This window comes from Apium graveolens, chromosome 3 (genome assembly GCF_009905375.1).
Source record: "Apium graveolens cultivar Ventura chromosome 3, ASM990537v1, whole genome shotgun sequence".
NCBI lineage: Eukaryota > Viridiplantae > Streptophyta > Magnoliopsida > Apiales > Apiaceae > Apium > Apium graveolens.
The window spans coordinates 150,382,869-150,454,957 of NC_133649.1; the positions used below are offsets into that span (position 1 = coordinate 150,382,869).

Sequence of the window (72,089 nt, forward strand, 5' to 3'; positions counted from 1 at the left end):
AAGGGATTCTAGAACTAGGTTTTATTGGGATTTTATGTCTTGGATGATGCTTATAGTGGATAGATCCTTCAAAACCTAAGCCAAGAAAATACAGTTAATTTTCGGATTTACTATTCATTACCAACATTGAGAAAGGATTGGACTATGCTATACTAATCCAATGGCCATGAAATTTTGAACTTACTTTTTACATGATATGAGGAAGCCTTGGTCAAAATTTGGTGATTTTTGAATTCCTATAACTAGATATATGAATTTTTCTTTCTTGGTGGTTTCTGTTGGGCAGTTTCCATACATTTCTGCAAAGATCTGGAACAATGAGGGCCTTATACTGCTTAAATAGAATAGTCGTGTGAGATAAGAAGTATATATCGTATCAATACCTTTCTAAAGAGCTATAGAATGAAATTTTTGAGTGAGAAATGAATGAGATACAGCCTTTCTAAGTTGATGTTCTCAGTCTGGCCGGGTTGAAGAAATGAAAGAGAATTTAGCTTGCTTTCTTGTTGCTTCCTTGATAAGTGTTGGCTCATTTGATGTATATAATCTATATATGCATATCTTGATCAAATCTAGTAGCTTGGTCATTTTTCAAAGCCTAAAACCTAGCCAAGTACTATGGTTACTATTCTTGTTATAATTCACCATACTAGGTTACTATTCTCGTTAGCTAGGTTACTATGCCCCTTGGTTGATCACTATTTAATTGTAAATATTTGTTTACATTCTTACTAATTATTTTGCATGGCTTGATACGTTTTATTTATTCGTTTACATATTCGCTTGGTCGTTTATTCGTTTTCGTAATAAATCTTCGTAAGCGATTCGCTGGGTAAATCCTTTCTTATAAATCCTTTATGATTTGAAACCTTGTACTTGAATTTTAATTTTTAGAATTCTAAATTCTTAATCGCAATATGATTCTCGTATTCCTCGATAGTCCGTAAGATAAGGTCGTTTTACAAAGTTCATTCTCTCCGAAAACGAATTGCTTTTACATACAGTCATTTGGTTCATATAATCACAATATCAACTCAGGATATTAAATTAAAAACTCGTATATGGTGTGATCGCAAAAGTTTTATTAAATCGGAAGGTTACTATTCATAAAGGTCTTTTACCGATGTCAAAAATTCGGGTTTTTACAATTAGTGAGCTACCATGCAATAAAGGAATGAATTTTGTTCCTGGAGTTATAAGGGAGGAAGGATTACTTATGTCCGGTAGTATAGGTGATAAGAAGTATTGGGAGATATAAGCCAATGCTCTTAAACTGTCTGAACCTTATACAAGAGCAGTAGTCGGGCATCATGAGACTGAATTGGCAAATCTATAGTTGATAAATTTCACTCTTGCTAATAATCCTGGTCAGGAAGTCACGGTTGATCATTTGGACAGACTTGCAGCAGTGAAAATTATACTTGACAGACATGATGGCTCAGAACCCAAACAAAAGATTCTACTCTTACTGCAAGGTGGTCAAGTTTAGGTTCTTTCACTTGATGAACTGTTGATGATGATAACCAAGGAACTGAAATATATTCATTACTTGCTAAGAGTTGAAAATGAAGTTTCCAGAGAATGGTCTAACATGATTCTTTCTACTATCAAAAAAAGGATACTTGATAATGGTTCTCAGTATTTTGGATCTTATGTTCCTACATATATGAATTTTAGAATGCAAGAAGTCAATATGAAGAAATGGGGAGTTGTAATTGAAAACATTCTCATGCAGAGACATATCACTATGCATCCTGATGGTTTAAGACCATGTTCTGTAGCATTGGATGAGCTGATGATGGAAAGAACTCAAATCAAACACTTAAGGGCTGCTATATATTGTTGTTAGATAAATCTGAATATGAGAAGAATTTAAAGAAAAAGCTAGAAGATTTGCTTTTGAGGAAGATTGATGAGAGAGTAAAGCCTTTATTCAAAGGTATTGCAGAGTTTATCAAAAAAATTGAGGATATGCTTCTGTAACTAAGTATGGTCTATAATTCGTGTACTCTACATTTTGTCTTTCTGGTTTTTGGCACTAGACTTTACTATTATAATTTATGCTTATTCTGCAAAGTATAAATTGGGGGAGATTGTTAGAAATTATCTATGTCAGAAATTAGAATCTGCTGTGGCGTCAGGATCTGACAGAATCGTCAGGATGTGAAGCCAATCAGGATCTGTTTGACAGTATTTTTCAAGCGTCGGATCTGATGTAGTCAGGATATGCATCAGGATATGATGATTATCAGGAGATGACTGGATAAGTCACAGCTATAAGATAAATCAGAATCTGCTGATTTATAGGATCGTAGTTTTTGATTTAGATATGTATAGAAACTAGATAATTTATATTGTAATGTATCTAGTAATTGATAGGGATTGATTGTGTAGCTATGTGATATATAAACACAACATAGGTTATCACTTTGTGGTGCGCTTAACTCGAGTATTATTTATAACCTAGCAGCTCTTAAGAATATTGTTCTTGAGAGAGTTTTGTAACAGTTTATAAATGATCAATATGAACTGTTATTTGATTCATCTGTTCATTACTATCATTACTTTACTTCTGTGATAAATTGATTTGTTAGTTAATTGTATCCAACCCCTCTTAAATAATTAACTTCATTGGGCAACAATCGCAATCTTTTTCTCTCTATATTATATTTCATTTCTATTAATGTGATGAATCTTTAGTAATAAAATATTAAATAAATAATATGTATAAGAAAACATTGTTGGATACAAATATGTTTATTAATGTCCTAAATTACTAAAAGCTAATTTTTTAATATATATTTAAGAAAGAGTTAGGACAGTGTTATACTTGCTCTTAAATATAAATCACAATTCTTCAAATTTAAGAAATTTTTTATTAATTAGTGAAGTTAGTAGAAGATTCAACGATTAAAGGAAAATTGTCTTTTTTTAATATTAGTACAGATACTCATAAGCGCATTAATTAATGGGATTGTTGGACCTGAGGATGACCTCGGGATAAATATACCTGGGATAAAAAGAAAATAATTGCAACATATGAGTAATTTTATAAATAGAGGGGGGTTGTGTTAATAATTACAAATTTACTATTAAAATTTTACACTACAAAATGTCTTAACCTCGGGTAATTTGCAGGCACCCAGTTTTCTCTTAAGTAATCTCTCTCACGGACTTTTAATCAAAAACACGTTTACAAATTATCGAGTCATATTTGTCTTAATTGCATGTTATTTAATGAAACTCTACAATTTTATTTAGTTCGCTTCATTATAAATTAAAATACACCATAATTAATCCCTTTTAAATTTAAATATCTCGTAAGTATATTAATTTACTCCCTCTGTCCCATTTATCTTACTCATTAATTAAAATTCACATTTTATTTAATCAAACAAAATAAATCAATAATTACCATAATATAGAACTATGAGAACATTATTCATCTAATATCTTTTCCTTTTATTCATATTTTATTTACCAAAATTAAGAATGTGGACAATTTTTTTGGGACGAGAAAAAAAGATAGTTGTGGACAATAAAATTGGGATGGAGGGAGTACTGTTTTGCATACATAAAATAAGGAAAAACTAATTCTAGCGTACCTAAACTATAGGCACTTTTTTTAGGCCCATGAACTATAGATATAAATTAATAAGTAATTGAACTTTTGAATTTTTCTAATTGCAGTCCTTCTGTTATATTTAAGTGGATGTCCGTTATCTTTTGATGTGGCAACTTAAAATAAAAAACAAAATATAAATATTTTCCAGGTGTACGGCCTACTTGGAATTAGAAAACATTAAAACTTAAAAGTAAAAATGTAAATGAAAACATAATTAGTCCATGGTTTATATCGGGTATTTACTTAAAAAGGGATTAGAGAACAAAATTAGGGATTAGGGTTGTAGAGTACAATTGAGACTCATATCTAACCAAAATACGAGGTACTTTATCAAGTAAAGTAATGTTAAGTTTCTTCTAATACATCAATTATAAGGTCCGATAAAATCATTATATTACTAATGTCATCATATTTGTATGTTGTCCTCACTGTGTAGACAGAGTCGGGAATGAAAATTGAGATCCATCATGTGGGCGAATTTTCGGAAAAGTACGGAATGAAATATAGATGATGTCCACACATTGATTGTAGATATACTCTACTTTACCTCCTTTGTAGTATTTTATTCCGTACTTTTCAGAAAATTCGCCCCATGATGAATCTCAATCTTCACTCCCGACTCCATCATACTGAGGAAAATATACAAATATGATGAAATTAGTAATATGATGACTTCATCGGACCCCTATAATTGATGTATTAGAAGAAATTTAAAATTACTTGATAAAGTTCCTCGTATTTTGGTTAATATGAGCCTCAATTGTACTCTAGAACCCTAATACCCAATTTTGTTATTTGAATCCTTTTTAAGTAAAGAACCTATATAAGCAATGAACTAATTAGGTTTTCATTTACATTTTTACTTTTGAGTTTTAATGATTTTTAATTCCAAGTAGGCTGTACGCCTGGAAAATATTTATATTTTGTTTTTTGTTTTAAGCTGCCACGTCAGTAAAAGATAACGAACATCCACTTAAATCTAACGGAAGGACTGCGATTACAAAAATGTAAAAGTTCAGTTACTTATCAATTTATATTTATAGTTGAGGGACCTAAAAAAAGTGTCTATAGGTCAAGCACGTTAGAATTAATTTTTTCATAAAATAAAGGTAGAAGTCTGTCAGTTTTGCTTATTTTGACTCACTAGAAACTTAGATGACAGGCACACACAATGTCTTAGTACATGGCTTATAAATATAATAAAATATAATTTCTTCATATTTAAGACAATGTTGTTATAAATCAATTTCAACAATATGTCTTGTGCCTTATTCTTAAAAGCATAATATATTTGAATTTTAATTAAAATGAAATGAAATAATAAGAGTAGAGAGATGTGCAAAAAAGGAGGAAAATATTTTTTTATTGAAAAAAATGTAATAAGACAATGTATATGAGTGCTTAAAAATCAGGTACATGATAAATGTACTAGTATTTAATGACATAATAAAATATTATTGAAATACTTATTTATCCAAAATACCTCAAATTTGAATTTAGGATAATATGTTAGAGCAACTTCGGCTAATATAAATAAATTAGCTTCTAATTATTTAGGAGACAAAATGAAATAATTTCTCTAACAATTCTCCTTAAACTCACTTCATATCTATCTTTTTACTCATTAAAGCCATTTATGATGAATAAATGGGTAAAAACAATATAAGGGAGAATTAATTATAACGTCCCTGAACTATATGCACTTGGTCCCTCAACTATAAATATAAATTTCTAAGTAATTCAACTTTTGATTTTTTCTCATCGGAGTCTTTTCGTTAAAATCAAATTGGCATCGTTAGTTCTGAAGAACATTCTTGAAGGTATCCAGTTTCCAAACTTAAAATTTGAGTAACCAAATCGCTCGTTTTTCAATACTTTATCCATTAATATCGTCAACATCACTGAAAAATTAATCGAATCAAAACCCTAATTCCATTCAAAAAATGAAAGTTTCCCAAACTGAATTTTGATGGTGTAGATGGGTAGAGAATTGAAAAATGGTCAGTTTGGTTACTAAAATTTGAATTTGGACATCGGAATCACCTTCAAAGTTGCCTTTAATTCTCTGAAACTTTAAAAATCTTAAGAAATTTGTCACGTCATTGAAAAACTAACGGTGTTACTCAGATTTTAATGGAAGGACCGCGATAGGAAAAAATTAAAAATTGAATACTTGTGAATTTATATTTATAGTTTAGGGGACTAGAAAAAAGTGCTTTTCCCAAAATATAATAACATAATATAATAGAGGGGTATTCACTTCTAGGTAGGAGAAATTTAAATTTTATTTTATTAAAATTTGATTTAAAAATTCATATAAGGACGGCGTGGGAGTTACTCAAACCACCCTTGTAAACTTGATCTTAGTTTAGGCTTTACATATATAGAATGAATGAAGGCAGAGGTCAGCAGATTGTGCTACAATAACTACTATCACCATTAACATAATACATTAATATCCATTATATATGTGGAAATCATATCTTCTAGTGGCAGACAAAATAGCATTCAACCCACAAATATTCAACAATTTTGATTTGTTTATGTGCTTATAAGTTTCAGATTGTCTAATTCTGTTTGTCTTTGTTTCTTGCAAACACATAAAATAAAGCATAGTGTTAAAACATAATTGTATTCAATGGATCCGTGCTCCGCAATGCCACCCCGACGAAAATAAAAAAGGAGACTGGAATTTGAAAATAAACAATAATAATTTTTAAGGAAGAAAGTAGCTACATGTCTTTCTTCATCTATGATCTGGCTTCTAGTAATTTTATGTTAGGCGTACAACATGATAAATATATCGCTTCCCCGCCAACTTATTATTAGGTTAGAAAATATAAAGTTCACTCAAATTTGACAAATGTTCTTGATGAATTACGGTAAAATTAATTGTTAGAGATTGTTAATTATAATAAAAATTTAAAATTTATGTTTGGATCAAACTTATTTTTTTTAATATAATTCATATTGAAATTAATTTGAATTTAACGGTTTGAAATTTATTGTGTAGTTCTATCCTACGTTAATATCAGGTCAGGTGCAAAAGTATTATAAACTATTAATTAGGCAAGGGGGAGTCCATTGTGTTAGATGCAGATTATCTGCATATAGATCCTTTTCCAGAAGGGGGAAAAAGTATGTAACAAAGTTATGATAAAACTTTCCCGACATTTTATTATTTAAAGAGGGCATTGAAAAATGTGTTATTAAATTATGGATAATAAATGAGGATGGAAAATTGAGAAAAGAGAAAAAAAAAAAAAAAAAAAAAACCTACGTCTCATGTAGTGTTACTGTTAGGAGTCGGGTTGGAGATATATACAAAATCCTGATGTTTGCATACGCTGACACACACATTTGAACGATATCTTTCAATAACTAAGCTTTTTACTTGTTTTATGTAATATTTTGAGATTTTGTAAAGAGTGGTTACACTTGCCGAATTAGCAATTTACTTAAGTTGGTTGTAATAATCGTTTTTAACTGTTTACAGCAGCATGCAGGCAGCAATTTATGCAGAGGGACTGCTGTCTGCAGGGATTTATTAGTAGTATACTTGGTTGCAGTTGCATATAGATATAGTTACAAATAAAATCTTGAAAAGAAAATTTCTTAAGCAAGAACTGTGTGTCATTAAATTAACCTTAGAGATCCTTACGTACTGATCTTTTATAGTACATGTCTATGTCTATGTCTATGTTTTATGCTGTGATTATAATTGTTACTCCTTGTGTGGTTCCCATTAACTGTTATTCTCATGAGCCTTGTGATGACAATCATCTCTCTCTCTCTCTCTCAATCATACATAGTTTTATTCAACTTTTGGTGAATGGATTCAAACTTGAAGCACAATGAAACTGATATTTCAATTGAGTGGGTCAGTTTTGACTGTATTGATAAATTTAGGAAAACAAAGAATTATGAGGGTCCCAATCCTACTGTTATCTATATTCCACTAGGATAAGCCTTGATTTGTCCATCTCTCTTGTGTATGTATGCTTAGGTTTTCTTCTGTATCATCCAACTAAGATTGCACTTTACACTTCCTCCCTCATGTGCTTCTGATTTTTTCTCTTCTTCAATGCCAACCTCCCAAACTATACTTTCCTTACCTTCTCAACTCTCTCATTCTCACATCATAAGAAACTACTTACACCAAGAACTTATCTCTTATTCATAATATTTTCATACCATATGGTTATTAGATGATATATCTGAAACATATTCACTAGCCATTTGCCAAATATTTAAGGCCATTTGTGTTGTTTTTGTGAATTTTGATTTTGTTTTGTGATGGAAGAAGAAACGGTGATTCCACATTTGTTTAGATGTCCAATAAGCCTAGACTTGTTCACAGATCCTGTGATTCTTTCAACAGGTCACACTTATGACAGGTCTAGTATAGAGAAATGGCTAGCTACTGGTAATTTAACATGTCCTGTTACAATGCAGAAACTTGATGATCCATCCATGGTTCCTAATCACACGCTACGCCATTTGATCGATCAGTGGATCAGAAAAGCTCCCCGTGTAAGCACTGATCATTACTTGAAAACACTTGGTTCCGAGTTTTCTTTAGCAGGAATCAAGCATAGTCTGGAGTCTCCTGAAATTAGCCTAGATGCCAAGCTTCAAATTCTAGCAGATATTGAAGCTTTATCCGGAGAACTGCCTAGCAAAAACTATTGTTTGATCCGGTTAGGCCTTTTCTCAATGCTTCTTGATATCGTTTTCGGAGATCATCATCCTCATTATCAAGAATACATGAACTTTGTTGAACAAGTATTAGTTTGTGTTGTAAATTTATTACCGTACAGCGATTTAGGCTCACTAAATATCCTTAACAAAGAGTCTAAAATAGCGAGATTCGTGATCCTATTCGATCAAGAAAGTGTTATCATCAGGACATGTTTATGCCTACTTGTGGAAAAAATCTCATCATCATTGTATACAAGGCAGCTCTGCATTGTGCTAGCACAACAACAATCAATTCTGCAAGGAATCGTTCAGCTTCTTCATGACAACTCAGATGCATCCGCAGCCGGAATCAAATCCCTATCAGCACTGTGTTCCTTAGAATCAAACAGGGAAAACTTGGTACGTACAGGTGCAGTCCATGGGCTAGTAAATTATATTTTAGGCACTTATAAGCACGAGATAACATTGGCACCAGTGGCAATGAAAGCGCTAGAAGTTTTATTAAGATTAGAGAGTGCAAGAACTGATATGGTCCATCATCCTAATGGCATCAGTGCTCTTGTTAAGATGGTTTTTCGAGTTTCAGATCATGAAGGTAGTAAAAGTGCTATTAATTCATTAATGATAATATGTCGTGATTCAATACGAGCTCGAGAAGAAGTGATCAGTGCAGGAGTTCTGACACAATTGTTGTTGCTTCTTCAAAGCCAGTGTAATGAGAGAACTAAAACAAAGGCTAGAATGCTGCTTAAGTTGCTGAGAACAATGTGGATTGAGGACTCGAAGCAACATTATTAGAAATGGTCTTTTTTTTAAACCGTGTACTTAGTTGCTGTAAACAAAATCCAACATTGACAGTTGTTAAACAATGTGGTTATAACTACAATATAAATGTTTATAATTATATACATTGTTTGTTGATGTCTATGTTTTGTCTGGTGAAGCTTTTGATGTATGATCTTTGAACTATAGTCTGTATTAACTAAATAAGCTCAATTTTCAATTATCTGATGATAGTGAAGTCATTGGTCGGTATGGTTATTTAGAGAATTACAACATGGTTATTCAGAAAATTACAACTTGTTCATCTCTTCTGAGGCAATTATATTGCTTCAGTAATAGTTCAGGTACATATACTAGTGGCTGGTTGGCCTTGTGAGGGACACTTAATCATAGAATCATACGCATTTATCATTTACATATTACATCTATGTATATTTAACATTTATCATTCATATTTCCACTCCATTCTATATATTATACGCATTTATAGTTTAGTATTTTTGGATTATTTTTTTTTGCGAAATTGTGATATTTCGATTCATTGATAAGTTTGTGATATTTTGAACATTATTTTGTTAGGATAATGCAGAAATAGCCATCCTCATCCATCACTCATTTGTACTTAGTTTTTTCATATTATATGTAAATATATAGTAATTAAGTAGCTGTCAGGTTTCAACAAAAGTATGGCAGTCCCCACATCACAAATCTTTGTGGTTGATTATGATTAGTTATGATGTGAGCTTAGGGAGATCCGAGACTAATAAGAGATTCATTGGACCATACTGCTTTACCTTGTTTATATACAATTCTATTCACCTGCAAAAAAGTTGCACGGGTGATAGGGTTAATTACAGTGTTTCTTTCATCTTAAAATATTGCAAGTTTTAAAAGAATTCGAATTAGGACAAAGAGGTAGTTCATCTGATTATTGATCAACGAAAAGAAGACTAATTATGATTAAAAAACAAGCAATGTGTTTACTTTTGGTTTAATACTGATGATTTAGTGCTACACACCTCTAATAAATTACTTTTTCCATCCCTAATCAATATGCATGCTAATTTTTTTAGGCTGGTAATAATCCAAGACCAACAAGTTAAGAAGGCACCATTTTTATAATTACTCCCTATTTTCGGCTGAAATGGTCGTACTTCACGTGCAATTAACGTTTACCCTTATTTTTTTAGCTTGTTGCAGGCAACATAATAACTAAATTAAGTGGACGGTTAAGTTGTAAAATTCGAAAATCGGATACACTCAGTTACAGCCGATTTTCCTAATACTCGGCCAAGTACTCGCTTAAATTCGAATTTTTCCATCTTCAATTTCCAACCCAAATACTAATTCAAGTTGACCAGTTTTTAGAAAACTTACAGGAGATGCTCTTATCATGATTCTAAAAAAAACAATGTGAAATGAAAACGTAGTGTGTATATGAATCACGCAATTGGAAAAGGCTGTCCAGGATCCGAATTTAGGCAAAGAGCCATCAATTGCTTGTTACTGGGGCAAAAACTTTTCTGGCAAAGTAAAAGAAAGAAAAACAGCAAAAATTGTCTTCTTTGAAAATACCACATAACAATAAAGTTAAAGGCATACAATGGGGTCAACAAACTAGTTAGGAGTTTTCTCATATTCTGCCTTTTATATAAAGCTTACAAAACAACAATGCCTGAAAGGCCTCAGTGGTCCATAATTTGGTCTGCTAAGTTTGGCCCTATGCAGCATCATCTTTATATTGCAATTTGAGAGGGAACCCAAACTTTAACATAAATCCTGGAAAAGTAATCTACATTTTGGACAATAATCATGTAACTAGCCACCACAATTCCCACATTTCAGGCTGTCTAAGCAGCCTAGTACAGTAAATTAATTTCAAGTAGTGGCCCTTTAATTTGTTTAATGCGAAATTAACAAACGCAAGTGTCCATAGATGTCGATGGCCGCAAGAGTAAAATAAAGCAGGCCAATATCATGTCAAACATGCATGCACATTTTATATACCATTTCATATAATAATGTACCAGAATAGGAATTTAGTATGTGTTTATTCTGGAAGGTCACAACACTTGAGTTGCGGTCAAGAAGCTGTATGTGTAAATGTTTAATAAGCATTTAGGAAAGTGTGATAAAATGTTGCAGAGAGCTAACTAGACTTGGGGGCCAGTGCTTTGTCTCTCTAACATAAGAGAGTTCTGTATAGTGAGGATCAAGAAGAGTTGCAATAGTGAATTGGTTCTCGGCAAGCAGGGGAGCATGCTTATCTGAGTATAATGCTGCTGCTAGAGCTGCGTGTACTTCTGCAAAAAACCCAATATAAGACAGTTAAGTGAGTATTAAATTAAAAGATAGCAATAGGGTACAAAACAACCCTGGAAAAAGGGAATAAAGATATGGAGCTGTTGCCGTGATTAGTTTTATTTTCCTGTTTGTTGTTTTCATAAATTCAAATGCTCAGAAATTTGTTTTGCATTTTTCGCAAGACGGCCCTTTAGGCATGCGTTGCAGATACATGCAAACGAACACATATTTAACAATTGTTTGTGAATACTTTTGCGTCCAGTCTTTGTTAGAGTATGTGTTCCAGATCGAAACTGGAACAGTTTAGTAAAATAAAAACTGCATAGGGGATCATGATAGTTGAAGGATGCCAAAATCACAATTATTATAAAATATATGTAAAAATTTTAGAATCAGAAAACTTTTTTACAAAGGGATACATGAAGCTGAAATAAGATAGTGGAAACGTCCCTAGTCCCTAGTCCCTACTACATGCAGCTGATGACTGGTCTGAGTATAGACATACCCTTTCATATTATTTTCAGTATGTGGGAGCCCTCAAAACTCATAGCCCACTATTTCATATTCTTTCAAAAAGGCAGAAGACAAATGGAAAAAGATCTTTGACATCTTAGCAATGCAACCAGGCTTGGGCACTAGGCGCTTAGGATTATCTTTTCACAAATGATTCAGAAATTATAGGTAATAAAAAAACATATTATGCAAGCATTCATATTTTACAGTACCAGGATATCCTTTCAAGGAGATAGAAACATCCTCCATCTCCGCTATTGCCTCTTCTTTATCACCCACCTCGTACAATGCTATTGCTCGACCTACTCGTGCATAATCTGAAAGGGCAAAATCTTTGTAATCTTTCACCACCTGAAATGTAATGTCATATACAGGTTTTCATTAAAAAAATTACTATAAAATAAATTAAATTGTAAAATTAGAAAGCTTTTTAATCAACTTTGACTGAGACTCCTGTGATTGGTGCATTTAATACATCAATAAAGGATGAGGAAGGAATATGTATATACTTTCAAATAAAAATTCCTTGCAGAGCGTGACACCATTGTACAAAGGAAAAGATTCAAAGCTCCAATACGGTAAGGTTTTGAGAGGGCTATCACAGTCAGGTGGGAAGCAATTAGCCCTATTTTTTAAGTTTTTTAAAGTCCCCCCTTCCTATATAGGGAGTTGAGGCAGTCCGCTAGTTTCTTTGATCCCACTTGGTGTTCCTTCAATTCCAACGAGCCTTTCAAACTAGTATTTTTTGTAATCGACTCTATAGCTTCTTCAAAAAACGCTGGTTCTTCAATCAAGTTTTGAATACCAGCTGGTTCATATCAACCATTGGACTGAGGCAAGGGTGCCCGTTGTCACCTCGCCTAGGCCAACCTGAGGTGGATTGTACACTTTGCGGCCTATTAGGCTAGGCCCAATTCATAGACTGGGTACATAGAAAGGGGGAAAGGACACTAAAAAGCGCTAAATTTGGCGTTACCATGCATTTAATCTTTGCCACATGGCACAGCCACAGGTTAATATTTGTTACATTAGTATGTGTAAGAGCCCGTCCAACAGCTTCCTTAAACATGCTCTTAAATCCAAATATAAGGAATATGATATAAAATTGCACTTTAATAGTGTCTTAGTCGTTCTTTATATCACTAAGACACCCCTCTCATACCTTATAATTAAGGAACCACAAGACATCCCTTATATCATTTTTATCAATAAAAAAATGATTTCTCTCTCTTATTTTTAGTTCTTTTCTCTCTCTTCATTTCATATTTCATTTAAATTTATTATTATTATTATAATAAGGAATGAAGATAAGGATCATTGGTTGGAGTTGAAATTCAATATCATGTCTTATATTACTAAGAGTTAATATATTAAATATTTAAAAGGAACTTACTAAGACACTGTTGGACTTGCTCTAATATACCACGATCATGTACAGAAAAAGAAGTAAGAGACGGGATAGAACACACAATTTCAATGTGGAAAATTCTCTAATTTGAAGGGAAGATCATAGGCAATTGAAGCGAAGATCATGGGCAACCCTGCAAATATATTTTTACTAACAAAATACCAAATAATGATACTTCATAATACAAGTTACAAATAAGATTCCTCGTGCATAGTGCGGCTCACAAGTTTTTTTACTCCCAGTAAGTGATTGTCCAACCCACGCAGACAAGGTGTAGTTCGCTCTTTACACTCAGAATGTCATCCAGCAGCAGATATTTGTACTCACAAGGTGTAATAAATCTCATTCACAAGATCTGATTCTTACTTCTTTATTCACACTCGCAAAAGATTTTTAACCTTAGGTGTACAAAGTGTCATTATCAAATAGATAATAACGGAATGTTTTAGTTCAGTTAGATTCACCAAGGGGTGAAGCTCACTGTAGACCTAGGAAGCACGGACACGGCAAATAGGATGTCGTACGCGTGTCGGACATGGCCGACATGGCGACTCGGCACCGAAACGGCTGAGTACGTGTCCGGCACGCCATGTGGCATGTCGACAGAAAAACGGCAGGACACGGCTTCGACACGGGGCACACGCGACCTAACATGGCCCAGGACTCTGCCCACCCCAAAAAAAGCCCAATACCAACTGATTTTACCCAAATTGTGCGATATTCTCATATTTTATGTGCCCGTCTCTGTTTTAATCACAAGTGGAAGGTATTTTATGATTTCAAATCTCTTTCTTAATGAACCAGAAATGGAAGCTCGTCTTTTTATACGAGATGCGCATTCTTCTATTAATGAAAACGTTGAATATATCTTATTTTAGTTCATCATTTACCTTGAAAGAAACTTCTATTACTACATACTTATCTACTATGTATAAAGTTGTTCAATGTTTTGACATATAGAAAATCCTATACTTCTATGTTTTGTTGTTGTCGTGTCCCGTATCGAGGACTCTTTACTAATTGCCGAATCTCCGTGTTCCCGAACCTGTATCTCGTGTCGCCGCATCCGTGTCCGTGCTTCCTAGCTGTAGACTCAGATGGTGATCATTTATACTCGATCACACTTGCAAGTTGTGATAAACTAATCCTACAAACAGGTAAGATAGAATTCTCATCTTGGGAAATCTTTCTCCATAAATGAAAAAGTATATAATTTTTTATTTTAATATTAACAAGAGGTCCCTCCATAATAGTAGTACTCTACATAGTTGATTGATTTTCTTGAGATCATTGCATCCTTCTGAACCTAATTATTCTCATTTTAAAATTTAAATCATGTGCCCAAAAGTCCATGTTAGGCAATCGGTCCAAAAACCAACCCTAAATTTACCCACAAAAGTTAGACATCAATGTTACTAGTCACAAAGCCTTGCAACCATCATGACCAAGTAGGACCATGACCCAACCTACAACGCTTTATTTTAGCTGAATAATCACAATAGGTTCGAATTTGAAAACAACATGAAGAGGAATTCACTATTACAGTCATGGTTGTCACGTCGATGAGTCGAGGCGAGTCGACGGACCTCCCGCTAGTCGACTAGTCGTGGACTAGTCGTGGACTAGTCGTGGACTAGTCGTGGACTAGTCGACAAAAAAATAATATATTATTATACATTAAAAATATAATATACATATATATACACACACAAATGTATATATATTATGTATTTTAGATTTCTAAGTTCTAGATTCTAAGTTCCAACTCCTTCCACAATGTTTTATTTCAAAGTCTAAGGAATTAAGAATCCCACACTTGGAGAGAATGATGAAAAAGCTAGAAGAATTAACAAATGACAACAAAGAAAAGTATTCGCAATCATCTAACAATTTAGTACAACAAAGAAAAGTATTTGCAATCATCTGAAATATGTAACAATTAATCAATAACAATTGTCTGATACAACTGTGATGTGATGTGGTAGTGCAGCATGCAAAAAAATTTATGCAGAAAAAAATATAAATACTGAGCAGCTCGACTAGTCGACTAGTAGACCGCTTAGTCAACTAGTCGACCGATTAGTCGCCCACGCGACCGAAATATCGACATTCAGCTAGTCGACATGTTGAGTCGACGTCCAATCACCGCTTAGTCGACCGACATGACAACCATGGTTACAGTCAAAATAACTTGGGGTAAAATTACATAACATGATGCATTTGGTGATTAAAATGTGAACTGCCAACAACCAATGGCATTATTAAGTAAATTGTGTGTCATGGATTAGTTGGATCTATAGATACACACCTTGATGTTTCATCATGTGCCCTCTTATAGTACTTCTTGTTCATTCCAATTGAGCCCATATATTTAGAAATGAAAAACTGATGCACACCAGCCCGTACAGATGGGGTTTAGTTAGTATTGGTTGAATTAATGTAAAAGGATCTGAAGGCCCCCGAATCCAGTAAGGAAGTTTCAATCAGGTTATTTATTACAACTGAATTAGTTATCTCATCTCGCTTGCTTTTTTCTTGTAGATAGGCATTAGAAATTTATGAATTGTCAACTAGGATTTTGATAGGTTGAAAGCCCTAATATTACCATTCAAGTCTATTTATCTTCATTACTTCTTTCTAGATTATTAAAATTACTGAGCTAAAAAAAACTAATATGAGATCATTGCTCCTTCGAATTTTTACGCCCGAATGCCCTGTCAAAAATGACTCCCTTGTGATTAATATTTCTAGAGAGTATCTCAAAAAGAATAATTCACAGAATTCTGTATCTTCTTAGAGAGCAACAATTTATCTTTGAACTTGTGCGGGCGTGCATATGGACGCTATTCTAACAAAAATTCCTCCTCCAGCTCATCAGGAAGGCCAGTGTTGTCGATATTGTCCAACAAAATTACTCCATGCAAATGAGTGCAGATTAATAGCACCCATTCAGTCGATGTTTCCTCGTTCGCTGCAAAGATACTGGAAAAGACTCTTACAAGTCTAAACTTTTCAATCTAGAGACTTAATTTTTTGTCAAGATACTTAAATTACATAGAAGTGTTCCTTCGAAGAGGATACATAGTCTGGAAGCTACGACTCTTATGAGTCCGCGAGTAGGATCTCGTCACCGGTCTGTGAGCAGGAAAACCCTCCTGATTTCCCTTGTCTTTCCTGTTCTTTGATGAACCTATTCTTGAACTTGTGATGGTGATTTATTAAGAGATCACCAACTCTCCTCTGACAATATTTTATTGAATTCTGAATGAATTTTTATTCCATTTGTTCCTTCCTTTAAATAGGATTACAAAGGATTATAACTAACTTACTCCCCAAGAAATAAAGATACTATCAAATAAATAAATATACTAATTCCTAAACAATAGGAATTTAAAGATACTGCTTCCTAAAGTTTAGCTAAGAGATCTGGTATTATTTTCTTTTATACGTCTTTCCAATAAAAGCATCCATAACATCTCCCCTCCTGGACTAAGAGCTTGTCCTCAAGCTCGAATTCTGGATAAGACTCCTGAAACTCAAGCAAAGGAACCCAGGTAGTTTCAGCCAATGGCAAGCCAGCCCAAGCAACTAGGAGTTCAACAACACCTCGGTTTAGGCGGGAACGAATAACAGATTCAGGTTGAGGAGTAATTTTCCCATCTTTCAGCAGTGGCAAGGTTGGGACACTAGCTGGAGGAACACCTTTAAATTCCTTAAGCAATGAAATGTGAAAAACATCATGAATTTTGTTGTGCTCCGGAAGTTCTAACTTATAAGCTACCTCACCAATGCGCTGCAAGATCTTGAATGGTCCAAAAAACTTAGGAGCTAGCTTATGATTCGACCTTTTACCCAAAGAGCGTTGACGATAAGGTTGCAGTTTCAACCAAACAAACAGTCCAGGCTCAAATGATAACTCTCGATGATGTTGGTCATACACTTGTTTCATGCGAATTTGTGCTTGTTGAAGACGAAGGTGTACATCAGCTAGTAGAGCATCTCTGTCTTGTAAAGAACGATCAACCTCTTCTAAACGGGTAGAACCAGGTTCATAAGACAACAACCGGGGAGGATCACGATCATAAACAAGTCGAAAAGGTGTCATGCCTAAAGAAGAATGGAATGCAGTGTTATAGCAATACTCAGCCCATGGAAGGTAATCAACCCATTTTCGCGGTTGATCCCCAACAAAGCAACGAAGATACATCTCAATCGTTTCATTCACAACTTCAGTTTGGCCATTAGATTGAGGATGGTAAGCAGAGGAAAAAGCCAAGGTAGTACCACTTAATCGAAACAATTCCCGCCAAAAGTTACTTGTAAAAACAGGATCTCTGTCACTAACAATAGATTCTGGCAGCCCATGTAAACGAAATATTTGAGTGAAGAAAACATGAGCAACTGAAGTTGCACTATACGGATGTGAAAGAGGGATAAAATGTGCATACTTAGAGAAACGATCCACTACAACGTAAAGAACGGATTTTCCCCTTACTTTCGGTAGTCCATCAATAAAATCCATGAAAATTGCTGCCCAGATCTGCATAGGAATGGGAAGAGGCTGTAGAAGACCGGCTGGATGCAAATTTTCCCATTTATGTTGTTGACAAATAGAACAATTTTGGATGAATTCTCTAATAGAGGCCTTTTGTCCTTGCCAATAAAAATCAGCTTGAACCCGATATAATGTTTTCTGAATACCTTCATGTGTGGCGTTATGAATACTAGAAATGATGTTTGGGATCAAAGGTGAATTAGGTGGAAGGTAAACACGACCTTTGTAGGTCACCAAACCATTTGAAAAAGCCCAATTAGAACCTGATGTTCCTGAATGAATTTGTTGAACAAGTTTTGTCAACTCCGTTGATTCTACCACCTCTTGACGAACATTATCTAATAAGCTGACGCGCGGGACCGAAATACCACACACATAGTTTCTTCTTAGCGTCTTGACAAAGCATCTGCTGCCCGGTTTAATGATCCTGCCTTGTAATCTACTCAAAAATCAAATCCAAGTAGTTTACTAACCCGGTGCTGTTGGGGAGGAGTGACAAGTCGTTGCTCGAGGAGATACTTAAGGCTATAGTGATCAGTTTTTATAACAAATGATCGCCCCCACAAGTAAGGTCTCCAATGCTGAACTACTCTAGCTAATCCAATTAATTCACGTTCGTAGGCTGGTAACTTTAGATGTCGATCAACTAGTTTCCGACTAAAGAAAGCAATCGGATGTCCTTGTTGTTGTAGGACAGCACCAATCCCCATGCCAGATGCATCACATTCAAAAACGAACTCAATATCAAAGTTTGGTAATTGCAAGACTAGAGTAGTAGACAAGGCATTTTGTAACTGGGCAAAAGCCGTTTCAGCAACCCTGTCCCACTTAAAGGCATTCTTCCGTAACAAATTTGTTAGAGGAGCAGCTAGCACACCATAATTTTGCACAAATTTATGGCAATACCCAGTCAAACCGAGGAAGCTACGTAGAGCCTTCGCTGAATGAGGTTGGGGCCATTCCTTTATTGCTTGTATTTTAGACCAATCCACTGAAACACCATTGACATTAATAACGTGGCCCAAGTATGTGACCTGATTCTCCCCGAAATAGCACTTGGATCGCTTGAGAAACAACGTATGTTCTCTTAGGTGCCCAAAAACAATTCGTAAATGATGCATGTGTTCGACCCAAGTTTTACTACACACCAATATATCATCGAAGAATACTAAAACAAATTTGCGAAGGTGAAGCTGAAATACCTCGTTATCAAAGACTGAAATGTGGATGGTGCGTTTGTGAGACCAAACGACATGACTAAAAATTCAAAGTGGCCATGATGAGTGCGGAAAGCAGTCTTTTCAATATCCGCTGGATCCATTCTGACCTGAAAGTATCCTGATCTGAGATCTAGTTTTGTGAAATACCGAGCACCATGAAGTTCATCCAATAACTCATCCACCACTGGAATAGGAAATTTATCCTTAATAGTTCTATTATTCAGCTCTCTGTAGTCGACACAAAATCTCCACGTACCATCATGTTTTGCTACTAACAAGGCGGGAGAAGAAAACGGGGAACGACTAGGCCGAATAATTCCTTGTTTTAACATTTCAGCACATTGCCTTTCGATCTCATCTTTTTGCAGGTGTGGATATCGATAAGGTCGAACTACAACCGGTTCAGATACGTTCAGCAAGGTGATCTTATGATCACAAGATCGAGGTGGGGGAATTCCTTTGGGTTCTTGAAATATATCAGAAAAATCTTCTAATAATCTTCCCATCTCTAGGGCATGTTTTGTTTCCTCCTTTAACATATGAACCTGCAGGTGATTTGCTTCCACTAATTTCCCCTGCCAAGTGACTCTCTTGTCATTCAAACAAAATGTCATATTTAGATAGTTAAAATCCCATAATATCGGGCCTAAAGTGCTAAGCCATTTTACACCAAGAACGACATCAAACCCGTCCAAATTCAAAACAAATAAAATCAGCAGTAAATGATTCAGAATCAACCTGTATTTGAACTTCCTTACATATCCCTGGACAATGTACCTTTTCACCATTTGCAACAGCTACTTGTAACCTCGGTTTAATTTCCATTTGTAAATTCAGTTGGAGGGCAGCCTTTTCATTTATAAAATTATGCGTACTTCCTGAATCAACAAGGATCAATATCGGTTTACCATCTATCCTCGCTTGCAATTGCATAGTCTGGAAATTCTTTATACCAGAGATTGCATTAAGTGAAATCTCTGGTTCGAGCAAATGAGATTCTTCTTCGTAATCCTCGTTTTCATCCACCACCAGAAGGCAAAAAAGTCTCTTGCATTTATGCCCCGCTGAATAGAGTTCATCACAGTTAAAACTCTGCCCTTTTGCCCTTCGTTCGGACATCTCAGCCTTGGACAAGCGCCGAATAGGGGGTGCAACAACACTGCTGCCCGCCATGGTTGTCACGTCGATGAGTCGAGGCGAGTCGATGGACCTCCCGCTAGTCGACTAGTCGACTAGTCGACTAGTCGTCGACAAAAAATAATATATTATTATAAATTAAAAATATAATATACATATATATCCACACACACAAATGTATATATATTATGTATTTTAGATTTCTAAGTTCTAGGTTCAAAGTTCCAACTCCTTCCACACTGTTTTATTTCAGATTCTAAGGAATTAAGAATCCAACACTTGGAGAGAATGATGAAAAAGCTAGAAGAGTTAAGAAATGACAACAAAGAAAAGTACTTGCAATCATCTAACAATTTAGTACAACAAAGAAAAGTATTTGCAGTCATGTAAAATATGTAACAATTAATCAATACCAATTGTCTGAACAAAGAAAAGTATTTGCAATCATGTCAAATATGCAAAAAAAATTATGCAGAAATTTTTTTTTACACTGAGCAGCTCGACTAGTCGACTAGTCGACCGATTAGTCGACCAGGCGACCGAAATATCGACATTCAGCTAGTCGACATCCAATCACCGCTTAGTCGACTAGTCGCCGACTAGTCACGACTAGTCGACCGACATGACAACCATGCTGCCCGCACTAGATACTGATTTTGAATTGTTGCTCGTTTGTGGTTTCAAGTTAATACTTGTTGATGATCTGTGCTCACGACTGGTTGCAGATGGTAAAGATGTTTCAAATGCCCTAGGGGTTGCCCATGTAGTTTGGGGTCTCCAGGTATTGGTACTTCCACGATTAAGTTGCATTTTTCTTTCAAATGCTCGAGCCAAATTCATGGCTGTTACCAGATTGGGAGGATTCTGCATCTCTACATCCACTCTGAGACTTTCCACTAATCCTGCAGTGAACATGTCAACTTGCTGGTCTGATCGTACGGTAGTTGCTCCGGAAAGAAGGGTTTGAAATTGGCGTTGATACTCTTCTATAGTGCCGGTCTGTTTTAGGTTGATTAATTCACCTAATGGGTTGTTTGTTAATGGAGGACCAAACCTGAGAAGGCAATACGATTTAAATTGCATCCAATTGATCCCTGGTTCTTCCTGTTCCAGCCTATAATACCATAGTTGTGCCTCCTCGGTCATGTGAAATGCGGCTAATCCCACCTTGTCACGTTCTTCGGTTCGTTGGTTGGAGAAAAATTGCTCACATCTGTATAACCATTCCAAGGGATCTCCACTTCCATTATAAGATGGGAATTCCAGCCTACTATATTTAGGTACGAAAGCAACTCCTTCTGCAGTTTTTAAATTATATGATGTATCTGGACCCGACTGGCCGCCTGTGGAGGTTGAAGACGTGTGTGACCCCTTTTCCTTGTTAGAATACTGTAACTCCATTAAACGTCTCAATTCCTGCACACCGTCTTTGATTTCCCGCATCTCCTTGTTATTTTCTGTGAGTTTACACTCCAAGTCATTAACCCTAGTCGTCAATTGCTCAAAGTCACCCATGACGACAGGCTCTGATACCAAGTTGTTATGAGTCCGCGAGTAGGATCTCGTCAAATGTCTGTGAGCAGGAAAACCCTCCTGATTTCCCTTGTCTTTCCTGTTCTTCGATGAACCTATTCTTGAACTTGTGATGGTGATTTATTAAGAGATCACCAACTCTCCTCTGACAATATTTTATTGAATTCTGAATGAATTTTTATTCCATTTGTTCCTTCCTTTAAATAGGATTACAAAGGATTATAACTAACTTACTCCCCAAGAAATAAAGATACTATCAAATAAATAAATATACTAATTCCTAAACAATAGGAATTTAAAGATACTGCTTCCTAAAGTTTAAAGTTTAGCTAAGAGATCTGGTGTTATTTTCTTTTATACGTCTTTCCAATCAAAGCATCCATAACAACGACTACAAATAATCTTAATTCTAAGAGTCAGCAAACATGAGGGATAATACTCACTTCTAAGACTTTGACCCAACTTTTATTGGTGAGAGAAAATTAAATGATAAATTAACATCAGACCCACAGCTAGCATAGCTAGCATGTGGCAACTGTGTAAGGGATAACCGCACGCACTGAGTGTGGACAAAGACCAACACCTAGTGACTGTGGAAAAGCTGTGGCTCAGGCCAAGAATGAGAAATTTTCTATTCTAAATATCTGATGTTTACATTTAGTTATTTTCAAACAGCAAAAGATTTGTTTAGGGGTTTGCACACGGTTTTTGGCTTTTAGCCTTGAGCAAAAGCTTCTTAGTTTTAAAGCTCATGTAAATCTTCAATCATATGTGTTTTTTCATATTTGCAATAAGTAATCCTCTGACACTATCTTTTTACCACTTCACTTTTTGTAACAAAGTGATCATTTTCAATAAATATTTGTCTGCTCGTAGAAAGTCAACTAAATATGTTCATCTTCTCGTAGAGAAAAGTTAACTAAAGGAAAAGGGGTTCGAGGACTGGTGCACATGTTGGCTGTGGAAAGCTTGTATTCAACAAAAAAGGTGAAATGAGACTCTTGCAGCATGGTTTAAGGTCGAAATAGTTAAAGCTGTTGAATTAATGTTCTGTAAAATCGCAGAGTGCAATTTAGGACTAAAGGAGAAAGGAATAAATCACAATGTAATCATTCTGGAAATTCATTTGAAGTGGTAAAATCATCTATTTTGATAAATCGAGCTATGCCAATTGCTTTACTATGAAAGACAAAATAAGAAAGGAAGAGAGGCCTCTTCATATTATACTCCTGCGGTGTTTTGTCATTGGAGGAATAATGCAATGTTTGGACTTTGGAGTGTGTAATCAAGCGGGTCAAGCAAATTAAAATGATATGTTCCTACTTCCTAGATGCATTGGGCAAGTAGAAAAAGCAGTTTGAGATATATGTAGGGTTAGAGGAGAATTGGCATGGCAGTCTTGGCGGACTAGAATGATGATGAGGGTTCAATGGCCTTCTACAATCTGCAGGTGGCAGATTGGAAGAAGAGATTACAAGCACACTATATTATGTTATAAAGGGTAAAGTGAGTGGCTTGTTGGAAAGACCAAAGTAAATTGTACAAGTTAGACAGTGGTTGCATCAAGTTGGTAGATGACCTTTTAAAGGGAGCTGATACATGCCGAGAAAGGAAAAGAATTCCTAATAATATCTTTCATATCCCACATTAATTACATTTATGCATCCATATATAAAAAATATTCCCTCCATAAATTAGTTGTCATGTTTGACTTTTACACGTATTTTAAGATGTCTTGACAATGCGCATTTGCTTGAAAAAATTTCGAAATAACAGTTTTACGCCGTATCCTCTTTGATTTTTTTTTTTAAAAATAAATATATAAAAAATTAAGATTTAAATTTTTATTCACAAAAAGAAATTTTAGAAAATAATTAAAGGTTATATACGGTCAAGACACCTTAAAATAGCGTAAAAGTCAAACGAGACAACTAATTTGGGATGGAGGGAGTATTCACAATCATCATATAATTCTGGGTCGACGTAGATTCAAATATGGTGACAACTGCGATCTCCTAATTCGTAACTGTATTCTCATTTTCACATGATTTAAATTCTCCTAAATGCGATGGGAAGTTTTTGCATCAAGATATGTGTATGTCTATCAAACAAGTAGACGCCTACAAAAACATACAACCACTCCAAGTCAATGTGAGTTGAAACGAAACACTCCCTAGTTGTAAAAAATGAAATCAGGGAAAAACAGAATGAAGTTGGAACTAATTTGTGCGTAAATCATTAGAATCTTCATTTCTTGCTTAGAGCTCAATCACAACAATTTTGGGACAAACACTTAATTACTACTTTTGTCAATTTCTTCACAAACCTCATAAATTTGCAATCTCTCGATCTTTATTCAATCTTACAATAAAATAGTACAAAAGAACCAATAACATACAAGCAAAATAAGCATAAATAAACAATTCAAGCTAAATAAAAATGAAAGGGGGGGGGGGGGTACCTGATTGAAGCATTGAAGAGCCTGAATAAAGTCACCTTGGGCCTGCAAGTCACGACCTTTGTCAAGCAAAGTCACAGCTTGAGAAACTCTTTGAGAAACACTTAAACTTGCATCTCTCTCAGCTGGGCTAACTGGGTCATACATAGGAGCTTCTGCTGCTGCTGCTGCAGCAGAGTTTTTGGGATTGTAATGAAAAATGGTTGTTAAAGATATGACAGGAACAGACAAGAGTAGCAACTGTCTTCTTTGAATACATAAAGATAAAGATGATGATATAGAGGGTTGTTTAGGGGCTGTTTGGCAGGGGGGTTTGGGAAGAAGATGAGAAATGGGTGCTGCAGAGGCACCCATTTTCTTTGAGTTTGGTATTGATGACCGGACTGGACTGCCCCCTTTCTTTTATGTCCCTGGCCCTGGCCTCTCATTTTTGTGTGTATTACAGCCAGGGCCCGTTGAATTTTAAATCCTGTTACTTTAATGCCGATACTTTTTCATTTTTTCAGGCAAACACAATTTATTCAAATTATTCATATTTTTTTACTTATTTATAAAAAATAGTGCTGTAAAAATCGCATTAAGCAGATGCTTAAGCGTGGGTTTATGTGGAATCAGAGATAAAAGTGTTTGGATTAGTATAAAATCGGATAGTTAAACGTTTGGTAAAGTTTAAGAGAAATTAAGCGGAATTAAGCGAATTTTGACCGTTTGAGTAGTTTTTGACCAAATTAAATGGGGATTAAAAATAATTAGAAAAAGAAAAATATTATTTTTAAAAGATGTGTAATTTGATATTTTTAAATGTTACTTGTATTTTTTTAAGTTAGTTATGACTTTGTGAATTATCATTTCATTGGTTTATAACAATATGTGGATGTTATGTTGTTATTCAAAAAATATTCATTTTTTATATTTATTTATTTATGACCCGATTAATAGTTCGCTTTTAAAACCGTTTAAGTGTCTACTTTAACCTTTTAGCGCTAGAAGGTGACCTCGGTGCTTAGATCCGATTTGCGTTTTTTACAACACTGATAAAAATACGGTCCAAGTTGTGAATACAGGGTGCAGATGAGGTTACATACAAGATTGCAAATGTCGCATATAAGGTATACTTTTAAAAATATTTTTGTAACTTGAATATTTTGTAAAAAATTAAGGGAATTTATAAAAATTATCCACGTCTTCAAAGTTGTTTTCAAAAATACAACAAATGTTGCAAAGGAGATTGCAGAGTAATTTGCTCGTAGTTGCGTACGAGGTTGCAAATGTTACATTTCATATTACATGTTACGACCTTTTTTTGAAAATAATTTCTGCAACTTAGATGTTTTAGACAAAATCCCGATAAATGCTTAAGTTTCTTCTTTATTTATAAAAATCATAAAATACTTTTTTTTCAGAAAAAAATCATAAAATACTTGAGAGTACACAAATACTTTAAAGTCAAGTAAAATTTCTTTATTGCATTTAAGGCCATAATAAAAAAATTATTTTTTTTAGTTTATAGAAGATTTGATTATAAATTACATCAATTTTTCTTAGTACCTTGAAAAAATTTTAAGTAAAGTAATTTTATCATGAGAAACATGTTGTACGTGCATGTTTTATGTGTTTTTAATATCACTATTTTGATATCTCTAAAGGACAAAAAAGGATCGTTATTTACATCATTTTTTTCTCAAGACCTAAAAACTACAAGAACACGAGTTGTCCAAAAACATTGTTCCTTTTACCGATTAATTTTCTTTACAAAAATAAAAAAAAATGATTCCACAACAAAATTAGCAGCATGTAAGTAGGGCACCAGTTCTACATCTACAAATCTATTATATATAAAATAGAGCAAATATAGGGGTTGAGTGAGACAATTTATTCAATGTAAAATGACATAACTCTTATCCTATTTATTATTTCGTATTTAATATCCATTAATAGTTAATCTTCATTAATGCATATTAATTATTTTGTGATTAATAGCTATACACACACTTACATATATATGCATACATATGTTATTTTCAATAATATATATCATTTAAAAAGTTATTAATTTAATTAAGAATTAGATATCTCATATATTTATTAAATAAACATGATTAAATTATATCAAATTTTTTAATAACATGTATCATATTAATCATGGTTTAAGTAGCTGATAAAAAAACATCACTCACTAATTTTAGAATACACTTGCAAAACATAATATTTTTTAAACTGTTTGAAATTTAATACAATTATTTGTGATATATTATAAGTATCAAATAATTTCTTACAAAATAGACAATAACGTAATCACATTTAAATCATCATGCACATATATTACATTAAATTCTTATCAATACAACACAAAAAATATTTTTTTGCAGATCAAATTATAAATTGCTACGTATGGTCATATATACACTATGCGTGTGTTACACGAAATTACTATCAATACAACACAAAATACAAAAATATATTATAGTATCAAACAAGTTGACAATAATATAATTGCTATTGGGAACTTCTTTGAATACAACACATAAAAAAATAAGGTTGGTAACCGCCAATATTTATTACTAATTTAATTTTTCAAATATCCAAAAATACACTAAAATTAATAAAAAATATTGTAATATTTTAGAACATGCTCGTGCCTTGCACAGGATACAGCCAGTTATATACTGATAACTTAATACAACAAACACGCATTTTTTAGCAAAGATTAGTACAGGAGGAGGACATAGCTCAGCAGCAACTACTTGTCGCAGAATCATTTTGTAGTCGGTTACCTTTAAGTATGTTCTTTTTGGTAGCCTTGGAGCTGTCCTCTATAAGACCGGGAGTATCTAATATCTGCATATCATCATACTTCAGTTAAAATACCAAATTCACCATAAAAACAGAAAACATTTAAGTACGCAACTTCTTACAACTACATGCTCCCTGAATTTACTAAAAGTACTGGTATTATAACCATATAAAATGTAGAGATAGATGTGGTAAATCAAAATATGTGGAGGCTGTTGTTCTTCTTGCTCAAAACCTTGGAGAGTTTGGGGCAGTACAAGTGATCAAGAGGTAGTAACTTATATCATGGGAGGAAATTTGGTAACTATAAGTTGCTTTCTCCTAGTCAACATATATGTACATTTTATATATGCTCCTGTTCTACCATGTCAAGAACCGTGTACCTTGCCCTAAATATTTAGGTTCGAGGAAAGCTTCACTAGTGTCTGTTACTTTAGCTTTTAATATCAGTTCGGCGCCTGAAATTCTATTCATCTCTATATACTTAATCTGCTTAATAAGCAGATGATTATTACATCTTTAACACTCGCATCAGTATCTTTCCTAAATCAGTTTTTGGAGATGACACTTTAAGTTTATGCAGCCAGATCATACATACAGCTCTACGCACAAGTTTAGTTCAGATATCTAGGTATACAAGGTACAAGAGTAACTTGACTTGTTACCACCCTAATATAGGAGAGAGAGTCTGTGTGTCAAAAATGGATTTCAGTTACCTTTAATACAAGCTCTTCAAAGCATTCCTCTACATTATCTCGTGTTTTTGCACTGCACTCAATGAATAAGCTTCCATGTTCCTTAGCAAAGTCTCTTCCTTCTTTTTTGGTCACAACCCTTTCACTTTCCTAAAAGACATCAGAGGTTGAGATTTTCAATAATCCTACATACCGTTCTGCGACAATAGATCAATTAATTATTACCCTCATATTAGATAAGCTTCAGCAAGTACATCATGCATGATCTCCGCTAATTTTGGTAATGAACTGATGCTTAAAATATAGCTAATATAGCTGTGATATCTACCTCAAGTTCTTTACACATAATTCCGAAACAGATTACATAAAGAAAATCATCTGCATACAATCCATCCATACATAACGTGCAGATTCCCTGCAAACTTTTATAATAAACATATAGAAAACTCTACAACTTACAGTAGAGTCATCATCCATTTAAAGTTACAATACTCCTTGACAATACTCGAGACTCTGAAATCTTTAGACGATCAATATGTTTTCATTGCACTAACTATAGAAGCATAAAAAGACCATTCATCTCTAGTTCTGTTGCTAAGTCCAGTCTAGACGACATTCATTTAGAGAAGGATCAACAAGGACCAGCGCTTAGCACATGTAGCAGCAAAAACTTTGTCGTGAGTATAAAGCCAATGAGTGAAGCCAATGCCTTCCTTTCCCTATAAGTTTTCTACCAAATCTCGTAATTCTATTGTGTGTTCCAAAAACTCGTACTTAGGGGACCATTAAATGCTCGTAATATTCCTTTATTTCCCCATGGGTGATTCATTTTAGACAGTTTCATGATTTAATTAGAATGTAGGGTATTATATAATAAAAATTGGGGGTTGTCTGCATTTTCCACGCCAAGGTTGGTTCTGCCCCTGTTCTTAGGTTATCATACCTGGAAATTCAAGCATTCACTTTAGCCATCAGATTTATGTTAAATTTCTTTCCTTTGTTTTTCTTTTATAACCTATAGCTTAAATGATCATAGATTTTGTCAATTTACTTTGCTGTCTTCAGGGCCTCCATTCTTATCATGTCTAGATAATTAGATTGAAAACATTCATGACTAGATTAACGACATTGACAAAAGCAAGAGATACCAATGTTTATGATTATGAATTGATGATTGAAATCTGCAACACCCACGTGGATGATAGTACGTGTAACTCCTGCAAGGACCAGGCCCGGACTCCTAACTCAATTCAGTCTCGCACACCACTAGTCCTAACTGGCTCAGTCCCGCAAGCCCAATCTTGGGAAATCCCAGCACGTGAGGCGCTTGCCTAAGCACATGATGGGGACAACTGTCACCCATCAATCATGGGAATAATCAGGGCACATGTCAGAGGATCCTCAGAACATTACTCAGCCAGTCCCGCACCGGCACGTGTAAAACATCCACTCCAACTAGGTGTCCTCCGCTCCTAGAACCGACGACTACGATTTAAAGGTATCAACCCCTAAAACCTACTCTTGGGCTATTAATAGCTCGAGGAGGAAAGGTTTTGGGATTAATTACCCTCTCACACTCATAAACACACACAACCACCTTGTATTCCTATCTATCTTCATCTTCCCCAAAGACGAGTTATTACTCTCACACTGGAGACGCCGCGGGACCCAAACTCCCCTTCCGGTATTGTTTTGTAGGAGCCCCATGACAGCTACACCACCACAGCTGCGAATGATCCAGGAGTTATCAGTGGATGAGAAGAAAGATGTTTTTCCACTGACAATATTAGTTATTCATTGCAAGCCAATTATAATTTGGGAAATTATAGCTAACTATAAACTATTCAATCTGCCATACAATGAGGCTTGAGCAACGCTGCCTGAATATTACCTTGTCAACTTTGTTTCCAACAAGCATCCTAATGCAATCTTGGTTAGTTGAGTAGAGATCAATCTCTTTGGACCATACTTCAGAAAGATTGGTAAATGTGTCTCGCCTTGTAACATCATATACTGTGACAATTCAAGCACATGGGATATTGTAACAATGCATCTGATATCAAAGTTGTATGACAAAGAAGCTAGGCAGTAATATCAATTAAGAATTTGACAATAGAGAAACTGAAATTTTCTTGTGATATCCTTTGTCTATCACTAGATCAAAAATTGTGACTAGAATTTTTTGTTATTACAAAAAAATTGGTAATACATGCCATTAAGATTTTATTGTTTTTTTCACCTTTCACCTGGATCCGTATTGGATGGATTAATATCAAGCACATAATTTTGTGTGTGTGTGTGGAAAAGGAAGGGGGACTTAAGGTAGTACTACATTATTTAAACTGAGACGAGCTTTAGTAAAGAGATATAATTCAAATACTTGCTACAAATCGTAAAACCTACTTAAATTCTACTAGCCATGATGGTGATGTTGTGAAGTTAAGTCTTCATGCAGCAGAGAAGTAAATCATGTTCTACAAAGTATGTAATGTAATAGTTGATAGAATAAAAATATAATAAGTACCACATTAGCTTTAGTAGATCATATTTACATCTATAGTATTTACCGCATTTCTTACAAGTAATTCTCTGTTCTCCTCGTAAGCATATTTACTTGTGTAGAAAAAGTTCTTGTACCACAATAAATGATAATATCATCTCTTTCTATATAACTAATTATTTACAGCAAAAACTATACTAAAGGCATACTTGGAATTCTGAGATATAGCGGTTTTTGTCAACAAATTGAGGGCAATACATTTTCAAAGTCCTATATAAAACGCTTTTCCACCAAAATTATTGCACCTCCTGATGTAAATTACCACAGAATTCATCTATTTTACAGACATTTGACTTAACTTTCCTTAAGTTCAAGAATACCTTTGTGAAGTTGAAACACAAAGAATGCACAATTTATGAAAAAAAACATATAGCAGTGTAGTGATAATCATCTCCTACCCATTACACCAAAATGGTTTGTGACAAAAGAAAGCAAGCATATATTATAGTTGTCATCAAATTGTATTAACCTTTCTCTTTTATATATATAGCAAGTAATTAATATAGTTATTAACATATTAATGAATTGTGATTACTTTCTCTAAAGGTTATTTACAAAAGAATGCAAGCTGAAGGTAAAAATCTCAAGAATTTTACCCATAATGATACCCTGTGCTCCTCTGTAATATGAGCTTGTCAATGTTCTGAATCTTTCCTGCCCAGCTGCATTATAAACAAATATATTAATTGATGGCACTTCCAAATTCTTCTCCGTGACACATAAGTGGAACACGGATAAATAGAACAAGTTCTTTACTGAACAGTTAGTAAATTCAGAAATAAATGAATTAACTGAACACTGCCGAGAGCTTTTTCATAAACCATATATTAACAATTGCGCAGAAAAAACTGCTAAATGCATAATCTATTCTGAATTGCGACGAATTGTTACCACTACTCACCAAAGGTGTCTATTTGTTGCCTGATTAATAACAAAGGCTGATGCTAGTTTAGCTGACAAGGCATTGTGAACTTGTTTGTTATCTTCTCTATCTATTTCAGCTAATTATAGTCCTAGTAATAAACGTGACTTTTTAGTAATTTTAGAAAGCTCTAAAAGAGTGGAAACTTAAGAACTTTCTGTTCTTTTTGGATCAACAACAAAAGCGAGCTTATGATCATTATCACCAAAGTGACGATATAGAGGTACTGACTTTATTAGTATCCCATCACAAAATATAAGAAATTTTAAGATACTGAAAAATGTCTACAAAGACAAAGTTTATGGAAATCCAGGAACCACGTCAGTTCCAAATTACCTGTATCCCAAATTGCAAGTTTTATTTTCTTTCCTCCCCTTTGAATATATTTTACCTTGAAATCTACACCTGCAGATATGGATATTACTCAGTAAAGATATGAGGGCAGCAAACTGTTCTCAACTCAAAATTGGTTGTTATTATAAGCTAAACAGAAGAATTTGAATTCACGATTTCTGCTTTCAGGAGTTAGATGGGATACTTGGTGCATAATTTGTTAAGAAAATCAACAATTAGAAGAAGTAGGATTTTTTAATTTAATAAAAGGACAAATGGAAATGGAAATGGAAATGATCATAGAACATGAATATGATTAGACATTGATGAGAATTAAAATGATTAGAAGTTGTTAAAGAAACGGAAGATTGATAACAGAAATGCATGTGTAAAAACGAACCAATGGTAGGATTAAGATGATCAAAAGTGTTGTTGGTGAAAGAGAGAAGAATGCTGCTCTTTCCCACGCCGGAGTCCCCGATCAACAACACCTTAAACAGGTAATCAAACTCCGTATCTGATGAAGCCTCCATCTCTCTCTCTATCTTCTATTCTATATCTTTGTACTTGCGTTTATAGATTTTTTATTTACAGACACCACCATTAACATTTGTATTCTTCACTCAACCTAATCGTATCTCAAACCAACGTTACTACAAATATACACATGCATTTTATCATCCTACGGCTGACAAATTTTACTATAGTAATACTTGTAGACCCATTTTTTTACTTTTTTTTAAAAAAATATGACAAAATACAAATAATTGGTTCTTTCTTTAAAAACTCTTTCTTTTAATCAGAAACAAAATTCAGAATAATATGACATTTTACAATATTGTGAATAAGCATCTAAATTAGTACAAATGATTGCGTCAAAATACAAATAATTGGTTCTTTCAAAACAGTCTTTCCAAGAAAATGTAAAGTTTCTTTGCAGAACCTCCTCTCAAATTCTAAGAATCTTTATGTATGTATTGTAACTTCAACTTTCAGCTTCATCACATTAGCAGTGTCCCCTCTACAAAGTAACTTCATAATTTATTGCTCTTCAGCCTTTTAATACACCAATGCTTAAAATAGATACCATGCCACATACAGGACACTTGGTTAATCCTGAACAGCTACTATGACTATGACAAAGGTACTGCAGAATCTTGTACAAAACTTATGTGTTAATGACATCTTCACATAACAATTATAGAGGATACAGTAATTGTTTTGGAGCACAAATGGTGAACACAGACTAAATAGCAATAGCAAATTCATGTGTTGAAGCTACTGCAACTCCATACATTACTACTTAAAAGATATACAGATACCCTTAACGAGTCATCAGACATACAACAAAAACAAAGTTTACAACTTATATCCAGCCTGTCAGACCATACTTGTCAGCAACATTATACATAACTAGTTCATCCCAGGTATGGCCGAAAAGACGCTCTCCTCCAACAACAAAGGTAACAGCCCACGAACCCAGTATTGCTGAGAACACCGCAAAAGCAATTGCTGATCTGACAATATCTACACCAGAAATTTGCAGACAATTTAACAAATATATCTAGTTTCATAGTTTGAACTGTAAACTTTTGACGAAAAAAAGAGTAAACGCTAGAACCACATCATTTAGGAAAAAAAATAAAAATTATAGATTCCAATCAGCATACAGGATAAGTAGGAATTCTATATCCATCATTTGTTGTTTTTTCGCTACTCATTCTGGACAGTATCTTGGTAAACAAAGCAGAACCTATATCATTTTGGGGAAAAAGAAGAGAGATTTTAATTAGGAAACAAGGGTAAGGGTTCTACACCCATCATTAATTCAATTTCTGAAAGTATCTGAAATTACGTATTTATCAAGCATTTATATATCATCTTCACACTTTTTTATTGATCGTATTATGGTTTAAAAAGGAAAAATAATGAAACTCTTCCTTCAGTCCCAAAACAACTTTTGAAAGAAAATATAAATTTAACAGGTTACCGGAGAGTTCTTTTTGTAATTGAAATATAATATCGAAATCCTAGCAAGAAACAAATTCACAGCAGAAAGATAACAAAATGGAGAATTACTTACCGCCTGCCGGTATGTGTGTATATACGTTACTATATTGGCTTATATATGTTCCGACCTTCAATTTATAGCCAATTAACAACTAAAACCCTGACTGAAATACTAAGTCGTAATGTTAATACCAATTATGAGATTGATGCTTAATCGGAGTGGAGACATAATTTTAGTGACTAGAGAAGGTCAAAAAGGAGAATGTTTAATTTCTAAAGCACGTGAGAGGGATAAATAGAAATAAAGAACATTCTTATATAAATACAAACATGGATGTATATACACTGGTACGGAAACCATAACTTTGAAGTATCGGGAGTAATATTAAAATTTTCTTATTATTCACAAAAAAAAAATTGTTTTGTAGGATCTAACCGGGGCTGGAAAAAAACTTTTACACTGATTTCGAAGGACTGCTGAGGCTAAAGCCTAGGCTAGAACAGGAAAAACTGATCGAGACAGAAGATTTAAGGGCAGACACGCAAGAACAATAGGAAGAACTGATGGGAACATAGAGGATTTAAGGGCAGACACGCAACCAATAATATCAACATTTGTGCCCTGCTAATACTTTACTGTTCAATTTAATTAATGTATTAGTCTTTCATTGAACTAAAATAAGAAAGCTAACTTTGTTCACAAATTATCCATGTGACTTTTTGCATTTATAATTAGGTGAACAAAATATATAGCTAGGCAGAAAAATTTCCGTGATTTCTTTTTTGAATTAAAATTAACAAATCACACAGAATTATTATGTTCATTTTTTTTAATTTAAATCGAAATAGAAGCAACAGAGGTAGCATAACAGGTTGGGAATGTATTTCCACTATTTAATTTAAGTCTACTTTAGTCCAGTGCCATTCTAATTTTTTTCTCTCTTTATAATTCACTACAATTTGGTCCTCCATATTTTGACATCATTGATAATCCCAGGTGAGTTTTGAAATTTGGACATGAAATTAGAGTCTAAGCCAGTATTGTCACCAATCCTGACTTTATGGTATACTGATCTACAATGATTTCGATACTGATCTGCAATGACCAGTGAGGACTGAGCTTTGCTTCCCGGGATTCTATTTGTTTAGACCTTATGAGGTTGTCAAGAATTTAAAATTTCAGAAGATTATAACACCTTATCTTATATCTGAACATGTGGGATCCATTGACAAGTTTACAAGCTTACAGTTTACTCTGTAAGTGCACAATATATATTCTTTATATTTTAAACTACTTGCTTCGTACTAGGGATTCATAACTTCCAATGTGCAGCGAAGTTTGTTAATTTTGATATTAATCATGTAACTTAACTGGGTTTTCGCTCACCATTTTTTGTCCTTGATGCTAGGCATTCAGGGATTTTGGCCAAGTGTGAAGTTGAAAGACCAGCAAATTTTTAAAAGCTATATCTGAAGTCAAAATTCAGAAGTAGCGTTTTCTTATCTCTAATAGAGTCAGAATATGTACACATTAATAATCTCCGGGGTTTCAACTGAATTGTTTAGAACAACATTTGATGTATAAAATAAATCAAATCATTTATTGTTTTTTCGCTACTCATTCTGGACAGTATCTTAAAAACTTTTGGTCTGATTAAACAAATATAGTGTCAGAAAAAGCAGTTAAATCACAGACACGAAGAAGAAGACGCAGAGACATGTTGACGATATCAAATCAAATCTAGGCAAATACTGAAGAAGACAAGGCTAAGGCTACTCATATCATTCTCAAAGTTAAAGCACATTACACATGCATCTATACATACACATGTAGATACACCTATTACTACATGGGTATATGCATTGTTTAATTATTTGTGTGTTTGCATTGTTTGATTGTTGTATTGTTGAGTTCTTGGGTTAATTTTTGATGTTACTCCATTTGTTTATAGGTGCAAGCACCTATGGATATGTTATTGTCTATAAATATAATGATTTGCAAGTTTTAAATTTGAGATTGATTGTGGATTTGTTTAAAGTGCTTCTTCCAACCAGCAATTTGAACAAGTAGAAGCAAATAATATTGAGTATCACATTTGTTTATTTCCCATTGTGTGGATCTGGTTGACATGTCAAGCTACTTATCCATATACGTTCAACAGTTTTTTTAAAAAAAGGTAGTAATCATCATAATATATTATCCAGCATAACCATCATCTCCATTGAAAGATTTCCCCAGCATCACACAGCAACCGAATTAACGAACTCTTACATGATCAAGTAATAAGTAATTATAAAAGTGGGACCTAATTCTGGTAGCATAGAGCATGAATACTAGAAAAAAATCAAAAACCCCCAAAAAAGAAACATAGATCAAGATGATTAATTAAAAAATAAACAGGGGGGGGGCATGGTAGACTTACAGGGTCGGAGAAGGGGGAAAGAGCGGGAGTGAATGAGAACGGGCCAGAACAAGTAACAATTGACAGCCCACAGAAGGGGGAGCATCAAGAAACCAAAGATGAAGAAATAGCGAGCATACCAGACTGAATCGTTCTCTGATAACCCCAATGGACCATCTATTGTGGGCCATTCTTGTCTTACGCTGCCACCTATCAACGATGACGATGACGATGTCGAAGAATTCTCATTATTGTTGTTGTTCTCAAGCTCTGCTGCTCTCTCCATTTCTTTCAAGCCTCCTACCCCGCCTGCTCAAACTTCTCTTTTCTTAGTAGTTATATATATATCGCTCAGTACTCTTAAACCGCTCACCGTTTTTCACGGGTACTCATCTAAACTACTGAAATATAATATTATATCAGTCTGTTACCTTTTTTTAAGACCGTAACGGAAAATGTTAACGTTGAACAAAAACTGTCAGTCAAGATGATTTGGCTGGTAACATACAAAAATAAAACTTTAAAAAAATTGATGCCACCTCACATATTCTTACAACTTACAAATTTAAAAGATTAAAGGAGTATAACCAATATACATGCACTTCAAACAGGGCATAAAGACAAATTGATCGATCTCCTCATCTCGAAATTGGGGAAAAATCTTAACATGGTGATTGAAGGCGATTGAAGTGCGAGCAATCCCGAAATGTGATCAATAAACCCTAGATATCATCATCTTGTACTCTACCCCTCTTCTTCATCTCGTTGGATAAAGGTATGCATTAGAGTTTCGTAAGTTTGTTCTTTTTTTGGGTAAATGAGGTCATACCTCGTATATAAAACTAAAAGAGAAAGAATGTACAAGGGGATCCTTTTCAAAACTAATATGGAACAAGACTCAAAAAAAATAAAGAGAAGTATCAGAAGCTAAATAAAAAGAAAAATAAAGGAAAACAAACCAACCAAGCCTAAGTAACAAACCCAGCAAAAAACAAGCTGGACAAACCAACAGGCCCAATAAAACCAACCCAATAAAAGGCCATACAGGCCCAACCCAAAAAACAGAAACTACACCCCAGCCCATATAGCTTCCAGAGTGCCAAAAAAACCAACAGAAAGCTTGATTGAACCACTAAAACAAACAAGACAGTAGAAACCAACAAGCACTTAAACCAAATCACTCACTCCCAGAAATGCACTCGATCTGCAAGACCCAGCCTTCGGAAAAAGACCCGCACAACAGCAAAAAACGCAGCAAATCCAAGAGAATAAAGCATGGAAAAAAAAACTCCAAAAATTCGCAGCCCTGACACCCAACTAACAGAAATCGCAGCACAGAGGCACACAACACGTAACACTCTCAGGATCAAATTCTGCAAACCAAAGCTCAAAGTCCAGCCCCTAAAATTTCCTACCCCTAAAATAATAAACAATAAATACTAACAGCTCGCCAATTCGTGAACAACAATTCAGCCCGCGAGTTGCTCCCACGCGCCAACAACAACTTCGTCCTGTCCTCTCACCTGCTTCAAATCCTGTCCTCTCACCTGCTTCAAATCCAACAACAAATGGTCACCTGCTTGCTTTACTTGCAAAACTAAACCGCCTAATTCGCCTCCTGAACCGTTTAATTCGACTAACCGTTGAACTCGCCTGAATCGTGGGCCGTTTACGAGTTAATCTTTTCTCTGATCGGCATGGCTCGGCACGGACCGTTAATTTTTACGGGCCGTTCACGAGTTCAGTAGTAATCAAATCGGCCCGGCAAAAAATCGGCCCGGCACGCTCGGCCCGTTCGTTTGACCGGCTCTAACCATAACACCACAGACCCAACCCAACCTCAAGCAAACAATCAGTAAAATCCGAGCAAAAACAACAAAAAGAAAATCTCGCGGACACAAAGCTCCCACTCCTAAACCCTCCCTCTACACCAAAACGCCAACCACTATCCCTCACCCAAACCCGGCACAAAAACAATAACATTACCCCCCATGAAGCAGAAAACCTAAGAACTCTACCCAAATACCAAACCACCCTTCCAAAACTACACCTAAAATCCCACAGACACACACACCAGCAACCCCACGTCACAAACCCAAAACACACTCCCAAACACACACACACGGACTAACGCCACCCACACCTAACACACACACCCACCACACACACAATCAGACCCACGCACACACCCCACAAACACACATACACAGGACAGAGCTCACCCAGAACAAAAAACAACAGCATCTGCAGAAAAAGAGATCTGTAACCACCCATCCAAACAAAACAACCCTTCGAAACCTCGAGTCAAAACTAAACTCCTTCAGAAAAAACCAGACAAAATCAAGCCAACAAACAAACCACCACTTCTCCGGACTCTCTATAAATTTGATCACAAACCAGCAACAATTCCTCTCCTTAAAACACACCAAACCCATCTCAAACTCACAACGCCAACCCCAAACAACAAACCTCAACTTCCTACTCACCCTCATATTACTACACAAGCGAAAGAGAGGATACTCGCAAGCACCAGACAACAAAACACCTTCAAACTTCACCACACCTACGCCACCTGACAACCACACCCAAGAAATAAGAGCACAAATAAATCACATTTGGATTGAATGGAGCTCAGGGCCTAAACCCCATCTTTCCAACTCTAACTGAACTCTCAACAACTTAACCACAGAAAGCCCTTAAAGTTTATTACAGATATCTTCTGAGATTTTCTGAATAATCTGCCCAACAAGATTTATTCTTCCTCTGAAATAATCTACTGTTATGCTCCAACCACAGATGAGATATATGTGCCCGTTTGGGAAATTATAAAATAAGTAACTTATGACTTAAAATGATTAAGTGCGAAATAAGTTATAAGTTAATAAATAGTTATAAGTTCTATAAGTGTTTGGATAAATTTACTTATAAGTCAGAAGTTTTTTTACTTAAATGAATTAAAACAAATAATTATTAAATACAATTATCTTAGTTCATGAATCTTAAATTAGTAAATATTTAAAAATTTATATTTTAAAATCAAAACTTTAGAAAAAAGTGAAAAAATGAAAATAAGTTGGAAAAAAGTATGTCACTGCCAACTTTCAACTTATCAGCTTATAAGTTGTAAATTCAGCTTATAAGTTGGGTCGACAAACACTCGTCGATAAGCTGTTACGGGCTTATAAGCCATAAGTGGCTTATAAGTATATTGACAAACAGGAATAGTAGCTAACACCAGCTTGTTGATTAACACATTTAAAAATTTACCCTTCCAATTTGCAGCAGCATCTTGAATAAACTGATCCCAGTTGCCCCTATACTCCAAACAATAACCTTTTCTCTGAAAGCACAGAGAAGCAAAACCCACACTGGAAAAACAGGTGAGCTATAGAATCAGGAGGGCCGCCACAGAAGCTACAGGCCACACTCTGCTGGATTTGCCAGAATTTAAGTCGATCTTGCGTAAGAAATCTATTTTTAACTGCAAGCCACAACAGAAAACAATGTTTGGGAATGCTTTTGGTAAACCAAATTAGATGCCACCACGAAACTATACTTCTCCTTAATCTAATATCATCACAAACCTGATGAACACTAAACTTCTCAATTTTACCCAATCTCGACATCCAATTAACCTGATCAGGCTGCTCAGACAAGCGAGGATGGATACCACTTAATTGGGGAATTTTTTCTAACAGCCCTCGCGGCCATTCCCAACTCCCAGAACTCAGCACATCAGCCACCTTACTACACCTATTAAATCCCATTCCCCTGATATCTCTATAGCTACAGACCCGCGAAAACGGGAATTCAAGAGCCCATGTGTCGAACCAAAAGTTAATATTTTGCCCATTACCCAACTTTGATCTGATAAATGGTTTAATTTCCTCCCGAATCTCAAGGATGTTCTTCCAACTCCAAGAAGCATCCCAATGAACTCTAATGTCCCAGAAGCTACACCCCTTAATACGATAAGCGTGAATCCACTTAACCTACAAAGAGCAATTATCTGAGACTATATTCCAGATATGGAACACCATGAGTGCTTTATTCCAACAACGCAAAGACTTCAGACCCAAACCCCCTTCCTGTTTGGGGATACACACGTCCTTCCAAGCTACCTTCGCCTTACCTTTCACAGCTTCATTACCTCCCCAAATGAAACAGCGAATCATCTTCTCAATCTGCTTCGTAACAGAAATGGGCTGAATAAAAATAGAACCCCAATAAACCTGTAATGACATCAAAATAAACGTTGCAAGCTGAAGACGCCCAGCATAATTTAACCATTTATTCTGCCACGCATCAATTTTATCCCGCACTTTTTGAATTAACGGCTTGCAATCATTAATCCAGAGTCTAGAAGAAATAAGAGGGACCCCAAAATAACGAACCGGCAGCGTGCCCACATTAAACTCCAATATATTATGAATCAACAACTTGTTATCCCGAGGGACATTACCAAAGAAAATATTAATCTTTGAATTATTAGGCCACAGCCCCGAACACCGCCCAAATTCATCCAAAGCATCCTTCAAGATCTGGATCGAATAAGGATCAGCCGCACTAAAAAGAAATAAATCGTCAGCAAAGGAAAGGTGAGAAATTCTTTGTTTAGCACACTTTGGATGATATTTAAAAACTCCATCCTCCTCTATTCTTCTCTTTAACATTAGGGTGAACATCTGCATGCACTAAAGTGAATAAGTACGGGGAGAGGGGATCCCCTTGCCTTATCCCTTTTCCCCGCTTAAAAAACCCGTGCAACTGGCTTAACTATTAGTGTAGGTACCCTACAGGCAATACATTATTTTTTTAAATATTTATGTTAGTTGATCATTCATTATTTTTTTAAATATTTATGTTAGTTGATCATTCAATAAATGTATTTATTATGACCTTAATTACTGCGATATTTTGTTAGCATAATAAATTTCCTTAGAATCATGATACACATTGTATAGTTTAAGTACATGACTTGAACTTGAAATTATATAATATATCATATTCTTAAAGGTCCCTAGTCAAGTACTATTATATAGGACAATAATAATACATAGATAGACTAGTATGTTGTTTGACAAGATAACCACATCTCATTGGTTATAAGTATGGGGATACTAAAGTCAATACATAGGTACATGTGAGAGTACATGGTACTGGATAGACCCACAGTGAGATTCTTCATGTTTAATAAAGTCATAAGAAAGACTCACAGTGATAATGGTGTAACGATCCTTTGACTTGAAATCATTATATTTCTATACGAGAACTAATATACTTTGACTACATTAAAAGTTACTTTTGATCGGGTGATGATAAAAGTGGATATCGGGTATATCATGAGTCGTATGAGATATATATATATATGAATGATAGATAAAGGATTTAACCCTCCTATAATTAGGAGAGATATTATTGGCCTCTTGATTGAGTGAGACTATAAAAGTATGGCCATGCTCAAATTATGATTTGTCTTGATAGTCTACTCATGGATCAAGTAAACCCGGATTAAATGTTGAAGAGGATGACTAAATACATGCCTCGAGTTTAATCTATAATATGTATGGTTAAAGGGATTATATTACACGAAAAATATTAATCACGAAAGGTTTTATCTAATCACGATTTAATTATTGTTTAATTGGGTAACAATGATGTATTACTAGATACCGCTCATTGTTTATAATTTTATTAAAGAATAAAATTATTGCCAATTAAATAATAGCCTATAGGGTCGCACAAATAGAGCACTTAATAGAATAGTTAATTTAAATTATGGATTTAAGTTAATTGATTATTATTCAAATTTTATTATAATTAAGTAAGACTTAATTGAGATAATATAAATTCGAATTAAAAGGAATGTTTTTGCCCATAATAATTAAGTATGACTTAGTTATTAATTAAATAATAGAAATTCGTTTTTATTATTTAATCCAATACCTACTAGGGTTGGGCTTTGCTGTTATGGGCCTTTTTAATCAGCCATTATAAATAGATAATGATAGGTTAAAGAAGGGGGTACGTTTTTTTGAGAAAACCCTAGCAGCAAAGAGAGGCAGAGGCAATTCAGATCGTCAAGAAGGAGGCTAATACATCCATTCCGTAGTCAAGTTCGTGAGACGTTCTTGGAGGTGCTCGTGTGGATACCATAGAGGTGTTTCTTCGAGAGGTAGACACAAAGCGTGATAGCTAGGATCTCCGTTGAGTTCGTGAAAGTTAAGTTCTTGAAAGGTATGATTCGTTATCTCCATAATCTGCCCATAATTATATATGGATCCTGTTTTTTGGTTTCGAATTTTTTTTTGTTTTATTTACGTTTATCCGCTGCGTTTTATGCCTCGGAACCCAACAATGGCATCAGAGCTAAATTTATAAGGGGCTGATTTGGTTACATATTTACTGTATTTTTACAAGTATGCGTGTGTGATGAGTCTGCCATGATAACAGTTATGTTATATGAGTCTGTAATTTGTGCTTATGACATATGCTTTACTTATTTATTATTCTTGATTGGATCATGATAAGTGATAAATAGTATGTCATCTTTATATGATCTATCATGTTCTTTAATGGTTACTTGAGCATGGTGCATAGTTATGGCCTTAAGACCTTAGTTGTAATGGTTTATTTTTTTGGTTTGTAATAAATACGACTTGCATGTCGTTTTCTATTTGTAATTATTTTATCTCGAATGTAACTCGAGTTCTTTTGTAAGTTCATTAGTATAATTCTTAATGTAACATCCAAGAAGGACAAGGGAACAAGGAGGCATCCTATGGAGGCCAAGGAGACAATGGAAGAAATAGAGAAGACATATGTAATAGTTATTTTTACACCATAGATTGACCTTGATCTTTTCATTAGCCTGAAAAGATCACATAGGATTGGGTCATAACTATTGCACGTTTACTTTACATACTTTTCATATGATGTATAAATAATATGTGTAGAGTAGAAAATGCATGTTTTAATTAGATTAATGATGCATGTATGTATTAGATACATCACCCATGCCATGCCTTTAAATAAGATAAAATCTGTAACGACTCAAGATTTAAAATTAACAAACGATCATGAGATTCTCGTGTTTATGAAACACGGAATAAAATACGAATTTTCTTTATTTCTGACATGGGGCGATTTTGTTAACAACGAGTTCATAGAACTTGTAAGGCTGTGGGTTTTAAGCGAGACTGATGTGACTCCTCCACTACCTGGAAATCAAATCATTGACGAGTATTGATTTAAAGTATTTTATTCAAGGAAAAATTGGAATCTCTTTATGATGGGATCATGATCGTTCTAAATTAAAAATCCGTAAGTAAAAATATTAAGTTTTAATCAGATGCTTTCCAATGAATGAACACTCATTGAATCCTAGATCGATAAGGGGAAGGGCTGTCAGTGGCAGGGGACTCCTATCTATCGTGGTGAAATACGACGAATATAAACGGTTATATTCGGACGTTGTATCATTGGGTCTAACTTAACTGAGTCATCATAATAAGGTGAATATAAACGGTTATATTCAACTATTATGAACTTAGAAGCATAGAGTTTGGTTAAAAATCTATTAAGTAGATAAGATCAATTGTTGTTCACCAAATTATCCAAGAATTATATATGATATAATTGACAACTATTGTCTACCTAAATAATCATGTTTTAAGGATACCAGTGGTTGACTTAGGACATGATGAAATATTGATCTTGGCTCACTAGAAAGATTTATGGGATATACTTTCCGAATTAATAGTTAGGGCTATTAATTTGATAAAAAATAGTGGGAGATATATTATGAATATATCATAATCATATGAACATAAAATTTTAACTCAGACAATCTAATGTTTATTTTGCGCTTTTATTATTGTAGATACTGAGTAATGGCAAACAACACAAACACACTATCCGTACGTTCAGTCCTTGAGAAGGACAAGCTGACAGGAGGAAACAACTTCCTAGACTGGCAGAGGAATTTGAGGATTGTCCTCAGGCAGGAGCGCAAGCTTCATGTCATTGATATTCCTCCTCCAGACCCCCTTCCTGAGGGTGCTACTGCTGATGAACGAGCAGCACGCACAAAGGATGAGAATGATGCAAATGATGTTGCATGTCTTATGTTGGCAACTATGAGTGCTGAGCTTTAAAGACATCATGTGCATATGGATGCATATACTATCAATGAGCACTTGCAAAGCATGTTAGCAAGCCAAACTCGTCAAGAAAGGTTCAACACGAGTAAGTCATTTTTTAATTATAAACAAGGGGCAAGTGAACCAGTTGGCCCATATGTTCTGAAGATGATTGGTTACATTGAGTACCTTGAAACTTTGGGTTTCCCGATTGGTCCGGAAACTGGTATTGACCTAATCATGAATTCTTTGAACAACAAATTCACTCAGTTTGTTGTGAACTACAATATAAATGAATTTGACAAAACACTTACTGAATTGTTGTATATGTTGAGAACATATGAGACCAACATGAAGACAGCTGAACCTGCTCCCATACTTATGGTAAATAAAGGTAAGGCCAAAGGGAAGGGCAAGTGGAAGGGTAAGAAGAAGATTGGATCTGATTCTACACCCAAGCCAAAGTCAGGTCCCAAACAGGCTTTAAAGCCTAAAGGTGGTGTGGCCAAGGGTGAATGTCACTACTGTAAGAAAGATGGTCACTGGAAGAGAAACTGTCCAATTTACTTGAAGGATCTGAAGAAAAAGAAAGCAGTTTAGATTTCTGGATCAGGTATTTATGTTATAGAAGTCAATTTGTCTATTTCTACATCTTGGGTATTTGATACTGGATGTACTTCTTATATTTGTATAAATGTGCAGGGCCTGCAGAGAAGTAGAACTTTGGCTAAGGGAGAAGTGGACCTAAGAGTAGGCAATGGAGCAAAAGTTGTTGCTTTAGCTGTAGGGACTTATTATTTATCTATGCCCTCTGGGCTTGTTTTAGAACTAGAAGACTGTTTTTACGTGCCTGCGATTCGCAGAAACATTATTTCTGTTTCTTGTTTGGACAAGAAAGGTTTTTCATTTACAATAAAGAACAACAGTTGCTCTTTTGCTTTGAATGATTTAACCTATGGTGTTGCGCATTTATTTAATGGTTTATATGTTCTTGATTTAGATAACCCTGTCTATAATATAGAAAACAAACGACTTAAAATAAATGACTCAAATCAAACATACCTCTGGCATTGTCGTCTAGGCCACATAAATGAGAAACGCATATCCAAATTACATAAGGATGGATACTTGGATAAGTTTGATTTTGAATCATACCAAGAATGCGAATCTTGTTTGCTTGGTAAGATGACTAAAGCCCCTTTCACTGGTAAGGGTCAAAGGGCCATTAAACGTCTAGAGCTAATACATAGTGATATATGTGGCCCAATGCGTGTAATGGCTAGAGGAGGCTACTACTACTTCATTACATTTACTGATGATTTCAGTAGATATGGATATGTATAACTTATGAAGAACAAATCCGATTCTTTTGAAAAACTTAAAGAATACAAGGTTGAAGTAGAGAAGCAAATTGGCGGAGATGCAAGTATTAAGATCTTACGATCCGATCGTGGGGGTGAATACTTAAGCACCAAATTTAGAGAGTATTTGAAAGAGTGTGGTATTGTATCACAACTCACTCCGCCAAGAACACCTCAATGGAATGGAGTTTCAGAGAGGAGAAATCGCACTTTGTTGGACATGGTGCGATCGATGATGAGTCATGCAGATCTTCCAATTAGTTTATGGGGTTACGCTCTAGAAACAGCGGCTTTCACACTTAATCGTGTTCATACTAAGAAGGTTCAAAAGACTCCATATGAGATATGGAAGGAGAAACGGTCGGGCATGAACTTTATGAAAGTTTGGGGATGTAAGGCGTTTGTGAAACGTCAAGAATCTAACAAGCTTGGACCTAAATCCGAAGAGTGCATTTTTGTAGGATACCCTAATGAAACAAATGTTAGGAATATGTGTATTAGTTTGATGATAAGTTCAGTAAAACACTTAAGTAGAAATCTAGTGTTTGTAGCCTCAACGGATAAGACCATCTTGGCTATCCGTTGAAGGAGTAGCCTTACTTAGCAATAAGTTAGGTATTGTAGCACATCTCACTCTCTGGTTTCAAGCTGTAATTCTTAGATGTTGTTAGGAGATAATCAGTCATATTGACTACTAATGGATGTACAAGTAGGAGGGCTAATTGTAAATATTTCATGCCTTGTAATTTTGTATAAGTGAAGTAGTGTCAACGGATATTGAAGACCTTCAACGGATAAGAAACTAAGCTTCAACGGATGTCTCTAACGCCTCAACGGATAAAGCTTCAACTGCTAGAGCATCAACGGATAAAGCCATCAATGGATGAAAGCTTCAACGGATGCACTGCTAGAGCATCAACGGATAAAGCCATCAACGGATGAAAGCTTCAACGGATGCACTGCTAGAGTATCAACGGATAAAGCCATCAACGGATGAAAGCTTCAACGGATGCACTGCTAGAGCATCAACGGATAAAGCCATCAACGGATGAAAGCTTCATAGCAGTTGATAGTGACAGTTAACAAAGCTGACAGAGGCACATGGATTGACAGAGATGTGGTAGCCTATTTCAGGAACAGCAAAAAAAGCAGCCGTTTTTAGTCTGGTTCAAAATGGAAAGTCAACAGATAATTCCATATTATACTGGATAAAAATGGAACAGAAACAAGTGGAGAACTATTGTCTTATTGTACTTTATCTTTGTCTTCACTTGTAAACTTGGAGTTATATAAACCAAGTAGTAGCTAGTAATTAGATATGAATTTTCCCTGAGCTGTTTAGAAATATCAAGAGAGAAAATCATCTAGTTTGTACTAGGAAGCAGCTGTGATTTAATTTTGAATCACAGATTTTCTGAAATAACACATCTCTGGTGGAACAACAAATCCACCAGAAAAGTTTTTAAGTTCTTTGTGTTCATTTCATTTGTGTTTAAATATATATCTGTCTGCATCAGCTCCAAGCAATTCACACACAGTTGATCACTCAAACACTTAGTCTTACAAATTGCTCAAAACTTGAAAAAGTTTTGAGATTTACATTCAACCCCCCTTTTGTAAATCTCATTGTTAGTCCACTGGGAATAACAATTGGTATCAGAGCAAGCTCTTAACATACAAAGAGTTTAAAGATCTATTCTGCTAACAGCATGAGTAAGAAGGATATTGGTGTAAAGATTCCAATCCTGGAAAGAGATAACTATCATCACTGGAAGGTGAAGATGCATTTACATCTTCTCTCTCAAGATGAAAGCTACATCAACTGCATTGAGAATGGTCCTCACATCCCACACAAAGTGGCCACAGCTGCTACTGCTACAGTTGCTGTTGGACAGTCTATTCCCAAGCCAAAGGCAGAATGGACTGTTGAAGATATTGAAGAGGTCCACAAGGACAAGAAAGCCATGAACATTCTATTTAATGGCCTGGATCAAGATATGTTTGACAATGTCATCAATAGCCAAACTGCTAAGGAAATTTGGGATACTATGCAGCTTATCTGTGAAGGCACTGAGCAAGTTAGAGAAAACAAAATGCAGCTTCTCATTCAATAATATGAATATTTCCACTTTGAAGAAGGAGAATCATTGAATGATACATTCAACAGATTTCAGAAACTATTGAATGGATTAAAGCTGTATGGGAGAGTGTACCAAGTCAAGGACTCCAATCTAAAATTTCTAAGATCTCTACCAAAGGAATGGAAGCCTATGACTGTTTTTCTAAGAAATTCTCAAGATTATAAGGACTTCACACTTGAAAGATTATATGGAATTTTGAAGACTTATGAACTTGAGATGGAGCAAGATGAGCTGTTGGAAAAGGGAAAGAGAAAAGGAGGATCAGTTGCACTTGTAGCTGACAGTGAAAAAGTAGAAGCCAGAAATGAGGAAAAGACAATGCCAAGTCTCAAAATTGGCACAAGCAAATCAGAATCAAGCAAGGGTAAAGAGCAAGTTGCTGAGGATGAAGACAATTCCAGTCAGGATGAATCTGATGATATTGATGAACATCTGGCCTTTCTGTCCAGGAGGTTTGCAAAAATGAAGTTCAGGAAAAACACAAAGTTCACTAAGCCAAACAAAAACATGGTGGACAAATCAAAGTTCAAATGTTATAACTGTGGCATTAGTGGACACTTTGCAAGTGAGTGTAGGAAGCCAAATTCCGAGAAAAAGAAATTTGAGCAAGTTGATTACAAAAGGAAGTATTTTGATTTGCTCAAACAAAAGGAAAGAGCTTTTCTCACTCAAGATGATTGGGCAGCAGATGGGGTAAATGAAGATGATGATGTGGAATATGTCAACCTAGCCCTGATGGCTAATTCTGATGAAAATGAAACTAGTTCATCAAGCAACCAGGTAATTACTACTGATCTCTCTCAGCTTTCTAAACATGAATGCAATGAAGCCATAAATGATATGTCCAATGAATTATATCATTTGCGTGTTTCTCTTAAATCACTAGCTAAAGAAAACACTAGGATCAAAGAAAATAATGTGTTTTTAAGTGATAGGAATGCTGTGTTAGAGAGTCAGGTAATTGAGCTTGAAAAGATTAAACTTAAATGCTTGACTGTCGAGAGTGAACTAGAAGAAGCTGTTAAGAAAGTAGAAATTCTTTCTAAACAGTTAGAAAGTGAGCAAGAGGTAATCAAGGCCTGGAAAACATCTAGGGATGTTGGTGTTCAAATTGCCAAGGTTCAGGGAATTGAATCATTCTGTGAGGATGCCTGGAAGAAAAACAAAAAGAAGTTAGAATTAATTGATGAATTGTCAACGGATGTGGAATTAACGGATGATGAAAGTTATCCGTTGAAGGAAGAAAAGGAGCATCCGTTGAAGGCTCATCAATTAAAACAGGCAAGTTCTTTTAAAAATAAAAAGAATGATTCAACTCTCAAGAACTTTGTCAGAGAAGGAGCTAGCACATCCAGAGATGTCAGTAAGGTGAATATAGGACACATGACTTTAGATCAGTTGAAAGATAGGCTTAAGTTGGTTGAGGATAAGAAGGAAACTAAAAGAAAATCTAAAAGAAATGGGAAGGTAGGGATTAATAAACATAACAATTACACACCTGATAGGTATGCTCCTAGAAAAAGCTGTGTACATTGTAAAAGTGTTAATCACCTATCTGATAATTGCAAATCTGTTAAAAATGCTCCCATGCCTTCAAATCCCTCCATGCCTAACATGTCTATGTCACCTCTGCATGCTATGCCTGTTATGTCTCACCAGAATCCCCATGCACATTTTGCAAACATGCCATACATTAACAATCCTTACTTTACTGCATTTAGTATGCCTCAAATGCCATACAATATGCCTATGTGGAATAACATGTTTGCACAACCTATGCCTTATCAAATTCAATCAAATGTGTTAAATGATTCTGTGACTAACCCTACACTTCAACCAACCACATCTGAGACCAAGGTTGACCCAAAGTTACCTAAGTCAAAAGATGCAGGAGGAATGAAGTCTAGGAAAAAGTCTAACAAGGCTGGACCCAAGGAAACTTGGGTACCAAAATCAACTTGATTGATTTTGTTGTGTGCAGGGACAAAGAAGGAATCTATAGTACTTGGACAGTGGTTGTTCAAGACACATGACAGGAGATTTCACCCTGCTCACAGAATTTAAGGAGAGAGCTGGCCCTAGCATAACCTTTGGAGATGACAGCAAAGGATTCACTATGGGATATGGCTTGATTTCAAAAGAAAATGTCATCATTGATGAAGTTGCATTGGTTGATGGTCTCAAACACAATTTATTGAGCATCAGTCAACTATGTGACAGAGGGAATACTGTCTCCTTCAATTCTGAAGCCTGTATTGTCACAAGTAAAAAGGACAATAAAGTGGTTCTAACTGGAGTTAGAAAAGGAAATGTGTACTTAGCTGATTTCAACTCTACAGATGCAGAATCCATTACTTGTCTTCTCAGCAAAGCAAGTCCAGTTGAAAGTTGGCTATGGCACAAGAAGCTGTCCCATTTGAATTTCAAGACAATGAATGATCTAGTCAAAAAGGACTTAGTTAGAGGAATGCCTCTAGTGGAATTCACAAGGGATGGACTGTGTGATGCTTGTCAGAAAGGAAAGCAAAAGAAAGTATCATTCAGTAAGAAGCTTGAATCTGCAATTGATGAACCACTGCAACTTCTACACATGGATCTTTTTGGACCAGTTAATGTATTGTCAATTTCAAAGAAAAGATACTGCCTAGTGATTGTAGATGATTTCTCAAAGTTTTTATGGGTTTATTTTCTTGGATCAAAGGATGAAGCTAGTGAAATCATCATCAATCATATCAAGCAAGTCAACAATCATCCTGATTTCAAAGTAAGGAATATTAGGAGTGACAATGGAACTGAGTTCAAGAATTCAACCATGAAGATGTTCTGTGGAGTAAATGGGATCATGCATGAGTTCTCAGCTCCAAGAACTCCACAACAAAATGGTGTGGTGGAAAGGAAGAACAGATCACTAATTGAAGCTGCAAGGACAATGCTTGAGGAGTCAAAGCTCCCAACTTATTTTTGGGCTGAGGCTGTTAACTGTGCATGTTACACTCAGAATATTTCTCTAATCAATCAAGCAAAATGTATGACTCCCTATCAATTATTCAAGAGAAGAAAACCAACTTTAAACTTTCTACATGTCTTTGGTTGCAAATGTTACATCTTAAGAAATCAATCTGATCACAAAGGAAAGTTTGATGCAAAGGCTGATGAAGGAATATTTGTTGGTTATTCTGCTCGAAAATCATATAGGGTCTACAATCTAAGAACCAACATTGTCATGGAATCTGTACATGTTGTGTTTGATGATAAAAAGATTGATGGACTAACAGATGAGGGACATCATGAAGGACTCAAATTTGACAATATTGAGATATATTGTGATGATAGTGAAGATGAGAATGGTGAAGAAGGCATCTCAAGAAGAAACCAGAGTCTGCCTTTGGATAATGCACAGAATGCTGCATCCGTTGAAAGTCATAATTCAGCTTCCGTTAAAAGAAGCAATGCAGCATCCGTTGAAAGACAAAGTGCATCATCCGTTGAAGTTCATAACGAAGCATCCGTTGATCACAGTCTGTCAACGGATAATCAATTCACCTCATCAGTTGATAGAACTCCCAATTCCTTTCAAAGGATCAGCAACTCAGGGGGAGTTTCAACAAATCAACATTCTATCTCACATCATGACAATACTGAGGCAACCTCATCAAGGGCTAATCTACCACCTCAAAGGAAATGGACCAAGAATCACCCTTTTGAACTGATCATTGGTGATGCTACATCTAAAGTACAAACTAGAAGAGCTACTCAAGATGAATGTCTGTATAGTAGCTTTCTATCACAGGAGGAACCTAAGCGAGTGGAAGAAGCTCTTTTGGATCCAGATTGGATTTTAGCTATGCAAGAGGAGCTAAACCAATTTGAGAGGAACAAAGTGTGGAAGCTGGTACCCAAGCCAAAGAACAAGAGTTCTATTGACACAAAATGGGTATTCAGAAACAAGATAGATGAAAATGGCATTGTCATAAGGAATAAAGCCAGATTGGTTGCCAAAGGCTATTCTCAACAAGAGGGAATAGATTTTGATGAAACATTTGCTCCAGTTGCAAGACTTGAAGCCATCAGAATCTTTCTAGCCTATGCAGCTAATGCCAATTTCAAAGTCTATCAGATGGATGTCAAGAGTGATTTTCTAAATGGGGAATTGGAGGAAGAAGTTTATGTAAGCCAACCTCCAGGTTTTGAAGATCCAAATTCTCCAGACAATGTGTATTATTTGTTGAAAGCACTCTATGGACTAAAGCAAGCACCTAGAGCCTGGTATGAGACTTTATCAAAGTTCCTTCTAGATAATCACTTCACAAGAGGTACTGTTGACAAAACTCTCTTCTTTAGAAATGTTAATGGCTCTAAGATACTTGTACAAATTTATATTGATGATATTATATTTGGATCTACAGATGATAAACTTTGTAAAAAGTTTGCTAAATTAATGCAAAGTAAATATGAAATGAGCATGATGGGAGACCTAACTTACTTTCTTGGTTTACAAGTTAAACAAGTTAGTGGTGGAATTTTCATTAGTCAAACTAAATATATTTATGATCTTTTAAAGAAGTTTGACTTAATGGATTGTTCACCTGCAAAAACTCTCATGGCCACTGCCACCAAGCTTGAATTAAACAAGGCTGAAAAGTCTGTGGATATTACAAGTTATAGAGGCATGGTTGGCTCACTTTTATATTTAACTGCCAGTAGACCTGATATTATGTTTTCTACATGTCTCTGTGCTAGATTTCAAGCTGACCCTAAAGAATCTCACTTAGTGGATATTAAAAGAATTTTCAGATATCTCAAAGGGACTCCAAATCTAGGAATTTGGTACCCTAGAGAGTCTGGTTTTGATCTAATTGGCTACTCAGATGTAGATTATGCAGGTTGCAAATTAGACAGGAAAAGCACAACAGGCACCTGTCAATTTCTAGGAAACAAGCTTGTATCATGGTTCAGCAAGAAGCAGAATTCTGTTTCCACATCAACAGCTGAAGCTGAATACATTGCAGCTGGTAGTTGCTGTGCATAAATATTGTGGATGAGGAATCAGTTATTTGACTATGGTATAACTGTTGACAAAATTCCAATATTTTGTGACAACACAAGTGCCATTGCCATTACTGAAAATCCAGTGCAGCACTCAAGAACCAAGCACATTAATATCAAGTACCACTTCATTAGGGAACATGTGATGAAAGGTACAAGTGGAACTTCATTTTGTTCCAAGTGAAAAGCAGATTGCAGACATATTTACCAAGCCACTTGATGAATCAACATTCACAAGATTAGTAAGTGAGTTAGGTATGCTTAACTATTCATAATCTATGTCATCTATGTAATCTGTCTTGTAGCCTGAAATGAATTTGCTGCAAGAACAAAGTTGGCTTTAATCAAGACTTATCCTATCAACGGATATTCCCCATCCGTTGAAAGCCAAAATTATTCTATCAACGGATATTCATTATCCGTTGAAAGACAAATACATTTCCGGTAATTTTATCCTTCAACGGATAAAATAGTGTTATTCATCAACGGATAACTATTTACCTTATCCGTTGATATGTCACGTTAGTGAGTCACGGCCGTTGATTCTTTTACTCAACCGTTGATACAGATATACAGTGTTGTATGTATTTGTATTTACGGTAGTTTTCAGAATTTCTACAGTTTCATTTATTCCTGAACGGCTTTCACTTACTTAAAAGTATAATTTAATTATTTTAATTTGTGTTTTAATTCAAGAAAGTATAAAAGCCCAATTGAATTCTTATTTTCACTTTACGCTTTCTTGCAATTATCATTCTCTTTCTCTCTCAATTCTCAAGTTCTTCTCTGCAACCTCTACTCACAACAATGGCACCAGTAGTCAAAATTATGTCTCAAATAGGATTTGTTTATGAAAAGAATAATTTCATAGTCTTGGTTGAAAAGAAGGAAGCCCATTCTGATTATCACAAGATGATGGACTTCATCAAGAACTGCAAACTGAGCTATGCAATGCTGGAAGCCCCAACCATCTACTGTGAAGTGATTGAGGAGATTTGGACAACTGCAGAGTTCAACTCCACTGATATGACTATTGCCTTCTCTCTCAAAGGTAAGGACTATTGCATTAATTGTGATGATTTATAATCTTGCTTTAAGTTGCCTGAGAATAATGCCATGACACCACACACTGATAAAGATGTCTCTGCTATGCTAGATTCCATAGGCTATGCTTTTGATTCTACTAGTTTAGGTAGTATTAGAAGGAAAGGCCTTAGGAAAGAATGGAGTTTTCTTGGAGATGCCTTTATTAAGGTTTTCTCTGGGAAGATTAGCAATTTTGATGCTATCACTTCATCTCTTGTTAATATGCTCTATATGCTAGTTTCTGATAGGTACTTTAATTTTAGCAACTGTGTTATGCTAGAATTAGGTTCCAGATTAGGTAACAAAGCTAATAGACCACATAACATCTACTTTGCTAGATTCTTTATGTTATTGGCTAACCATGTTGCTGAAGGTTTGGTTATATCCAATGAGAATAATAAACTCAAATGCTGGGCACAAGAGAAAAGGGTCCTTGCAAACCTTTTGAGAATGAACCTCAACAGCCAGGTGCCATTGGTATACTTGCCAATCATGAATGCACCACAGGTAAGTGAGGTAAATGTTTCTATAACTCCTACTATTTCCAACCCCAATGTTTCTTTGCCTTCTAGTGTGGCTATGGAACCTGTGTCATTGTCCAAACAGGCTCCTACCAAAGCCACCAAATCTAAAATCTCCAAAGTCAAGTCAAAGAAACCTACCTCTGTTGTTTCTCAAAAGACAACAGTTGTAACAACTACCATAAACCCTGAAGGGAGTGAACAGGGTGTGAGTGGTGAGGGGAGGGGTGAACATCAAAAAGCCCCCCAGGATAAGGTGGGAGAGGTGAGTGGTACCCATTACAGCCAAGCCACAGTCTCTCAAAAGACTGTAGTGGTTCAAAAGGAGTCCAGCACATCCCTAGTTGCATCCTCCCAAAAGGATGTAACTATTGAAAATAGTCCCCATCCAGGGACACAAAACAAAAGAGGGAGGGACACCGAAGCTAAACATTCACCAATTCAAGCCTTTTCAAGGAAGAAGAAGGCCAAAACCCTAGTTTCCACACAAGGGACACACACAACACAGATACACCCACCAGTATCTGTGCCTTCTCAAATTCAGCTTGATGTGATTCCAGCAAATATGGAATCACAGCCCCATTCTCTCAATATAGACACACACCATTCCTCAAACTCTCCTACACCCTCTCTGGATGTGGATATGATATTCACATCAATTCCTGATTCTCCCTCATTAAAACTCAGGGAGGAGCCCCACTCAAAACCTGGTGATCATCATCTTTTAGATGATTTGTTGGATCATCAGCCAATTCTTTCAGATGTAGTTGCAGAATCTGTGTCACCTCACTTAAAATCAATCCACACAGATTCAACAATTATATCACTTTCTATCTCTACATCATTTCCTTCTTCAACGGATATCTCTCATCCGTTGACAAGTGGTTGTTCTTCAACGGATAAGCTTAACAGCAGTTATCCGTTGATACCATCAGTTTCCACTTCAACGGATACTCCCTATCCGTTGATGGCCTCTACACACTTAACAGAAATAACTCCAACTGTAGAGGACATGGCAACTGTACAATCACTTTTAGGCTTGAGGGAAGGGAGTGATTTTTTGAGTGAGAGGCTGGGTTGCTCCCAGGCAAAAGGAGAGGTTGAGAGTCACCAAATGCATGCTATTTCTTCCAGTATGGCAAAAGTAAGTGAGAGGAGTGCCACCTTAGAAGGTGAAGGTGAGGGTGTGAGGGTGTGTGTGAGCCAGGGGGAGCCCCTGATGCAAGAAAAGAGAGAAATTGAGAGAAATGCAGGTACAGAAGCTTTAAGGGTGGATCCAGTCATTGCTAGTGAGTTAATGAAAGTGGATGATGCAGATAAGGGAAGACAATTTCAGCAACACTACAAAGCTGTCATTGATAACATTTCCTTGGATGCTGACACTTTTACTCACCCTGTTTCAGCCTATCAATTATTGGCTGCACAGGGCAATGTGGAGGCAGAACAGACACTACACATTGTACACATCTCAATGTTGGGATATCTTTCATACCTGGCGTCTCCCTTTCTGGGTATCAAGCCACCGGTCTTACACTTCACATTTTTGAAGGTCACTTCCTTCATCCAATTTTCCTAATTTCTTACTTCCTTGTCTCCTCAGTCTATCCGCGTCTCATTATTTATCCTTCGAACTATCTCAAGGTTTCCTCGAATCCTCCCAATTTACAGGGGATAAAATATATGTATCTCTTATTCCTTCAATCATCAACTTTAACTCATGGTGAATCACTCTCATCCTGACGATTACATACTTTTCTATTTCTATTGCTACGAGTCTTTAGGGTTTCCTCATACCCAACTCCCTTATCATTCATCAAACTCTATTGCCTTTATATTCCTTTCCACTTCAGTTTCTTTTTATTTTCCTTTCTCTTATCATTATTTCATGAACCCACTAATCATTGACTTCAAACATCACATCGTTCTGGGATTCTTGTCATCATAACGAATCTTGACAACTTTTACAACTTAGCTTCATATTTCATCATACTCGTCCGCCTTTGTTCTGGCTCTAAAGCTTTTACATTATCTCCATAACCTTGGGAATTACTTTCCCGAAAACAATTGACTGAACTTTAATCAGTTTATTCTAACCTCTGGCTCCGTGCCTTTCTTGGTCTTTCACCAGCGGGTGGCCTCTCTCTTAGGAGGGTAAGTGACAAAAACAGTCTTTTGTGATTCGTCCATCATTTAGAATCTCAAATGATTTCTATATTTCCTTTAACCAGGCTCTTACCTCGACTGGGTCAGCTTGTTCCTTGGAACTCTGAGAGCTTAGCGACTTAAAGGTCCTGAAAGAATTTCTCACCGCACTTTCTCCTCAGGGTGGTGGTTGGGGATAATAGTCTAAGTCTTGTCTAGAAAGGTCCATAAATTGTCGTATAGGAGTACCGTCTCGGGTCTCCTTTCCTTACTCAACTTCTGTTTCCTTAGTCTGGACGTTCCCTCCTCCTCCCCATAATTGGGGTCATCCTACATGTTTTAAATCCTCATTTTCCACTTCATTATGTTATGGGTTCCTTTTATCTTGATGGCGACCTCCTTGACTATCACGTTCAGGGTTTGCTCTAATCTTATTCCTTGTGGGGGCATATTACTTGGAATTTTTTTTTTTTGAGAATCTCTGGATATTTGTCTTACTTACTTTGCTTAAGTCTTTCCCTCGTTCTGTCCTTGTATGATTGCAAATTATGAATTCTCAAGTTCTATAAACTTCATGACACTCTCTTAAGTGTTAATAGTGCAATTAACAATATGAACTTATCACAACAAACTGATCTGAACTGAAATTAATGAATATATACATAACCATTGGTTCGAGGGTACAACAACTGAACACATTAAAGAGAATTACATCATGTGATCTGATCGCTTCTATCCCAAAAGTACTACCATAGATAATCATCTAGTCATTAAAACTAATCATTCATAACTTAGGCTAATCCTCCAAAAGCGGTGCTACATGAAACCCTTGTCTGATTGCTCTGGCTCTGCACACTATCATGGATCAAGAAATGCGGGCACGCACGACATCCCTAACCTGCTCCATCACAGAGGTGATGAGGTCTAAGATAGTTGCAAGTAGAGCTGGATCAATCTGACCCTCAAGATGGCCTCTAGCTGTAACATGGGTAGTAGCCTCAATCCTTTCCATTCTATGAGCTAATCCTGCCGAAAGTACCCCGCCCTCAATCCTTGGTGCAGTAAGTCGATCCAACAGATCACTCCTAACATTACGGGCCTCGGACAGGCCACCCAAAGTCATGTGATAATTGGCGATAAGAGAAGCCTGAGTGGTAGCATCTAGCAGTCCATGGGGTGCAGGTGATGCAGGCCCAGGGGATCCAAATGGATAACCAAGCACGGTATCAGGTGACAATGGTGCAGGAGATAAATGTGGCATTTCCTCAGTAGGTGCTGGGCTCTGTACAGGGGAGGGAACAGGAATTGGTGGAACCTCATGGATGTCTACAGAAACCTCTGGAAGAGGGTCTGATACTGGTATAATTGGTGTCGTGGAAGGCCCCACTCCTTCTGCCCTCATTAACCTTTGTGCCCTTGGTAACTCTTCATCCTCTAGTGCCACCCGCACGACCATTCTTGCTCTGGTAGTCGCCCTGACTACGGTCATCAATTCCTCAGCGGTCCTCTCTTCATTCTCATCAGGATCCTCCATGAGATCCTCCACAGCCACAATCCTTTCCGGAATAACATCCTCAACCGCAACTTTCTCAATATGAATCTCATCCGGTCCCTTATTAAGGTACTCTATCGGATTCACAATTTGATCTCCAACTTGTAATAAAACATCCTCAGGCTGATGCTCCCGAACCTCAGGGTTTGGTGCCCCGCTGCCCTATACGAGAACGAACTATGTTACTATCACGATATTTATAAGGGTTCCTGTAAGGGTTTTAACTGTCAGTACTACGTTAGGTAGCCCGACTATGAACTTGGAAAGAGTTCTTATTATCTTAGTGAACTTATTATCTTAACGTCACATCATCTCTGAGGTTTATAACGCTTGGCTCTGATACCATTTCTATAACACCCCCAAATCCGGGGTCGGGGATCCGGGTTGTCACGAGTTCCATTTCCCTTAATAACACCCAATCTTAATAAATAATCAACTACTCTGTACTGTGACCCCACAATAAACATACATACCACAAGTTATAGTCTCAGAGACGAACACTCAAAAATAACACAAGTCCTTATATTCCACAGTTATAAACCGTTACACCTTAAAAGAGTTCTGAATAAATTTACATATTCCTTGCCATTAATACAATTCATATTATACATAAGTCTGGTTCATCAATAGTTGAAAACCTAGCCTATTGGTAGCCCCTACCTCAGCTACGGCGGCATCAACGCTTCCAGAAGACCGCGAAACGTTTTCCAACCGCTTGCGAATCGGGAGCTTGGTCCTGTTCATCTTTTCTATCTGTTGTTGTGTGATGAAAGAAGAAAGCAAGGGTGAGCAGCAAGCCCACCAAAATACTATATATAATGATTAACAATATATGAGCCTTCTCATAGTACTCATGAAAGTCTTGGTCAAAAGAAATGAACCAAGTTTGATATCTTAATGCGATGAAATCGCAAAATATTCAGTATATATACATATATACTTTTCAAAATCTTGGAAGTCCTCTTCCATGCATAATATACACAGAGTTCCAGTTTATAACTGTATAAAACTATCGTTGCAAGGTGATCTCATATATCTAACCTTGTCTCAACGTTTTTCTGAAAATCTTTGATATGCATAAGATAATCATTTTCTAGATATAAGTTTAAAAGATGAAGTTACAAGATACTCCAATATACTTATATCTTTTCCAAATACTACTTGAACTACCACCGTTCAAGTTATAATGAGCTTTCAACTGTTCATCACATAGATGAGACTACAAGACAAGATTTGAATAGATTAATCTTTGAAGTATTATTGAAGGAAATGAAGTTATGATATACTTCATTAAGTTCCGATATATATATATATCCACATATACATCTTCTTTATACAATTCCTGAAACCTCTGTTATGTAAAGTATGAACAGGGTTTGTAACATCCAATGAATTTTGGAAAGGAAGAGAATTTTGGCATAAACCCGATATCTTGCTGATCATGCAAAGATACCAATAAGTAACCTTTTCTACTAGTAGATGGATGAATCCCCCACCGGTCATCACCCTGGCCACATAAGGACCTTGTGCTGGACCGCCACCCGGCCTCTTACGCGTTGATGGACTGCCACCCAGCCACTTACACTTTGATAGACCGTACCCCCGCCTGTCGCTTATGCCGACTCAATTAGAGGGACTTACTTCCCAAACGTTGGGCAAGTAATCAAATTGTTTTCTCAAAACAGCAACCACGTTGCGAATGTAAAATATACCACAAAGCCGGATCCCCCAGGTTTTGAGCGAGTATTTAAATCCCCTTCGAAAGGAGGATCTTAAATATAAAAGAATGAGTTTTGGGATCCGCCCTAACTTTTAGAAATTATTTTGAAGACTCGAAAACATTTTTAAGAATGTTTGGAGTACTGCTGATTTATTAAAATAAATCAGTCCCGATATATTAGAAATATCTGAATATTATTATTTAAATAATATTCTCATAAAGATAATCCTTATAAAAATAATCGAAGTAGAAGTTTTAAAACTTATACTTGAAATGAATAATAATTAACCAAAGATATACTTATACGAAAGTACGATCTTTATTTGAATAATCGAAAATAAGTTTAATTATCGAAACATTATTCTTTAATAAAATAAAGAATATTATTAAATAATAAGCGGAGTCATAATACCTCGAATGAATATTATAAATAATATTCATTAAATAAAATAAACGGAGTCATACATCCTCAAATGAATATCCAAATAATAATCATTAAATAGAATAAACAGAGTCATAAGTCCTCGAATGAATATTCAAATAATATTCATTAAATAAAATAAAGTTATCGAATAAACCTTATTCGATCAATAGTTTTGAAAACTACATCCATATATATATAAATATATATATATATATATATATATATAATATACTCGGGAGCATCGACTCCCGGTTTAGAAAATGTTCGCCTTTGGGTCCCCTATACTAAGGGTATACGCAACTACTGCTTATCTCTAGCATAGGTATTATGCAACTAATAAGCATTTGAACCAACAGATATATAAATCAAGAATACGAAACAGGCATGCATATATACCATATCACATGCTCCAATATATCGCAAGAATTTGCTAATAACAAATATGCATTTATCGCAAGATCATGCATATACACATATACATCACAACAACAGTTATACGGGTAGAAAACTTGCCTGAACGACTGGGGGTTACAAATGGGTCGGGACAAGTCTGGTAACCTATAAACAACATGTGAGTTGGAATTAAACCAAAGTCACTTGTAAATCTATACTTTAACCAAATTAGACTCTAACGCTCGCTTTGCGTTTACTGATTCTCTTAAGTCGCTCGAGTACCCTCGGCTCCACCATTTTTAATAAATTAACCGTTATGAGTTTTAAGGTGATTCTTTCGCGAGTACCTTACCAACTGCCTAATACACTTAACATAATTGTTTCATACTCCAATTAGTCTTTTAAGGTCTTTAACCTATGTTTCAAAGTAAGGCGAGGGGTAATGGTTCGTTCGCAAAACGTCGTTACTTAAAACGGCCGTTTCTCCTAAACCGTACATCGGAATCAAACGAACCACATATCAAAACGAAGGTCGTAACATGAACTATCTAAACATCGCAATGGTCAAAACCTAGCAGGGAGTTCTCGGGTCCTAATGTTATGAACAAAAGCAGTCTAAAGTAAATCGGACATTACGACGACTATGTTTACGCGATTTCTCAAATTTATACCATTCCAAAACAATCACCAATCAACCCCAATCCATTCATACAACCAAAGTCCATCCATATCACACTAAAACAGCCCCCAAAACCTCAAGTTCTCCAATTTATGTTATTCTCAATCATGAATTTAAAACTATTCTTAAGTCCTTTACTAATCAACAAGTTTCAACATTCAATTCACTACAACTCCAACCCAAACTCTAAACCTACAAGCATTAAGCTACTCTTTTACCATAACAACCAAAATCATCCTAATATACAAAGTAAAGCTGGGGGTTGGAGATGTTATACCTTCCTTGAAGTGATGTGAGTAGCTAGGAAGCCTTAAGAAGCCTTGAGATGTCTTAGGGATGCTTGGATCTTAAAGGAAAAACAAGAAAAATCAAGTTAAAAATCTTGAAATCACTATTCATTATCTTCTTCATTGATTTCTTGGAAGAGATTGAGAATGATTTGGAGGCTTAAACTTATAGAATAGCCATAACTATGCATAAGGAGTACTAGATAATTATCTTACCAATTTAGGAAGCTTGGAACTTGAATTTTGAAATTTCTTCTTCTTGAAATGAAGAAAAGCCGAGAGCAAGGTTTGAAGAAATGAAATGATTTTGTGTTTGTGAGTTGTTTTGCCTAGCTTGGTTGCTTTTGATTTGTTTTTGGTTAATTACCTTATTAACCTTGAACTTTGTGTGGTTATCATTCATCCACACCTCCTTCCCCCCTATGTCATGCTTATGTCACCTTGTGATGTCATCATCCCTTACTTGCCCTCTTCTTATTGGTTGGATGAACTCATCATCCCTAACCTCCTTGATTAACTTCTTAATTGTTTGCCTAATGATTGCTGATCTGTTATACGGTTCGCTTAACTTTCGTTCTCGTTTCTCGTTTGAGGGATCATACCCGGGATCTTATTACTTGGGTTTCCTTAACCTTTCTCAATACATTATAATCCTTTTATGATCCTCTCTTATAATCCTTTAATTTAAATCCTTTTTATCCTGTTACCTTATACTCAATTCTTTCGCTATCTGGTGGATTTTCGGGAAAAATCAAAAGGTTCAAATTTGGATTCTGACGATCTTTACATACACTTATATATCATATAGAGTACCAATACAATCTCAGAATATCCATAAAAGAAACCCTACATACTGTGGCATGAACAGTTTTCTTATTCAGCAATAATCTGCAAAATCACCATAAAGTGCTTTATCAAGCCTGTAGACATGATTTGGAAATTTTGTATCTACAAAGCCTGGAGGTTGTTCAATATATACCTCTTCTTCCAATTCTCCATTGAGAAAAGCACTTTTCACATCCATTTGAAAGACTTTAAACTTCTTGTGAGCAGCATAAGCCAAAAAGATTCTTATGGCTTCTAATTTAGCAACTGGAGCAAATGTTTCATCATAGTCAATACCCTCCTGTTGAGAGTAACCTTTAGCAACCAGCCTTGCTTTGTTTCTTATAATTATGCCATCACTGTCAGTTTTGTTTCTGAACACCCATTTTATGCCAATAATGGATCTGTTCTTTGGTCTTGGCACTAGGGTCCAGACTTTATTTCTTTCAAATTCATTTAACTCTTTCTGCATTGCTTGCACCCAATTAGCATCTTGAAGAGCTTCTTCCACTTTCTTTGGTTCAGTCTGAGATAGAAAGGAATGATAGAAACATTCATTTGATGTTGTTGTTCTAGTTCTGACACCTGCTTCAGGATCTCCAATTATTAAGTCAGGTGTATGTGCTTTAGTCCATTTCCTTGCAGATGGAGGTTGATCTCTAGAAGTGGATTCTCCCCCATGATCCATGCTATCTCCATCAGCATTTTCTGATGCTCCCCCTGAAGTTATGCTCTCTGAAATTTCAGAATTTGAGTTGGATCCTTCAGGAATTGAAGAATCAGAGTTTCCAGAATTATCAGAATTTGGCTCATCAGAACTTGATGAATCAGAATTTGAAGAACCAGTGACAAGTTCTGATGCTTCTTAAGAGTCTTGAGATGTGGTATGTTCATCATCTTGCTCCACCCTGAACAGGTGCATTTTCCCTTGGAGTAGTTATCACAGTTTAAATGATATCAGAATTTAACCCGTTAGAACTTACAGGATCAGGATTTAGGTCATCAGAATTTATAAAATCAGAATTTAAATCTTCATTTTCAAATCTCAGCTGATCATGATCATTGAAATCTTTTTATCATCAAAAGATACATTGATATCCAACAAAAATTCCTTCATCAGCTTTTAGATCAAATTTTGACAGCTGTTCAGGATGAGTCTTAAGAACAAAATACTTGCATCCAAATACATGAAAGTATTTCAGATTTGGCTTCTTTTTCTGCACCATCTCATATGGTGTTTTCCATGCTTATTTATGAGTGTAGCATTCTGTATAAAATAAGCAGTCTGCACAGCTTTAGCCCAAAAGTAGGTTGGTAGCTTTGCTTCATCAAGCATAGTTCGTGCAGCTTCAATTAGAATCATGTTCTTTCTTTCTACAACTCCATTCTGTTGTGGAGTTCCAGGTGCAGAAAATTCCTGCTTTATTCCATGCTCTTTGCAGAACTCTTCCATTATTAAATTCTTGAACTCAGTGCCATTATCACTTCTTATTATTTTAACAGAATATTTGACCAACTTATCCAGCTGTCTGACATGATCAGTTAGAGTAGATGTAGTTTCATTCTTCTTGTGCAAGAAATACACCCAAGTGTATCTTGTTAATTCATCCACTATAACCATATCATATTTCTTCTTTGCAATGGACATGACATTGAATGGACCAAATAGATCAACATGCAGTAAGTGATAAGGCTCAAGAATTAAGGATTCAGTTTTGCTCTTGAATGAAGATTTTCTTTGTTTTGCCTTTTGACATGAATCACAAAAGCCATTATGAGAAAATACAGATTTTGGCAGTCCTCTCACAAGATCTTTCTTTACTAGCTCATTTATATTGTTAAAATTTATATGAGAGAATCTCTTGTGCCAATTCCAGCTTTCTTCAATTGATGCTCTGCTTAACAGACAGATTGCAGAACTATCAGAGTTTGTTGAAAGTCTGGATTCATATATGTTACCATATTTGTAACCTTTCAGAACCACTTTGCCTGTAGAATTATCTACAACTTTACAGTGTTCTTCAAAGAAATCTACATGATAACCTATGTCACAGATTTGACTCACACTTAGCAGATTGTGTTTAAGTCCTTAGACAAGAGCTACTGATTCAATTATGACATTCCCAAGGTTGATATTGCCATATCCCAGAGTATTTCCCATGTTTCCATCTCCATAAGAAACTTTTGGGCCAGCTTTCTCCACAAAGTCTGATAGCAGGGCTTTATTTCCAGTCATATGTCCTGAACATCCACTGTCCAGAACTAGGATATTTTTCCTGTTGCCCTGCAATCACAAAGACCACTATTGGTTAGTTTTAAGGACCCAGACTTGCTTGGATCCTTTGGCCTTTTTAAGTTTGTTAGCATTTGCAGCGGATTTAATTTCAGAGTTTATGCTAACTTGCTTCTTATCAGACTTTATATCAGACTTTGTATCAGAATTTACACTAGAAAGAATTACACTAACTTTCTTCAAAGAAGGTTTTATTTGATAATAATCATAGTACAAACTATGATATTCCTTACAAGTATAAATAGAATGCCATAAACTACCACAATGAAAACAAGGATTTTATGGTTTAAACCTAACAGACTGACTCTTAACTCCTGATCTAGGAGGTAAAGAGTTTATATCTTTATTTTTCCTGCAAAAAGAAGCAAGATGGTTAGAGTTTCCACAGTTATAGCATTTCTTTCTAAGAGCATTAGGAACAGGCATATAATTATTTCTTTTATTCACACCTTCCTTTCCATTCCTATTTTTCCTAGCTTCCTTTACCTTGTTCACATTTCTAATCTCTTTCAGCTTATGCTTAAGCTGCTTCTTTGTCATTAAACTTATGTTTACTGAAACTGGTTTGTCCTTTTTCAATTTGTCAGAAGTTGACTTTTCTTTGACTTACTTTTTAGAATCATTCATCTTTTCAGATTTTGACACATCAGTTTTTGCTACAAATTTAACATGATTAATTTTAGGCTTTTCAGCTTTCTTGGTAAAGTTTGGTTTAGATGACACAGTTTCCTTTTCTTCCTTATCATCTAGGTAACCTAGACCTTCTTTCCAATTTCCATTTTCTAAGATTTTCTGAGTTGTTCTTCCAGAGTTAGTCCAAGTTTTGATTATCTCCGTTTCCTTTTCCAGTTCAGATTTAAGAGATTTATTCAATTTTAGCACTTCATCTCTAACATACAAAGCCTCATATCTTTCTTTCTGAGTTTGATGGAACATAACTAACTCTTTTTCTAAGTAGTCATTTCTGTTTCTAAAAGCAAGACTTTCAGAAGTTAATCTTTCATTTGTTAAGGTCTGATCTCTAAAACTAATGAACATGGTTTTCAAATATATAAACTTAGCTCAGAAATATCATCAGTATGAAAAGCAAGAGTTGATTGAGGTACCTTTAATTCAGCAGCATCAGTACTGCTATCAGCATTTTCCATCAAGCATAGTTCACCTCATCTTCAGAATCTGAAGTATCTGCCCAATTTTTCTTCTTTGTGATAAGTGCTTGTCCTTTATCACCTTTTCCTTTCTTGCAGTCAGAAGAAATGTGGCCTCTTTCACCACAATTGTAGCATTTGACATTTGAGTTGTCTCCTCTGTCAGACTTTCCTCCTTTGCCTTCAGACTTTCTGAACCCTTTCTTTTCAAAACTTCCACCTTTTCTGGAAAACTTCTTGCCCTTTCTGAATTTCTTGTAGGAAATCTTTGTGATACCCTTCACCATAAGAGCATACAGTTGCATCATCTCTGTATCAACATCAACTTCAGATAAATTTTCAGATTCTGAATCATCATCATCAGAATATGATGACTCTGAATCAGACTGTATGATGAGAGCCTTTCCTTTGCCCCTCTTTGAGACAATCACTTTAGGATATTCCTCCTCAGCTTTAAGAGCAAATGTATTTGACTTTCTTCCATGCCTTTTGCTCCTTTGATCCATCTCAAGTTCATGAGTCTTGAGCATACCATAAATTTCATCAAGAGTAGTTTCAGCAAGGTCATAGTTGTCTCTTATGGTAGTAGACTTCAAAACCCAATTTTCAGGAAGAGCTAAAAGGAACTTTAGATTTGAATCTTCAAGATCATATTCCATATCCACCAGTGACAGATCATTCAAGATTTTGGCAAACCTGTCATATAAATCAGTTAATGACTCATCAACTTTTGAGTCAAAGTGCTCATACTCTTGTGTGAGTATAGTCTTCCTGTTCTTTTTGATTGCATCAGTTCCCTAGCATCTTGTCTCCAAAGCATCCCATATCTCCTTTACAATCTTGCATCCAATTACCCTGTTTGACATGACATTGTCAATTGCACTATGCAGCAGATGCCTTACCCTTGCATCCTTGGCAATAGATGAGATGTCTTCAGTTGTGTACTCACTTTTCTCCTTTGGTATCATCTTTGTAGGTTGATCAGCAAATGCAATAGAAAGCTTGGTAGGCTTATATGGTCCATCATTAATTCTATCAAGTATTATTGATCTGTGGCTTCCAGAAACATAGCCATTTTTACTTTCCATATTGGATACTCAGATGCTCTCAGTAAGGGAACCCTAATACTCTCATATCGACTGTGAGTTTTATTGTTTTGAGTATCTTGAGTTTTGGTGGGCTTAGGTGGAGTTTGTGTTTCTTCAGACATGATTGTAAACTGGATCTCACTGTTTTTATATCAACAGAGTTGCTCTGATACCACTTTTTAGGTCATACAACACTATAGAAGGGGTTGAATATAGTATTTTTACAATCAAATCGATTTCGAACACAAGTATGTAACAGTAATCAAGTATATTCAATATAATAAACTCTGTTATAATAGAACAGTTGTTCTCTCTCAGTGATGAACAATATCACTAAGAGCTGCTAGGTTACAATGTATAATCTTTCTCGTGAATGATAACACATATAGTGTAAACCCTAAGCTGTGTTTATATAGTATATAGTTACAAGATATCTTCTAATTGATATGGAATATAACTCTGTCTCCTAAAATATATCAATCATATATTATCTTCTACAAGTCTTCTAGTCTTCTAACTCTTCATGCATATCTTCTATTGTTTTAGTCACGATCCTTTCCTGTAAATCAGCTGTTTTCCTTATCTGAAGTACCCACACTTAAGTCCTGATATAAATCCTGACGGCCTTAAGCTTTGATATAAGTTCTGACTTCAGTAAGTTCTGATCTCCAGTAAATTCTGATTTCCAGTAAGTCCTGATATTAAGTTCTGAAACTAAACACAACAGATTAGACATGACATCACAAATATATCTAACAGTTTGTCTCTCAACTGTTCTTGAGTCAACCTTAATCTTCTCCCAGACTCCAGAAAATAAATCATTTTCTCTCCAACAAGATCTATAACAATTTGTACCGATATGATCTTCTGTAAGTCTTCAAGCATCACATTATCTCCAATTTTTATCAGATTAGCATGCTTCCTTATAATCAAAGCATCACTTATAGATGGATCAACACCTAACCTTCCTAGACCACTTATGATTCCAGGTTTTCTAGCATGAGAACTTCCACTGTAAATCTTCTTTAATGTTTCAGAAGAATCTCTTCTAGGTACAGGTTTCTTGCTTCCCCATAGTAGCTTTCTTTTTTCTTCAAAAGTAAGTTCTGGCTTATCAGAGTTTATGTTTTCAGAATCAGAATTTGATAACTCAACTTGAATTTGGTTTGAAAAATCAATAACATGAGTAGTATCAGAGGTTGTGATTGGTTGAACAACAGATTTTGCTTCTTCATTAACTTGAGCAATGTTAGAGGTTAACTTCAGTTTTTCAGCCCAGTCATCTTCATGAATCTTCCTTCTTTGATGAGCTTGACTGACTTCTTCTTCTTCAACTCTTTCTTCAGTATCAAAAGCTTGAGCTACTGTATAGACTGGATCTATCAATATTTGTGATTTATATGCCTTAGATACTTATTTCTTCTTAGCAACATCTTTGGCTTAAGGCTTTGGAGGTTTGGACATTTCTCCTATCTTCTCTTTCCCTTTATGACTTTTGTCAGCATTTAAGATTTCTTGAGACATCAGATGTCAAATTCTATAGACATATAGGGTCTCAATATAATTGGTGCCTATTTAGCTTCTATCTCTTTTGTGGATGTCTGGTAGAATGGTACTCGTGCAACAAAAGTTAGCATTTATCAGATTCGTGTTATCTGATTAGTGTCATCACCATTGCATGCCAAGGTTAAGAATAATAAGGCTATTGAATGAAGTATTTACTGAAGTTAGAATCCCATGTTTTTTATATATATCAATTCAGTCAATCTTATTCTCGTAGTTATAATTATTAGCGTAATTCTTAGTTATAAACAATTTCAATTTGTTATCATCTTAGCATTGGATAATAACCATACATTGTTGCTTAGGTGCATAAATTAGATAGTTAACCAATACAGTCTCTATGGGAACGAACTTGAAAAGATTCTATACTACTTGCGAACTCGTATACTTGCGTGTATTATTAGCGCGTGTTTAGTGAGTAACAAAGTTTGTGAAGCTTGTCAGAAAGGAAAAATGAAAATATCTAGTCAGAAGTAAAAAACTGTGAATTCTATAAGTATTCCTTTGCAACTAATTCATATGGACTTGTTTGGGCCAGTTAATGTCTTATCTATTTCAAGGAACAAATATGCACTTGTGATGGTGGATGATTTCTCAAGATACACTTGAGTAGAGTTTATGCACTCTAAAGATGAAACTCCATATATCATAATTGAGAACATTAAGAAGATAGAAAACTAGGCTGAAGATTACAACTGTGTAAAAAGATTGAGAAGTGATAATGGAACAGAATTCAGAAATGCTACCTTGAGTGAATTCTGCAAAGGAAAAAGCATTGTTCAAGAATTCTCAGCTGCTAGAACACCTCAACAAAATGGAGTAGTTGAGAGAAAGAACAAAACATTAGTTGAAGCTGCTAGGACACTGCTGCAAGATGTCAAGCTGCCAACAAGTTTCCGGGAGGAGGCTGTTAACACTGCATGTTACACTCATAACAGATACCTCATTCACAAGGCACATGGAAAATCACCTTACTCAATCATGTCTAAGAGAAAGCCTACTATAAAGCATCTTCATGTATTTGGAAGCAAGTGTTACATTTTGAAAGACAACTCTGAATATGTGGGAAAATTTGACTCAAAAGTTTTTGAAGCAATTTTTCTGGGATATTCATTAGAGAGAACTGCCTACAAGGTCTATGTATTAAATTAAAAGAAGATTATGGAGAGAACATATGTGACTTTTGGTGATGATAAGTGTCGAGGCTTGGAATGCCTTGATGATAATGAAGCTGAAACCCTGGCATTTGAAAACCTCAACATTGATAATGATTCTGATAGGGAAGATGAAGTTGATGCACAACAGATGTTAAATGAAGAGACTACTCAACAGGAAAATTATGAAAATGGAAGCTCATCTCAAACACCTGAATTTGATAGCACAAACTCAGGGGGAGAAAGAGAAGAAGGATATAACATTCACACCAACAATGAAGAAAATGATGAAGGCACAAGTCAACAAACTCATACAAGGAAGTGGGATAGAAGTCACACTAGAGAAGCAATTATTGGTGATCCTACTGCTGGTGTGAGGACTAGAAGTGCAACTGCTAATGAGTGCCTACATGCATGTTTTCTGTCTCAAGTAGAGCCTAAGAAAATTGATGAAGCTCTACTGGATCCTGATTGGACATCTGTCATGCAGGAAGAGCTGAATTTGTTTGAAAGAAACAATGTTTGGAAATTGGTTCCTGCACCAAAGAACAGAATCATAATTAGAACAAAATGGGTGTTTAGGAACAAGATGGATGAAAATAGTATAGTCACCAGAAACAAAGTAAGGTTGGTTGCAAAAGGCTACTCACAAGAGGAATGAATTGATTATGATGAAACTTTTGCACCAGTTGCAAGACTTGAAGCAATAAGAATCTTTCTAGCATTTGCTGCACATTCAAATTTTAAAGTGTATCAAATGGGTGTGAAGAGTGCCTTCCTAAATGGTGAGCTAGAAGAAGAAGTTTATGTACAACAACCACCTAGCTTTGAAGATCCAGAATTTCCAAATTTTGTGTACAAGTTACTCAAGGCTCTACATGGACTTAAACAGGCACTTAGAGCTTGGTATGACACATTGTTAGAATTTCTACTGAATCATGGTTTTACTAGAGGTACCATAGACAAGACACTCTTCTACAAGAAATATGATGATGATATGATCCTAGTTCAAATCAATGTGGATGATATTATCTTTGGTTCTACAAATGAGAAGCTTTGCCAAAGATTCTCCAAGATTATGCAAAGTGAATATGAAATGAGTATGATGGGGGAACTGAGTTACTTTCTTGGACTTCAATTCAGTCAAAGAAGTGATGGTATCTTCATCAACCAAACTAAGTATGTCAAGGATCCATTGAAAAAGTTTGGTATGGTTGATTGTTCACCTGCATCTACACCTATGTCTACTGCAACAAAGTTGGATGAAGATAAAAAGGGCAAGAGTGTAGATATTCCAAGCTATAGAGGGATGATTGGATCATTGCTTTATTTAAAAGCATATAGACCAAACATCATGTTTGCAACATGTCCATATGCAAGATTTCAAGCCAATCCAAAAAATTCACATTTGATGGCTGTAAAGAGGATTTTCAGATATTTAAAGGGAACTCCAAACTTGGGATTATGGTATCCTTAGATACTGGTTTTGAAGTTGTTGGTTACAAAAATGCAGATTTTGCTGGATGCAGGGTTGACAAAAAGAGTACTAGTAGAAGCTGTCAATTTCTTGGACAAAGACTTGTATCCTAGTATAGCAAGAAACAACAATTTGTATCAACTTCTACAGCTGAAGCTGAATACATAGCTACAGGAAGTTGTTGTGCTCAAGTGCTTTGGATTAGAAATCAGCTAATGGATTATGCCCTAGTGTTACTCAAAATTCCTATTATGTGTGACAAGACTAGTGCTATATCTATAGTAGCTAATCCAGTTAATCATTCTAGAACAAAGCACATTGATGTAAGGTATCATTTCATTAGAGAACATGCTACAAATGGTACCATTGAGCTCATTTTTGTACCAACATAAAAACAATTAGCTAACATTTTTACTAAACCTTTGGATGAAGAAACTTTCACTATACTTGTAGGTAAAATTGGAATGCTTAATTCTTCATCCTAAGGCAAGAACTCATCTAATGTTTTGCAGTAGATTAATTTCCAGTTAATTAAAATTAATTTAATTTAATTGGAAAATTAACTGAAATATGAATTATAAGTATTTCAGACATCTCTGCATATTTATTTTTCAAATTCAAATTAACTTGGAATTTTTCAAATTCTAAGTAAACTGCTTAATTGTTAATTTACATCTTTAATATGTAAAATTAACACAAGGCAAAATTGCAATAATCAAAAGTATATAGAGAACTGAGTTCTCGATAAGTCTAAGTGACTTCTAGACAAGTCATTTTAGGACTTCTCGAGTGAGTTCTCGACAAGTCAATTTACAGACTTCTCGAGTGACTTCTCGATAGGCTTAAAAATGACTTATTGATAAGTCCTTGTAGAGTTCTCTATTAGTGTTATTTCACAGAGTTCTCTACAAGTACAATTTTCGACTTATCAAAAACTCAGAACTGAAATAATTTAATTTAATAAATTATTTTGGTAAAATGCTTTTGGGAAAAGTTATTCTAATTTTATTTTGAATTTATTCAAATAAAAGTTGGAATTAATTTAGTCAATTTTCGGACAAACTGGGTATTTATTTGACATCTGGATAAGTCAATA

The 72,089-nt window shown here is 35.4% G+C and overlaps 4 protein-coding genes across 4 annotated transcripts; 1 reads left to right on the forward strand and 3 right to left on the reverse strand.

Moving 5' to 3' along the window:
• The first annotated feature begins 7,921 nt into the window (after nucleotides 1-7,921).
• On the forward strand, nucleotides 7,922-9,124 carry LOC141714634 (U-box domain-containing protein 26-like). Its single transcript, XM_074518142.1, has one exon. The coding sequence runs from the start codon at nucleotides 7,922-7,924 to the stop codon at nucleotides 9,122-9,124; it is 1,203 nt and encodes a 400-aa protein (XP_074374243.1).
• Nucleotides 9,125-11,084: 1,960 nt separating this feature from the next.
• Nucleotides 11,085-24,646, reverse strand: LOC141712838 (uncharacterized). The gene is made up of 3 exons (XM_074515931.1): nucleotides 24,241-24,646; nucleotides 12,139-12,277; nucleotides 11,085-11,412 (listed from the first exon to the last, which is right to left on the reverse strand). The coding sequence occupies exons 1-3, from the start codon at nucleotides 24,589-24,591 to the stop codon at nucleotides 11,228-11,230; spliced, it is 675 nt and encodes a 224-aa protein (XP_074372032.1). The 5' UTR covers nucleotides 24,592-24,646; the 3' UTR covers nucleotides 11,085-11,227.
• A 2,134-nt stretch (nucleotides 24,647-26,780) lies between these two features.
• Nucleotides 26,781-32,155, reverse strand: LOC141710899 (ras-related protein RABC1-like). Its single transcript, XM_074513394.1, has 6 exons — nucleotides 31,941-32,155; nucleotides 31,544-31,612; nucleotides 30,882-30,947; nucleotides 29,617-29,738; nucleotides 27,747-27,875; nucleotides 26,781-27,075 (listed from the first exon to the last, which is right to left on the reverse strand). Exons 1-6 carry the CDS (start codon nucleotides 32,071-32,073, stop codon nucleotides 26,968-26,970), a joined length of 627 nt encoding a protein of 208 aa, XP_074369495.1. The 5' UTR covers nucleotides 32,074-32,155; the 3' UTR covers nucleotides 26,781-26,967.
• A 542-nt stretch (nucleotides 32,156-32,697) lies between these two features.
• On the reverse strand, nucleotides 32,698-37,846 carry LOC141712839 (putative gamma-secretase subunit PEN-2). Its single transcript, XM_074515932.1, has 2 exons — nucleotides 35,974-37,846; nucleotides 32,698-33,067 (listed from the first exon to the last, which is right to left on the reverse strand). The coding sequence occupies exons 1-2, from the start codon at nucleotides 36,236-36,238 to the stop codon at nucleotides 32,907-32,909; spliced, it is 426 nt and encodes a 141-aa protein (XP_074372033.1). The 5' UTR covers nucleotides 36,239-37,846; the 3' UTR covers nucleotides 32,698-32,906.
• Nucleotides 37,847-72,089: the final 34,243 nt, after the last annotated feature.

What these genes read in the sequence shown, in the direction of transcription:
- LOC141714634 (XM_074518142.1), top strand. Translation starts at nt 7,922, where the DNA reads ATGGAAGAAGAAACGGTGATTCCACATTTGTTTAGATGTCCAATAAGC.
- LOC141712838 (XM_074515931.1), bottom strand. Translation starts at nt 24,591, where the DNA reads ATGGGTGCCTCTGCAGCACCCATTTCTCATCTTCTTCCCAAACCCCCC. An exon ending in CTCTTCAATGCTTCAATCAG is followed by an intron (nt 12,278 to 24,240) that starts GTACCCCCCCCC and finishes ATTACATTTCAG; the next exon opens with GTGGTGAAAGATTACAAAGA. An exon ending in CTCCTTGAAAGGATATCCTG is followed by an intron (nt 11,413 to 12,138) that starts GTACTGTAAAAT and finishes GGTTTTTTGCAG; the next exon opens with AAGTACACGCAGCTCTAGCA.
- LOC141710899 (XM_074513394.1), bottom strand. Translation starts at nt 32,073, where the DNA reads ATGGAGGCTTCATCAGATACGGAGTTTGATTACCTGTTTAAGGTGTTG. An exon ending in ACTTGCAATTTGGGATACAG is followed by an intron (nt 30,948 to 31,543) that starts GTAATTTGGAAC and finishes TTTATAATGCAG; the next exon opens with CTGGGCAGGAAAGATTCAGA. An exon ending in TTGAAGAGCTTGTATTAAAG is followed by an intron (nt 27,076 to 27,746) that starts GTAACTGAAATC and finishes GATGATATGCAG; the next exon opens with ATATTAGATACTCCCGGTCT.
- LOC141712839 (XM_074515932.1), bottom strand. Translation starts at nt 36,238, where the DNA reads ATGGAGAGAGCAGCAGAGCTTGAGAACAACAACAATAATGAGAATTCT. An exon ending in TTTCCCCCTTCTCCGACCCT is followed by an intron (nt 33,068 to 35,973) that starts GTAAGTCTACCA and finishes TTTCTGGTGTAG; the next exon opens with ATATTGTCAGATCAGCAATT.